Source organism: Zingiber officinale, chromosome 1A (assembly GCF_018446385.1).
Source record: "Zingiber officinale cultivar Zhangliang chromosome 1A, Zo_v1.1, whole genome shotgun sequence".
Taxonomy (NCBI): domain Eukaryota; kingdom Viridiplantae; phylum Streptophyta; class Magnoliopsida; order Zingiberales; family Zingiberaceae; genus Zingiber; species Zingiber officinale.
The window spans coordinates 182,174,920-182,247,008 of record NC_055987.1 but is presented as its reverse complement, the minus strand read 5'-3'; the positions used below and the strand labels follow the sequence as shown (position 1 = coordinate 182,247,008).

At 39.6% G+C, this 72,089-nt stretch overlaps 1 protein-coding gene, 1 long non-coding RNA gene and 1 pseudogene across 2 annotated transcripts; all 3 read left to right on the top strand.

Moving 5' to 3' along the window:
- Positions 1 to 34,235: 34,235 nt before the first annotated feature.
- On the top strand, positions 34,236 to 34,372 carry LOC122039363 (annotated as a pseudogene).
- A 2,067-nt stretch (positions 34,373 to 36,439) lies between these two features.
- Positions 36,440 to 37,233, top strand: LOC122013029. The gene is made up of 3 exons (XR_006120419.1): positions 36,440 to 36,678; positions 36,921 to 36,991; positions 37,101 to 37,233. It is a non-coding gene; the product is annotated as an uncharacterized LOC122013029 (long non-coding RNA).
- A 9,051-nt stretch (positions 37,234 to 46,284) lies between these two features.
- LOC122007629 (aluminum-activated malate transporter 9-like) lies at positions 46,285 to 48,315 on the top strand. Its single transcript, XM_042563296.1, has 6 exons — positions 46,285 to 46,576; positions 46,666 to 46,806; positions 46,882 to 47,154; positions 47,224 to 47,363; positions 47,460 to 47,606; positions 47,681 to 48,315. Exons 1-6 carry the CDS (start codon positions 46,285 to 46,287, stop codon positions 48,224 to 48,226), a joined length of 1,539 nt encoding a protein of 512 aa, XP_042419230.1. The 3' UTR covers positions 48,227 to 48,315.
- Positions 48,316 to 72,089: the final 23,774 nt, after the last annotated feature.

The following is a 72,089-nucleotide window of genomic DNA, read 5'->3' as shown; positions in this document are numbered from 1 at the left end:
CCTGAGTTCTGGAGTATATAAGGATATTGTCTATGAAGACGATTACCAACTTATCCAAATATGCTTTGAATACTCTGTTCATTAGATCCATAAACGTAGCAGGAGCGTTCGTCACTCCAAAAGGCATAACTACAAACTCGTAGTGCGCATACCTCGTTCAGAATGCCGTCTTTGGTACATCATCCGCTTTCACTTTCACTTGATGATACCGGACCACAAGTCTATCTTGGAAAAGACTGTGGCTCCCTTTAACTGATCAAATAGATCATCAATTCTCGACAGGGGATATCTCTTCTTGATTGTTACTTTGTTCAGCGCTCGGTAGTCCACACACATTCGCATGGACCCGTCCTTTTTCTTTACGAACAACACCGGAGCTCCCCATGGTGAGTGACTAGGGCGAATAAAACCCTTGTCAAGTAGCTCCTGTAGTTGTCCCTGAAGTTCTTTCAATTCTGCTGGAGCCATACGGTAGGGTGCTTTTGAGATTGGATGAGTATCAGGGATGAGTTCAATCTCAAATTCAATTTCCTTATCTGGAGCTAGGCTGGCAACTCATCCGGAAACACTTCTGGGTAGTCACATACGACTCTAACTTCCTCTAACTTTTGGTCTCCTTCTTGCTGGGTATTAATCACATGAGCTAGATACCCAGCACATCCATCGGCTATCATTTTCTGAGCTTTTATAGCCGATAAAAATTTCTGGGTTCTCTTCCTTGATTCTCCAATGAACTCAAACTTAGACTCTACCTCAGGTTGGAATAGGACTCTTTGCTTACGGTACTCGATGGAAGCACCATATTTTCTCAGAAAGTCCATCCCCAAAATAACATCATAGTCCGACATATTCAGCATTATCATATCACTGTATAGTTCTCTGTCTGAAATTTTGACTGGCACAGCATGTAGCGAGTGAGTAGATGTCATTATCTCTCCCGAGGGTAGTGTCATTAAGAATTGTCCGCGTAGGACCTCCGGGGGTATACATATTCTTTCAGCAAATGCCATGGAGACAAACGAATGAGTTGCCCAGTATCAAATAACACAGTTGCATATAGACTAAAAATGTGTATCTAACCTATGACAACAGTGGAGGCGTTTGCTACCTCCTCTCTAGTAAGGGAGAAAACTCGAGCATTTGTAGCACTTGGTGGAGCCTCCAGTCTGCCTTGACTAATATAAGGACCCTCCAATGCGGCCTGCATATGGTGTAACTGTGTCTTCTTGTCTCCATACTGAGCTGGCTGTGCTGGAGGTAGATGGATCTTGGTCGGGCAATACTTGGCTATATGCCCCTCTTGACCACACGTATAACAACCACTAGTGCCCTTGCGACAGATTCTAGGATGCATCTTTCCGCACGTGGAACACGTGGCATGCTTAGGATGCGTGCTTACGGATCCTCCCTTCTTATTACTTCACTGCTTTCTCTTGGAGCTCCCCTTCCAGGTTGAACCTTGGCCCTGAGTTTTCTGAGTGTCAGAACTCTCTTGACCTTTGTTCTCAATTTGTACTGGCTTTTGCTGCTTGATGTCGTTCAAGTAATGTTCCGTGATCAGGGCACTACGAATCAACTCTTCTGCAGTCTGCGGTCTATTTATTCCGCCAGCTACATTCAGAGCTATCTCTGGCCTCAACATCTTGAGCATTAGCCTTACCCTTTCTCGTTCTGTGCTGACCAGTTCGGGGCATAAGTGAGCCAACCTATTGAATTTCTTCACTGCTTCATCAACTGATAAACTCCCTTGCTGGAATTCCGTGAATTCGTCATAATGTTTGTTCGTGACTCGTATATGAAAAAATTCTTCAAAGAACTCAGTCTCGAAGTCAGACTAGGTCATTTGATTCACTATTCTTTTTGTCTTGACTCGTTCCCACCACATTCTTACATCTCCAGTGAGGCAGAAGGAGACACACTTTATCTTTTCTACCTTCGGCCAGTCCAGTAGCTCCATTACGCTCTCCAGGGTTTTGAACCATGCCTAAGCATCCCATGGTTCATTGGTGCCAGAGAAATTCTCTGGTTTCAGTTTCTGCCACTGGATGAGGTACGCTTCTTTCCTCACTACCTTTGCTGGGGCTACATGAGTAATTGATGGGACTTCGATTGTAATAGGTGCCACCATATTGGCTTTCGGTGGGATTACCAGAGAAGCTTGCTGATTAGCAGTCAGGGTGACAATAACCTGCAGCTGCTCTGCCACTTGTCTCTGCAGCTGAGTTACTAGTTCCAAAAGGTTGGGCGATGGTATAGACTCATTCGTCTCTGGTTGAGGTTCATTAACTCTTGGCTGTCTAGCAGGCCGTCCTCTGGCCGTCTATATATTTACAAACCAACCAGTGAGACAATGCATCTGCCCTTCATCATTCTTACTTGCTATTATTAGCAGGTTCATGTATATGCATGCTTAATCTTAACAACAGTTCTTACTAATCATAACAGAATAAATGCGTAAAAGTTATGCGAAGGTACTTTCTTACTTGGAAGCTGCAGGATCAATACTTGAGGTGTGTGACGGAAGGATGGAACTTGCTCTGATACCAAACTGTAATGCCCGCCCTTCTACTTAACCTTAACTTACAAGACAATTGGACAGGCGTTACCCTTTCTGTATATCTAAATTTCTTTTTAAATTCTTACACATTATGTGCGGTTCAGCCTGTAGGTCTACTTTCATTTGTTCGACTGATAGGACATGGCTTGGAGCCAACCAAAGCTGCACGACTGTGTGAATCCACACGTTCGTGTACCCTTGGCTGAGAGGGAGAGGTACACGACTGTGTGAATCTACACAGCTGTGTCCCCTTGGCCGAGGGGAAGAAGTGCATGGTCGTGTGAATCCACATGGCCGTGTCACCTTGATAGAGAGGAAGGGATGCATGGCCGTGTGAATCCACACGACCATGTCACCTTGACAGAGAGGAAGGGGTGCACGGCCGTGTGAATCCACACGACCGTGTCACCTTGGGCCGAGAAGAAGAGATGCACGGCCGTGTGAATCCACACGGCCGTGTCACCTTGACAAAGAGGAAGGGATGCATGATCGTGTGAATTCACACAGCCGTGTCACCTTGGGCCGAGAAGAAGAGGTGCACGACCATGTGAATGCACACAACCATGCCACCTTGGCCGAGAGCAGGGGGTTGGGGACCTTGTGAGTCAGCACGGCCGTGACACGGGCCGTGCGGAGGTCACCCCTTGCTCCATAAGAGAGGTTGTTCTCCCCTGAGTACTCATCCTTGGCTTACCATTCTATCCCTTTACTTAAGGAGGAGTCTTTGACACACTAATTACTACCAAACTGTAAATTCATCATAATAACCATTACTATAGTGTTTCAGGTGGAGCGGAAATAAGAATACATTAGCACCAAGGTTTAACATAGCAAATTCCAAGATCTTCTTCCACCGTTCCGTCACACACACACACACAAAACACTGCTCCTGCTGCCTCCTCCTACTCAAGCTTTCCTTTACCTTTTTCTGCAATATAAGGAAATGCAAATCTATAAGGGAATGCTTAGTAAGTATCATCTACTCACAAAACGATGTATTTAAAGAGAATATATTTTCTTTTTAAAAACTAATTGCGGAAAGCACAAAACTTACACTTGACCGTAATTCATGCTAAAACACATAAATCAGAATTAAATACACGACAAGCATTTTTAAATAGATTGATCATGCAAAACATCAACTCAAACCATGCTAGTAATATAAAGAAAACGGGAATCTTGGCATATTATAGAGTTCATCAATGCTGCCCTTTTAACTCAAGTTCTCGAACTTAGGAAGCTTCCACTAAGACAACCAATGAATTTTAAAATCTTTATATTACATAACTAGTGAAAATAGTAAACAACTTGCTTTGGGCCTGACATTGTACCACTTTGCGCACATCCTTAATAAAATCTGAGGTAGCTAATCCCGAACCCATTATGATACTACTAGGTAGTCTAGGAGCCTAGGGGCGATCTAGGAGCCCACCCGTGGACCTTGTGTCCAGTACATACCTTTCTAAAGTAAAATATTTTCTTTTAACTATTGATTTCTTGTACTTGCACTTGCTTGTCATTTATACAAACACCTTATGTGCGCTTAGTTCCCCCTTACTTATAGGGAAGCGCTTTAGAGTACTTGATTATGCTTCTTAGCCTTAAACTAAATGGGAAGCGATCCAAGGTACTCTAACATGCTCTTAATCCCAAAAACTTAGGAGGACATCATACAACCATAACACTTAACATAACCCAACACGTATCTTCAGGTATAAAAACCATAACACCGCATGCATTATCGAAACAACTTATACTGCAGGTGAGTAGTACTTACCTCTTTTCGCTAGATCTTACTATTATATGGTGTAAGGAAGACAATCCTCTCTTGCACGCTTTAATGTCCAAGACACCCTTCCTCGCGCGAACTACCTCCTAGGGAGAGACCCTCCCCTTAGATTCTCCCCTTGAAAAGCCTTAAGACTTGGAGCCCTAGGGTTCTTGGCCGAAACTTGAAAGGAGGATGGAGAAATTTTGGCTAGAGGAGAAGAGGAAAAGAAAATTAGGTTTTTAATCTCATCCATCTCCTTTTATACTAAGTGGAAGTTGAAACATCTCTTCACACAAAATCTACATATAATGAATTGTTTCATGTTGCTCATGTGATGCTTTACCACCACCTAATGACTACTTAAACCAATCTTAACTAAGAGGTCTCAGGTTCAAATCCTTGTCCGGGCTATTTATGAATATATTTTTATTTCTTTTCTTTTTGCTCTTTTGGAAAAGAGAAAATTTACGGATGTTACAGTTCACACATAGCTAGCAATGCTAGCATCCCGACAAGCCTAGATCATGCAGAGCATGACAAGAATTCTAACTGTCAATTGACTAATAGACTCCAGCAATCAATTGATAACCACAACAATTAACTATTCTTCTGAAATAGTCGACTGTTAACTGATAATTTTTAGATCCAAATTAAGAAAAGCATAAGTAATCCTATGATTTTTGAAAAATCATGAAATTCATATTGACATTACTTATGTAAAACACTATAAAAAAAATAATTTTCTATCTCTCATTTTTAAAAATGATACAAAGTTGAAAACTATTAAAACCTTTAATGTTTCATTCTAACTTTGCATCAATATCAATGATGATTTCAATCAACAAATAAAGTTTATCAGGATTTTCAAAATTGATTTAAAAATATTTTTAAAAATTAATTTCCAACCATTGTAGTAAAATGTGATAACCCTCGTCTGAGGGCCTCTCTAGGGTTGCTCCATGTGATCTGGAAGAGAGGTAAATCACAAGGGGTTTCGTCCAACATAGTGACCCTTTACATGAAGTCAGGTGACCCATGATGCATTTTGCACACGTTGGGAATTAACTCAATGATCCATTTTAATAACACCATATGCAAGTACCAACTGTGTCAATGATGTCAGAGGATCCAAAGATTATTATTATTATTTTTAGTAATTTTTATTTTTTTGGTGATTTTTTTATTTTTTTGGCATTTTAGATATTTTTGATAATTTTTATATTTTTTTATATATATTTTTTATATTTTGAGTCTATTTAGAGATTTTAGGCTTGTGCATCTGTTAATAAATTTTTTCTTCTTTATTTTTTTTTCCTTTCTTTAAAAGTTAGGAATTGTAGTCCATATATTAGAACTTCTTTCCTTTATGTGGGTCTTAGAGTCTAAAGTTTATATAAACATATGTATATTTATTTGAGAAATTATCATCTATTCTGAATGAAAACAGTTCCATTTTGGTAATTTTTCTTCTTGCCTTCTCCTCAATTTCGTCTTCTCATCAGCTCACAGGATAATCGCTATTCTACCCAACATCAGTTGGTATCAGAGCTGGCAAATTTTGATTTGAGGAAATCAAGCATTAGATCCAATGGAAGATCGTAATCATAATAGTGTTAAGCAGGTTTCGGTTGAAGAAGCCCACACCATGGTCGTAGCACCTAGGACGAGATTGAGGATTTACAAAAATAAGTTGCAAATTTAACCAAACATCTGGTGACACAAAATCTTGAAGATTATCATCAGGTATGTGGTCGAGAGATCAACATGGAGACTCATACTTCACGTTAATCTACCCAATTTTTTAGTACGTTATAGATAGAGAATTTTGTTAATTGGATCAACAAAGTGGAGCAGATCTTTAACTATAAGTAAGTTCCACATTAGATGAAGGTAAAGTTGATTGCCACCAAACTCACGAGTTGAGCATCGATATGGTGGGAGCACTTCTGGTACTCACGAGATAGGCATGGCAAAACCAAGATCAAGGATTGAGAGAAGATGAAAAAAAGATGAAAGATCACTTTCTTCCTTTTGGGTATACTCAAATTTGTTGGGAATAAAATTAAAGTCTCACGTTGAAATATATGAAAAAGATCACGTGTTTAAAAAATAAAAGATATCTCCAGCGGTATCATGCTTTTTGAGTAGAACTCAAAAATAAATTCATGAGGATTTAAACTCAAAGTGGACAATATTATACCATTGTAGAGCTATGTGAATTCTTTTAGTTTTAACAAGTGGTATCAGAGTCATGGTCTAGAATGAATGTCATGTGAGGTGGCCTTGAACAAAGTTGAGGGGAGACCCATAACAGGCAAGAGTGATCAAATGCTTGTGGGGAGGTCCGAAGCAGGTGATCAAGAGTAATAGGATGCTTGCGGGGAGGCCTAAAGTAGGTCAAAAGTGCCCGGATGCTTGCGAGAAGAATTAGGATAGGTCAAAAGTGACTGGTGCTTGAGGGGAGAACCAAACTGTGAGAGTAATGGTGATCCTTCGTTTGAAAGGATGATTGTTGGAAATACAATCAAAGTCCCACATTGTAAATACATGGAAGATCATGAGTTTAGAAGATGAAAAATATCTTCATTGATATGAGATTTTTTTTGTAGAGTCCAAAAAGAAATCTATGAGGGCTTAGGCCCAAAGTGGATAATATCATACCATTGTAAAGATATGTGAATTCTTTTGGTCCTAACAAAACTTTGTTCTAAGGACGATTATATTTTGCTATGAAGAACGATAGCTTCAATGCCTAAGATAACCTTGATGGATTCGAACATGATTTGAAAGAAGAAGTTGACAAAATACTTTATGGTGATGACCCTAAGACTTTAGTAGTTCATGAGAGTTTGTTGATTGAGGAAGATGTGGGAGATGAGAACGAGGTGATTAGTGAGCCCATATATGATTATTATGGAGCAGACAAAGAGCTTGATGATGATCCCTGTTGGTTGCTACTCGTAAAACCTAACGGTTCTTCTGTACAAAAAATTTGTACAAAGATCTGAACCTTTTCCTAGCTACCATGTGTTCTTTTAAATTAAACTTGGATCGCCCGCGGAACTTAACACGTTTGATCCTAAGTTTAATTTATTTGTTCTTTTAGGTTTAGACTTGGATCTCCTGCGGAACTTAACACGTTTGATCCAAATCACCTAGGTTACGAAGATAATTAAATATCTATTTCCAAAATCGGCTTCCAGTACTGCATGCCTTGGCCTTCTTGGATATGGGAGCAACCACCACCGACTAGACAAAGCCTTTTAAGGAAATTAAATATTTAATCTTCCCATAGGAACCCTAGGTTAACCACTAAGAACAATCAAATCACAAGGAAAAGAAAAAAGAAAAGAACACAACATCGAAAACTAATTCGAAAAACTAGAATCACATGCCTCTTGTATTTGGTATTTTTACAAAGAAACAAAACTAACATAATGCGGAAAACAATTATTAGTTATACCTTTCTTTGTGAATAATGACCTCTTGATCTTCTAACGTATTCCTCTTCTAATCTCAGAAGTTGTGTGGGCAATGATCTTCCGAGACGAGAACCACCTAGCACCTTCTTCTCCTTCCTTCAAGTTTCGGCTAAGCACAAAACTTCCAAAGGATGAAGAACCTTTTCCACCAACCAAGCTCCAAGGGATGCAAGCTTTCTCTCCTTCTTCTCCAAGCTAAGATCCGGCCACCACTTGATCTCCAAGAAAGATGAGAGGTTCGGCCACACCAAGGAGAGGAGAGAATTTGAAGAAGCCGGCCACACCAAGGAAGAAAAGAGGGAGAAAATAGAATAGAGGTTGTGTCTCTTGAAGGCACCCAAACCCCCTCTTTTATAATCCTTAGCCTTGGCAAATAAGGAAATTTAGTTACAATAAAATTTCCTTAACTTTCCTTGACATGAACTAATTAGGAAGAATTAAATAAAATTCCCTAATAACCCATGTCATGGCCGGCCACTTCATGGAAGAGCAAATAAGGTAATTTTAAATCAACGAATTAAAATTTCTTATTTGTTTCCGGAAATTTTAAAAATAAAATTTCTCTTTAAAATCCCTTCGTGGTTGGAAAAAATTCTATAATTTTATTTTTTTCAACATGTGGATAATTTACAAAGAAGAAAAATAAAATATCCTTTTAATCTACAAATAAGGAAAGAGATTTAATCTCTTTTCTTAATCTTTTGTAGAAACTTATAAAAGAGATATTTTAATTTTTTTTAATCTCTCTTTTAAATTATATCTTCCACATAAGAAATTTTAAAATTAAAATTCTTTTCTATTTTTATTAGGGTCGGCCACCTAGGCTTGGGTTCAAGCTAGGGCCAGCCATCCATGGACCAAGGCTTGGCCGGCCCTAGCTTGATCCCCAAGCTAGCTTGGCCGGCCCCTATAACATGGGTATGAAGGTGGGTATAGGTGGGTATAGTACTTTATAACTAAGAGGCTACAATAAGGACCGAGAGGAGGAATTGATTTTAGTCTCCCTATAAAATTAAGCATCCCGTGTTCGCCCCGAATACACAACTTAATTTTATCAATAATAATTCATTCCACTAGAGAACTATTATTGAACTACCGCACCAATCCCAAATTACATTTTTGGGCTCCTTCTTATTATGAGTATATTAGTCTCCCTGTGTTTGAGATAATGAATGTCCATTAATTAAATGAGTTACTGACAACTCACTTAATTAATATCTTAGTCCAAGAGTAGTACCACTCAACCTTATTATCATGTCGGACTAAGTCCACCTGTAGGGTTTAACATGACAATCCTTATGAGCTCCTCTTGGGGACATTCTCAACCTTGATTTCTAGGACACAGTTTTCTTTTATAATCAACAACATACACTATAAGTGATATCATTTCCCAACTTATCGGGCTTATTGATTTATCAAACTAAATCTCACTCATTGATAAATTAAAGAAATAAATATCAAATATATGTGCTTGTTATTATATTAGGATTAAGAGCACACACTTCCATAATAACTGAGGTCTTTGTTCCTTTATAAAGTCAGTATAAAAGAAACGACCTCTAATGGTCCTACTCAATACACTCTAAGTGTACTAGTGTAATTATATAGTTAAGATAAACTAATACCTAATTACAATATGACCTTCCAATGGTTTGTTCCTTTCCATCTTGGTCGTGAGCTACTGTTTATAATTTATAAGGTACTGATAACATTATCTTCTGTATGTGACACCACATACTATATTATCTACAATATAAATTAATTGAACAACTACAAATAAATGTAGATAATTTGACCAAATGTGATTCGTTATTCAAAATAAATGTCTACAAAAGCTTAGGCTTTCAGTATACACTCTAACAATCTCCCACTTATACTAATGACTAAGTTGTCATATCTTCTGCTATACATTTGATTCCTATTCCCTCCACATGCCGATCAAAAGCTTTTGCCGGAAGGGCCTTAGTGAAAGGATCTGCCAGGTTATCTGCTGATGCAATCTTAGCGATGATAACTTCTCCTCGCTTCACGATATCTCGTATCAGGTGGTACTTGCGCTCTATATGTTTACTTGCCTTATGGGCTTGTGGTTCCTTCGAGTTTGCAACTGCACCGCTATTATCACAATAAATTGTGATGATTTTGGGCAAACCAGGAATCACATCTAAGTCCATTAGAAAGTTACTGAGCCATACTATTTCTTTAGCTGCCTCAGAGGCTGCTACATACTCAGCTTCCATGGTTGAGTTCGAAACGCATTTCTGCTTAACACTCCTCCATGCAATGGCTCCACCTCCTAAAGTAAACACATAGCCTGATGTAGACTTACTGTTGTCCCTATCTGATTGGAAATCTGAATCCGTGTAACCCACAGGGAGCAAATCGTCTACTTGGTATACTAGCATATAATCTCTAGTCCTTCTCAGGTACTTTAATATATGCTTTACCGCAGTCCAATATCCTTGTCCAGGGTTACTCTGATATCTACTAACCATGCCCACGGCAAAACAGATATCAGCTCTCGTACACAGCATTACATACATAAGGCTTCCTACAGCCGAAGCATAAGGAACTGCTTTCATGTCCTCTATCTCCTTTGATGTCTTCGGAGACATCTCTTTAGATAGAGCTACTCCATGCCTAAAAGGTAAGAAACCTTTCTTGGAATTCTGCATGCTAAAACGAGCAAGGATTGTATCTATATATGAAGCTTGGGACAGACACAACATTCTTTTCTTGCGATCCCTTATTACTTTGATCCCAAGAATGTGTGCACAATCTCCTACGTCCTTCATATCAAATTGTTTGGACAACCATACCCTTACGTCCGATAATACCTTGACATTGTTGCCAATTAACAAAATATCATCTATGTATAGTATAAGAAATACCACCACGTTTCCGTTACACTTCTTGTATAGACAAGACTCATCCGGACACTGAATAAATCCATATGACTAGATTACTTCATTAAACCGGATGTTCCAAGACCTTGAAGCTTGCTTCAGTCCATAAATGGACCGATTGAGCTTGCACACTAGATACTCTTTGCCTTTTTCAATGAACCCTTCTGGTTGCTTCATATGGATGTTTTCTTCAAGACTTCCATTAAGGAAAGCTGTCTTGACACCCATTTGCCAAATCTCATAATCCATATGAGCGGCAATGGATAAGAGTATCCGGATAGACTTAAGCATGACTACCGGTGAAAAGGTCTCCTCATAATCGATTCCCTCTTTCTGAGTGTACCCTTTCGCAACAAGCCTTGTTTTGAAGGTTTCTACCTTCCCGTCTGTCCCTCTTTTCCTTTTGTAGATCCACTTGCATCCAATTGCTTTTACACCATCAGGTGGTTCTACAAGCTCCCAGACCTTATTAGAGTGCATAGACTCTATTTCAGAATTCATTGCCTTTTGCCAAGATACTGCATCTATATCTTGGAGTGCTTCGTCATATGTTCGGGGATCAGGTTCATGTTTACCCGGGATCAAGTCCGAAGACTCTCCCAAAAATATAAATCTCTCAGGTTCTCTCACAACTCTCCCACTACGACAAGGCACCGTCTGTGGTTGTGTATCATGTGTGACACGTGTTGCAGTCTCTTGTGGTACTTCATCTTGTACTGTTGGTACTAAAGTAGATGTGTCATCTCTAAGTTCTTCTAAAATAATTTTGCTACTGGGCTTGTGATCCATTATATAGTTTTCTTCTAAAAATTAGGCATTGGTGCTAACAATGACCTTCTGGTCTTTAGGACTATAAAATAAACCACCTTTCGTTCCTCTGGGATAACCCACAAACATGCGAACTTCTGTACGAGATTCTAACTTATCAGCATCTGGTTTTAGCACATGTGTTGGACTACCCCAAATCCGAATATGTCTTAGACTGGGCTTTCGCCCATTCCACAATTCTGTGGGAGTAGAAGATACTGATTTAGAAGGTACTAAGTTCAGAATGTGCGCTGCCATTTCCAGAGCGTATCCCCAAAATGAATTTGGTAATTCTGAATAACTCATCATCTATTTAACCATCTCCATAAGAGTCTTATTCCTTCGTTCTGCCACACCATTTTGTTGGGGTGTTCCAGGTGCGGACAATTGGGATTGAATCCCGACCTCTGATAAGTAATTCCTAAACTCTCCTAAGAGGTATTCGCCACCACGATCAGACCGTAGTGTCTTGATACTTTTACCTAGTCGTTTCTCCACATCAGCCTTGTACTCTTTGAATTTATCAAAGCACTCGGACTTGCGGCGCATTAGGTAAATGTATCCATATCTTAAATAATCGTCTATAAAAGAGACAAAATATTCAAAACCACCTCTCGCCTGGATAGACATAGGACCACACAAATTAGAATGAACCAATTCTAACGCTTCTTTAGCTTTATACCCCTTGTCCTTAAAAGACCTCTTGGTCATTTTACCTTCCAAGCAAGCTTCACAAGTTGGAAAATTTTCCAACTCTAATGAACCCAAGAGTCCATCGGCTATAAGCCTTTGAATTCTACTTAAGTTAATATGACCAATCCTTAGATGCCAAAGATACGCTTGGTTCATCTCCGAAGGTTGTTTTCTCTTATTAGAGTTAGAAGATGTGTTATAAATTTCCATATTTTGCTTTGTGGGAGAAATTAGATTTAAAGTATATAAATTGCCAACTAATGCACCAGAACAGATAATCACTTTATTTCTCTTTATAACTATATTGTTATTAAAGGAAACAGAATATCCATCCAAATACAGTTTAGAAACTGAAATTAAATTCTTTCTAAAACTGGGTACATAAAGTTAATTTCTTAAAACCAATTTTCTATTCCTATCAAAAGATAAGTAGACGTCTCCCACTGCAACAGCCGCCACCTTAGTAGCATTGCCCATGTAGACAGTTATCTCTCCTTCATATAGTTGTCGGGTTTCCTGGAACCCCTGCAAAGAATTGCAGACATGATCAGTGGCTCCTGTATCTACACACCAGGTGCTGGTAGATAACACCGCTAAACATATTTCAACAACTAGAGCATGAGATATACCTTTGTTGTTTTGATTCCTACGAGGACAGTCCGCCTTCCAATGCCCTGACTGCTTGTAGATGAAGCACTTGCCCTTCGGTTTCTTCAGTCCAGCTTTAGGTCCTGTACTCTGAGATTTATTCACCTTCTTTGCTGAGCTAACTTGTTTCTTCTTCTTCTTTCCTTTCGGTTTAGAAGTAGAACCATTTTCAGCATAATGAATTTGAGAATTGTGACGAAACAAACCTTCTGTTGCCTGAAGTTCTGTCAGTAGTTCCGCCAATGAATATACCCTTTTATTCATATTATAATTCAGGCGGAATTGTTCAAAACTTCTAGGTAGCGTTTGGAGGATCATATCGATCTGGGTTTCCCCATCAATTTCTCCTCCAAGGATTTGTATTTCATTTAGATAAGTCATCATCTTTAGGATATGATCCCTTACAGGAGTACCCTCTTGCATGGTGGCCGTCATTAACTTTCTCATGGCTTCTTGCCTAGAGGCCTGATCTTGGTGACCAAAGAGTTCCTTGAGATTGTTCATAATATCATAAGTTGTTGGTAAATCTTGATGCTGATGTTGCAATACATTTGACATTGAAGCCAAAATGTAACACCGCGCCATCTCATCTGCTTTTACCCATTTCTTATGATACTCAATCTCCTCTTGGGTAGATTCACCATTGGGTGCATCAGGGCAAGGCTCAGTCAGTACAAACTTATAGCTTTCAGCAGTAAGAACAATGTCCAGGTTCCTTTTCCAATCTATGTAGTTAGGACCAGTAAGTCTGTTCACTTTTAGTATGATGGCCAGTGGGTTGAAAGTCATCCTAAGAATCACAAATAATTTTTGGTCAGAACTCTAAATTTAGAATAATATTGATTCCTCAAATAATATTATTTTAAATTAACCAACACCTCAAAACACCGTGAATTTTGTATGCCACGATAGTGTGGACGTATACAAATTCAATATTTGTAAAAGGAGGGTGTAACCCATTAATTTTATTATCTTGTCAACCTAACTTTTTGACAAATAAAATTAATAGTTGGTTTCCTTTGGTCACACAAATAATAGCAGTGACTCCGATGGGGAGGATACTATTAGACGTGCCTAAGTGTATACCATTACTTGACACTAAGTTCATTAATAAGATTGTGCCCCTTCCGATGGGGAAGATCACACGCTCTTAATTAATTTCCTATAGTCATCCAAAATGAAAGTTTGATCTAGTGATCCACAAACAAACTCATCCGATATGGAGGAAGGCACTCAGAGCCAACGCGCAAGTTTGTTTGCATCACTTACAAACCAGTAATGGAGACCGTGGAATGTATTTAAAATCTCTCTCCCACTTAGTTATTTAAAGTGAGAAATTTTGACTATGCTAGCATACTTAACATGCATACTAACAAGCACACACAACACAGCATAAAAACAATAAATAGAAAAACTAATTTTCAACTATTATGGCTTTTATCTATTTTTATCCTCCGTGTATTGCCATCCCTAGCTGCTGTCATTTTTGGCCACCGCCACCGGGTCTAGTTGTCGCATCCATCTTGCTCCTTGTTCCGCTGTGCCTCTGGTCCTCAAAAGGTTCCACGCCTTGCAAGATTCGATTCGCGACATAAATAGAATTTTACATTTTTCGATCCTATATTCCTCGAAGGAATGTACATGTATCTAGATCAAAAAATAAAATCCTAATAAAACTAAATACAGTTCCTGCTGTATTTTATAATACAATCATGCACACACAATAAAATTCCCTTGACATGTCCAAGGGTCCAATCACACACACAATATCTATAAGCCATAATAGTTGGATCATGCATCCACAAAGTTAGCACATCCTACTATTATCCTGCCTAAATTATGTATGTCATGTGCATAATTAAACTAATACCAAATACACAGAGGCAAAACCCTAGCTCTGATACCAATTGTTGGTTGCTACTCGGAAAACCTAACGGTTCCACTGTACAAAAATTTTGTACAAAGATCTGAACTTTTTCCTAGCTAACATGTGTTCTTTTAAATTAAACTTGGATCGCCTGCGGAACTTAACATGTTTGATCCTAAGTTTAATTTATTTGTTATTTTAGGTTTAGACTTGGATCTCCTGCGGAACTTAACACGTTCGATCCAAATCACCTAGGTCACGAAGATAATTAAATATCTATTTCCAAAATCAGCTTCCAGTACTGCATGGCGAGGCACTTGGCCTTCTTGGATATGGGAGCAACCACCACCGACTGGACAAAGCCTTTTAAGGAAATTAAATATTTAATCTTCCCATAGTAACCCTAGGTTAACCGCTAAGAACAATCAAATCACAAGGAAAAGAAAAAACAAAAGAACACAACATCGAAAACTAATTCGAAAAACTAGAATCGCATGCCTCTTATATTTGGTATTTTTACAAAGAAACAAAACTAACATGATGCGAAAAACAATTATTATTTATACCTTTCTTTGTGAATAATAACCTCTTGATCTTCTACCGTATTCCTCTTCTAATCTCGGACGTTGTGTGGGCAACGATCTTCCGAGACGAGAACCACCTAGCACCTTCTTCTCCTTCCTTCAAGTTTCGGCCAAGCACAAAACTTCCAAAGGATGAAGAACCTTTTCCACCAACCAAGCTCCAAGGGATGCAAGCTTTCTCTCCTTCTTCTCCAAGCTAAGATCCGGCCACCACTTGATCTCCAAGAAAGATGAGAGGTTCGGCCACACCAAGGAGAGGAGAGAATTTGAAGAAGCCGGCCACACCAAGGAAGAAAAGAGGGAGAAAATAGAATAGAGGTTGTGTCTCTTGAAGGCACCCAAACCCCCTCTTTTATAATCCTTAGCCTTGGAAAATAAGGAAATTTAGTTATAATAAAATTTCCTTAACTTTCCTTGACATGAACTAATTAGGAAGAATTAAATAAAATTCCCTAATAACCCATGTCATGGCCGGCCACTTCATGGAAGAGCAAATAAGGCAATTTTAAATCAACGAATTAAAATTTCTTATTTATTTCCGGAAATTTTAAAAATAAAATTTCTCTTTAAAATCCCTTCATGGTTGGAAAAAATTCTATAATTTTATTTTTTTCAACATGTGGATAATTTACAAAGAAGAAAAATAAAATATCCTTTTAATCTACAAATAAAGAAAGAGATTTAATCTCTTTTCTTAATCTTTTGTAGAAACTTATAAAAGAGATATTTTAATTTTTTTAATCTCTCTTTTAAATTATATCTTCCATATAAGAAAATTTTAAAATTAAAATTCTTTTCTATTTTTATTAGGGTTGGCCACCTAGGCTTGGGTTCAAGCTAGGGTCGGCCACCCATGGACCAAGGCTTGGCCGACCCTAGCTTGATCCCCAAGCTAGCTTGGCCGGCCCCTATAACATGGGTATGAAGGTGGGTATAGGTGGGTATAGTACTTTATAACTAAGAGGCTACGATAGGGACCGAGAGGAGGAATTGATTTTGGTCTCCCGATAAAATTAAGCATCCCGTGTTCACCCCGAACACACAACTTAATTTTATCAATAATAATTCATTCCACTAGAGAACTATTATTGAACTACCGCACTAATCCCAAATTATATTTTTGGGCTCCTTCTTATTATGAGTGTGTTGGTCTCCCTGTGTTTAAGATAATGAATGTCCATTAATTAAATGAGTTACTGACAACTCACTTAATTAATATCTTAATCCAAGAGTAGTACCACTCAACCTTATTATCATGTCGGACTAAGTCCACCTGCAGGGTTTAACATGACAATCCTTATGAGCTCCTCTTGGGGACATTCTCAACCTAGATTTCTAGGACACAGTTTCCTTTTATAATCAACAACACACACTATAAGTGATATCATTTCCCAACTTATCGGGCTTATTGATTTATCAAACTAAATCTCACCCATTGATAAATTAAAGAAATAAATATCAAATATATGTGCTTGTTATTATATTAGGATTAAGAGCACACACTTCCATAATAACTGAGGTCTTTGTTCCTTTATAAAGTCAGTATAAAAGAAACGACCTCTAATGGTCCTACTCAATACACTCTAAGTGTACTAGTGTAATTATATAGTTAAGATAAACTAATACCTAATTACACTATGACCTTCCAATGGTTTGTTCCTTTCCATCTTGGTCGTGAGCTACTGTTTATAATTTATAAGGTACTGATAACATTATCTTCTGTATGTGACACCACATACTATGTTATCTACAATATAAATTAATTGAACAACTACAAATAAATGTAGATAATTTGACCAAATGTGATTCTTTATTCAAAATAAATGTTTACAAAAGCTTAGGCTTTCAGTATACACTCTAACAAGATCCTTTATTCATTTCATATTCATGTTCTATCCAACAAGGTAATTCTGAACCTTTTATCTAATTATATCAAGCAACTAATTGTAGACCATCTAAGGAATACCTAGAAGGCAAGACCAAAGAGATTTACAAACCGATTTACAATGATGATGTAGTTGATGAGATGTAGCAACTATTTTTATACTGTGCTAAATTTATTCCATAAGATCTTCCTCCTAGAGTAACCTTGCGATTGTTGTTACCATCATTGTCATCATTCTTTGAAAGCAAGATATTGTATGGGATTTGCACCAGTTTTTTTTAAAGATTTTTACCATTTAAATTTGCTTGGAAAGATGAGTATATGTTTGGTGATTAAAAACAATCATTGTGAGTTGGGTTGTAGAGAACAATGTTTGTAATCTACTAAAAATATAAATAAAGATGTAAATAATTAAAATTTAATATAATTAATTATTTAAAGGAAAATAAATATACTTAGTGAATAATTTATTAGAAAATAAGTGTATATGAATTTTTGGAATTTATTGAAATTTTTATGGATTTTATATGAGGCATTTTAAGATTTTATGGGGATTAAGGGTAAGATAAAATGTATGTTTATAATACCCAATTAAATGAGGAGTTGATTGGATATATGAGTTATTTAAACCTAAGTTTTTAATACTACACTGTTCATCAGTTCATTGCGTCGTTTCTTCACGAACACGTGACAGCATAGTCATGTGTCTCTCCGCTAGGGCGATGCACCGTTGCCAGCCACTACCACTGGCCTCCTTGGATGCTTACTGGCGTCTAGAAGGCTAGATACCACTCCCTCCCCTTCCTCGTGCACGCCGCAGCGTTATTGCCATAATAACCGCCCGATGGTCAATGCCGCCCCTTTGGCTACGTGGGTTGTCGGTGCCCCATCTCTTGTCCTCCTCTCTTTCCGTTGCTACCCTCACGATCTTGCCACCCACAGTCATTTGGCGGTGTCCCACGCAGTACCACATGTCCGACGGGCGCTTCCCTTGTGTGCCCCTCCGTCGTCGAGGACCGGTCACCCTTGGAAGCTGCCAACACCAGCCGGCTCCTTTCCTCTATCCGAGCAGTCATCGTCCCCGAACGTTGTCGTCGTTAGCCCATCTTCACTACCACCGTGAGAAGCCAACAAACCCCTATCGTCGCTGCCAATACCAAACATTACTTCCACTGTTGTGGCCACCACCACCAGCCAATAGCTATCCTGACCTAAGGCCATCGCTAACTGCCTGGCTGGCGTAAGCTAGCCTCCGCCGAAGTTGAAGTTGTTATACGATTGGAGCTAGAGATGCGCTCTTTGATTTGAGAATATCAAAGGACATTCTGTGTCGAGAGGTGGGTAGTTTTGATCATCGTTCATGTTTGTTTACTACCATGTTTGATGAGGTTACAATTACTCACTTACCTTAAATCTGTCCTATATTGCTCTTGAGTTGATACCTTACTGTTTGTCCTTATATGTTGACCTAGTGTTGATAGCTATGCAGTTATGGTTGTTATTCATGATTGTGTTTATATATATGCATGATATTACCATGAGTACGATGTTGGATATTCTATTAGACTCCTAGTAGATGATATGAGTTTGTACTTATTGTTAGAATGATCATACCGTAGTATAGGATATCGAGCATCTTGCTAAACCTTTGTTTATTATTTCATATTGTAGTGTAGGATATTAAGTATCCTAATAGGGCCTTATTATTATTTAGGCCTATAGCTTATCTTCGTGAATTCATATTATAGTATGGTTATATACTTAGACTCATGCCAGAACATATATATTAGTGAGATGGTGCTAACCTATACTTGATGGGAATCACTACTTAGAAGAGGGGTAGCGTATTCCTCTAGGCTTTTCATTTCGGATCAACCTCTAGGATTACTTGATCTTGACCCCGTTGTTTATTATATGTGTGATGATATATCATGAAATTAGTTGAGATATTAATACTAGGTGACTAGTATTCTCCTGATGAGATTGGTTGACTAGTATGTTGAAGACTTGATTGTCTATTTTCTACCTATATATTAGTAGAATTATATCGTAGTATAGGATACCGAGTATCCAAGTAGACCCTTACTTGTTATATAAGCTCATGCCTATACATTAGTAAGATAATACCACAGTGTAGTATTTCGAGTATCATACTAGACCTTTGGTTAGTATATCATGTCGACTATTATCTCCTATTTATGGTTGAGAGAGTCGTCAGCGACCGTTAGTATATCCTAGTGACCATTGCCTCCTATTCGTGGTTGAGAGAGTCGTCAACGACCGTTAGTATATCCTATCAACCATTGTCTCCCATTTATGATTGAGAGAGTTGACATCGATCATGATATATATATGACTGTCCACGAGACCATCGGTGGTAAAGCGTTCTCCTACAGTCAGTGCTCATTATATACTTGCTATATGTCGATCATGTATTTGTTCATGCAGGTTGGAATATACCGTATGTACTCACAATTTATTGTCCATCTGGTTGAACAAATTAGTAGATGAGTATGTAGTTAGTTATACTTCATTAGTGATTGATCATATTGACTCTCTCTTACTATTATGGTAAGTACTTCATCTGAGACTGCATCATTTGATCTCTTGACAGTATATTATTCATACACTATCTTCTTCTACCCATTGAGTTGTTATACTCACTATCCTTTGCTGTTCCTTTGACTTTTAGGTTAACAAATAAAAGGAGTGTTGTGTCACTCAGAGGTCCTGGTTGCCAGTCCCGCTCGAGTTAGATTTGTGTTGAGTTGCTTCATTTTTTGAGTATGTTCACATGTACATGCATATACACATACATTGTCCTTTGTATCTATTTGGTTTTATATTATATTGATGTTATTTTACTTGATCTGAGTTTGATATCGATTGTTTACTATATTGTCACTAGGGGGTACCGTCCATTTTGGAGGACAAGTATACCTTCGGGACATGACAATTTCAGAAATAAATTAATGCTATGGAACATAAGAAAAACAAAGCCAAACAAATCTCAAGATCAGACATTGAACAAATGGATACAACAAATTTCAAAATTTTAATATACGATGTCAATATACTAGAAGGCAGAGTTCCAGTTCTAGTACAACTATGCTTATCGTCTTAATCAATGAGGATTCTCAAAGTTTAATAGTTGGTAGTAGATTTTACTAATTTTAGTGCAGATGATCTTCCTCCTGGAATACCACCTGAAACTATTCTAAATTCGAGGATGAGTTCTTTCAACTCGGGGCGATTGAAGCAAGAGGATCAGAAGAGTTTTATTATTATTTTTAATAATTTTTAATTTTATTCGTAATTTTGAGTTTTTTTTTTGGTATTTTAGGTATTTTTTATAATTTATATCTTTTGTATTTTTTTTTTATATTTTGAGTCTGTTGGGGATTTTAGAATTATGAGTTTGTTAATAGTTATTTCTTTCTTTTAATTTTTTTTTCTTTCTTTATAAGTTAGGAATTATAGTAAACATATTAAAATTTCTTTCCTTTAATTTATTTAGATCTTAAGATCTAGAGTTTATATAAATACATATATATTTGTTTGAGGATTTATCCTCTATTCTAGTGGCGGATCGAAACAAAAATTCAAGAGGGGTGCTTAAAGAAGGAACTAAAAAAATTTATTACTATCAAATAAATATATCAAAAGATAAAAGTACTGAATTGATAATGATAATGATACAGAAAATATTGTAAAATTTATCCATTTTTAATTGTGGCAAAAATATCCTTCTCGATATATACTACCAAACTGTCATTCATCCACTCATCCCCCATCCTATTGTACAAATCAGTTTTGATAATTTTCATCGTAGAAAAAACCCTTTCAACAAAAATAATTGCAACTAGTAAAACCAATGCTAACTTGATTAAACGATATACCGATGAAAAAATCATATTCTTATCAGTTTCAACCATCTTTTTAGCAAGACTTCCCAAATCTTTAATAATAGTAAATTCACCTCATACATTTTGAACGTAAGTCTCAAATTGGTCCTCAAATATTACATGATCAGTCAATGAAAAGTTCTCCGAATAAAGTTTGACAAGGTGGAGTAGTTTACCAATGTCAAATTGAGAAAAAGAGTCCTTTGGATCTAAGCAAGCAATGCAAGTAAGTACCTTTGTACTTGATCCTCAAAAATGATTATTCATCTCTTGAACCATCATATCAAGAACCTAATATTGTAACAATAAAAAAGTGAATAAAAACACTATTAGAAAATTAAAGTTTAATAAAATATATAGAAATAATACCTCATAAAAAATTTACGATAGTGATGAAAATTAGTAATCATTCGCCCATTACGTCTGCTATGACCACAAGTTCTCATATTTTCTTTCATATTCGATACCGGGTTCGATCATGTAGTTACTATAAAATTTGTTGATGACATCCAAAAAATTCCCCTGTCTTTCCTCACTCAATTTTTGTAATCGAATTTTCATCGTCTTGATCAAACTAACAACTAGTACAATGTTTTGATCCTTTTATTGTAAGGCAAGCGACAATTCATTTGTGATTCCCAAAAAAGATTTTATTAAATGCATCACAAACACAAATTCATAACTCTCCATCTTATCAATCAAACCAGTGGGGATATGTAACGACCCGCCTTCTGGGTACTAAGCTGTAAGGCGAATCGCTACAATACTGCTAAGCTATACTGCGCGGAAAGCTGGGTTAATTAAAATTTTTGCTAACTAATTGATTCTTATAAACTAATCGCCTTACAGACCGATCTATCGACATCGTACGGTCACAAGACCGGATCGGTCTGTCCGATCCCAAGCTTCATTGCTTCATTCTGGTGGATCGGCTACGCATCGATTCAGAGTGCCTGATCGGCCCAGACCGATCGCTGGCTTTGCATCGTTAGACTGGATCGGCGGCCGACCGATCCTTAAACCCGCGTAACTGGGTTCGCCATCGTCTCGGTCGATCGGCCGCATCGATCCAGCGAGGGCCGGATCGGCCGATCCAGTATAGCCGATCGGCCGCCGACCGATCCGTCTCTTCGAGGCTACTGTATCGTGCTGGATCGGTCGGCTGACCGATCCAGGAGGATACAGTATGCTACTGTATCTCACTGGATCGGTCGGCTGACCGATCCAGTGGCACTGCTCAGGCACTGATCGGTCTGGAGACCGATCAGTGTCTGATTTCGGCCCGAACTCGATTTCAGGACTCGGTGTGCCAAAATACAATCCAACAACTACCTATTGCATAATAAACTATTCTAATAACAGGTAGTGGCAATTCTAAACAGGATCATGGCATTTCACTCACTAAAACACATTTTAACAACTTAACGTGCATGAAAACGACAGTATCAAACTAATAAACTGAAAGTGCTGAAAGTAAATGCTAAAGAGTTCTAATGTATAAATGAAGCTCGTTAGATCCCTAAGATCTTTCATTCCAGTTCCTGCCACACACACCATCTTCGCATTGCCCTCCAGCTTCCTCTGCTAGTCCATCTTTCCTTTACCCTTATCTGCAGTATAAGGAAAAATAGAATCTGTAAGCTTAAAGCTTAGTAAGAAACCATCTACCTCACAAAAACATGCAACGATGCAATCATGGATTTAAATCATGCTATTTGAAAACATGCACTGAAAAGCTAAACCATGGCATACTGAAATCTAATGGCATAACATATAAGCATGGCATATACACTGGAATCATGGCATAGCAAGTAATAACACTAAGCTAATCATAAGTTAAGCTAACTGGAACTAAAGCAGAATCTGAAAACAAACTCCACTAGCATATCTGATTTTGAGTTTGAAACTAATACATAATAAGTGAAAATAATAAACATCTTGCTTTGGGCCCGATATTAGTGTGCGCGGATCCCTACTAGACCCGGGTTGCAAGTCCCGAATTTAGGAGGGTTTACTAGGTTGTCCGAACCTAGGGACGACTGTGGAGTCCAACCCAATGGATATCTAATCCAAGACAGCCACTGAAAATAAAATACTAATATCTTTAGCTAACCGATATAACATGCCGATTCTAGGTTATCCGAACCTAGAGCTAGGTTATCTCAACCTAGAGGCGATTGTGGGAGCCTACCCATTGGACCATAGTCCCATATAAGTTGTAGTGAGCAAAGTTACTAATTTAAATGCTACTAATGCATTTAACTGGGCTAATAAACATAACTGAAGGGTAATTAGCTAAACTAACCCCTTTTTCGAACACTTGGTGTGCTTCAACCCCTCTCTGCATTAGGAAAGACACCTCTAGGCACCCAACCGCGTCTATGATCTCCAACTGAAGGAGAATAAACGTGTCCGGCCCATCTAAAGGTGCTAACTAAATTCCTAATCTTCGAGAAGGGTTAAAACACATCCTAGGTGCCGGAAACTACACATATAGCTAATAACTAATGCATATAAACGAACGGAGCTATTATACCGCAGGTGAGGGGTTTCTTACCTCCTGATCTTAATTTCTTACGATTCTATTCGCTAGAGTTCCGGTGGAGATGATCCTCTCGATGATCCGATCACGTCTTCGCGTTCCTCTCGCGGAGAAGAACCTCTTTCGTGTTGGAGTCGTCGCCGGAAAGTGAACCGATGAGCCCTTGCGGCTTGGTGTGCCGTGAGGGAGAGGAGGAAGAGGAGTGGGCGGCGGTGAGGGTTTGGAGAGGATCGGCGTGAGTTAGGGTGAGGAGAAGGAAGTTGCCGAACCAAAACTAAAATAAACCAAACCCCACTTAAACCCTCTATTTATATTAAGTGGGTAACCCGAACCAACTCTAATATAAATTTAATTGTCTCCCTTTCCTTTCAGCACGGCCCTGCTGGGTTCAACTGGTTACTAACATTATCCTCTACACGATAGGTCTCGGGTTCGATTCCCGCTTAGACCGTTTTCGTTTATATTTATTTTTGCTACTTCCGCTACTCGGAAAATTCCGGAAAAATATCTAAAAATTCCAGAAAAATCATACTATATTTCTAAAACAGTTTTGAGAATTTTCGGGCGTTACAATCCCCCATACCTTATAAAAAGTTCGTCCCTCGAACTTAGAACAATTCGGTATACTGCCTCATGTGCTTCGCCTCTCAAGTCGCCTCTGCGGTGATTTTGCCACCGACTTTAACTAATGGTACTTCCTTGTTCCGCAATTTCTTTCGCTCGGTCTATTATCCGAATAGGCCGATCGTCATAGCTGAGATCATCACGGACTGTACTAACCGGGGCTCAATCACCTGGTGGCGTCTGGAATATGCTTCTTCAATGGAGACGTGAAATACGTTGTGGACAGTGACATTTCCGAGGTAGCTCTAGCTCATATGCTACCTTGCCCACTCTCCTCGTGATAAGGTATGGTCCCACATATCCGGGGCTAGCTTGCCCTTCTTTCCAAAACGCATGACTCTTCATGGGAGCTACTCCGAGGAAGACTGTATCCCCAACCGAGAACTCTAGGGGTCGCGGCGTGTATCGGCATAGCTCTTCCGCCGGCCTGTCAGGTCCTCTATCCTCCGGCCGAATCTGTATGGTCACGTGGTAGCCGCTACTAGATCCGTCAAGCTCTAGTTCCTTCATGCTCACCACTCTCATACCAACAGATTGGTGATCTGCACCTCCGCCCATAGAGTGCCTCATAAGGTGCCATGCCGATAGTGGCTCGATAACTGTTGTTGTATGCAAATTCGCTAGACTCGGATATTTGCACCAACTTCCCTTGAAATCTAGGGCACAAGCTCTGAGCATATCTTCGAGTACCTGATTTACTCGCTCCGTCCGACCATCCGTCTGAGGATGGAAAGTCGTGAATTTTAACTTCGTGCCCAATGTCGATGTACACACTCCCAGTGATGTCTCTGTCCGAAATGATGGTTCGTGGGACTCCATGTAGTCCGACGATCTCCTGGAGATATAACCGAGCTAGCTTCTCCATGGAATAGGATACCTTGATAGCTAAGAAGTGGGCCGATTTAGTCAACCTGTCGACTATTACCCGATGGCGTCAAAACCATTCGTGGTTCCGGGTAGTCCCACTATGAAATCCATGGAGATATCCTCCCACTTCCATTCGGGAATCAGATAGGCTGCAGAACTCCTGTCGCCGATGTTCCGCCTTGACCCTCCGACATGTGAGGCGGATGCTAACATATCTGGCGATGTCTCGCTTCATCCCGGCCACCAAAACGCGTTTCTTGTCTTGATACATTTTGGTGGAGCCTGATGCATCGCGTAGGGAGTCCTGTGAGCCTCATCTAAAATCTGCTCCGTAGCTCCTCCCGATCTGGAACACAGTCTGTCACCAAAATACAACACCCCGCCATCGGACACTTCTCTACTTTCTGATTTCGCTAGCCCTTGCTTGATTTTCTGAATCTCGGGTCCCGATCCCGAGCTGACCGAATATCACCAAGCAAGGTAGACTCTAAGGTCATAGTAGAGAGCTGTCCCACGATGAGCTCGAGACCGAAATCCACGATCTCCTTCTGTAGGGGCGGCGACATGGCTGTAAGAGACAATAAGGTAGCAATGGATTTCGCTAAGTGCATCTGCTACCTTATTGGCTTTCCTGATGGTAGAGGATGTCTATATCGTAGTCCTTGACCAGCTTTATCTGTGATGTCGCATATTCAGATCCTTCGAGTGAAGAAGTACTGACACTGATGATCTGTATACACTCGCACCGAGCTCCATATAAGTAATGTCTCCAAATTTTGAGAGAGAAGACGACTGCCGCAAGCTCAAGGTCATGAGTAGGGTAATTCTTCTCATAATCCTTGAGTTGTCTGGAGGCATAGGCGATCACCTTGCCGCTTTGCATCAGATCGCTCCTAGTCCCAACTTAGAGGCATCACTATAGATGTCAAAGTTGCTGGTGTCGGGCAGAGCCAAAATAGAGCACCGGTCAATCTCCTTTTAGCTCATGTTCTCACAGTCCTCCGTCCACCGGAATTTCCTGCTCTTTCCGTAAGAGTCGCTGGGGAGGCTACCCGAGAAATCCTCTACAAACTTCCTGTAATATCCTCGCTAATCCCGTAAAGCTCCCGATTTCACCGGCGTTCTTGGTGCTTCCATTTATCGCTTCTATCTTGCGATCCACCATAATACCATCCTTTGAGATGATGTGACCCGAAGGACACCTGGTCTAGCCAAAATTCGCATTTCGTGAACTTGGCGTAAAGTGGTTCTCTGAAGTGTCTGCAATACTAGTTTCGTGTGCTCTGATGTTCTTCCTGAGTTCTGAGTAGATAAGAATGTCATCGATAAACACAATAACAAACTTATCTAAATACTCCCAGAATACTCTGAGATCCATGAATGTAGTTGGAGCATTGGTCACGCTAAAGGGCATGACCACGAACTCGTAGTGTCCGTATCCGGTTCTGAATGCTGTCTTTGGTATATCCCTTCTTTAACCTTTACTTGATGATAACCTGATCCGAGATCTACCTTAGAGAACACCGATGCCCCTTCACCTGATCGAATAGGTCATCTATTCGGGAAGAGGATACTGCTTTTGATTGTGACTGGTTGATCTCGTAGTCTATGCACAGATGCTTCCATCCTTCTTCTTCACGAACAACACAGCGCTCCCCATGGTGAGTGACTCGGCGTATGAAACCCTTGTATCCAAACTCCTCAAGTTCCTTGCTTTGAGCTCTATAAGCTCGAAATTGGATTTGTGCCGGGAATAAGCTCTATCTCAAATTCAATCTCCTTTGGTGCTAAGCCCGGTAGCTCTTCAAGACTGCTGGGTAGTCACAAACGACTCGGACCTCCTCCTTTCCTGGCTGGCGTCGACTACGTGTGCTAGGAATCCTGCATCCCGAATCCAGTGCCTTCATAGTGAGAGAAACCTCTTGGCCTTTCTCCTGGTTCCCCGACGAATTGAACCGTGCTTCGCTCAGTTGAACGTGACTTTCGCTTACACTCGATAGAGGCACCGATTTGACCAAAAAGTCCATTCAAGATAATGTCATAGTCGGTCATTTCTAGCACTATCGATCGCAAAAGAGCTCCCCTGCGCTATAATGACCAAGACCGCCTCGAGCCGTGGACGCCATGATCTCTCCGAAGGTAGCGCCATCAAAACCACTGAGTATCTCTGGAGGTACCTCTAATTTTTCGGAGAACATCCTGCTATATATGAATGGGTTGCCCCAAGATCAAATAGAACAGTAGCACTATATTGAAAAATGCTAATCCGACCTGTGACAACCGTCGAGGCATTGGCTACGTCCTCTCTGGTGAGTGCGTAGATCCTCGCATTCGCTAAAGCTGGAGGGGCTTCTAATCTGCCCTGGCTGATAAGTGGACCTTCTAGAGCGGCCTGCATCTGATGTAACTGAGCTGGCTGGCCTGCATACGGAATCTGCTGTGGCTGAGGAAGACTGGTCTTGCTCGGGCACTGCTTGGCCATGTGCCCTTCTTGTCCACATTCAAAGCATCCTCGTGTGCCCTTGCGACAAACCCCTGGGTGGAATTTCCCACAAGTGACACACTTTGGATAACTGGGTCGCTTGCTAGATGGTCCTCCTTTTGAGTCACTCCCTGATTTGCGCTTGCTGTTGGAGTTCCCTTTCCAGTTAGAGCTGTGGCCCTGCTGCTTTTGAGTGTGAGAGTTTCCTTGGCCTTTGAACTCTGAGGAGACTTGCTTCTGTTGCTTCATGCTGTTCTGGTAATGCTCTGTGGTCAAGCTCCTCCGTGGTCTGTGGCCTATGAATGCCACCACCACGTTCACTGCGATCTCGGCCTCAGCATCTTGAGCATCAACCGGATTCGTTCCTTCTCCGTGCTGACTAACTCTGGGCCAACCTGTTGAATTTCTTCACGGCTTCCTCCACCGAAAGGTTGCTCGACGAAACTCCGTGAACTCGTCGTAGTGGCGGTTTGTAACCGCATGTGAAAGAACTCCTCAAAGAATTCTTCTCAAGTCCCCATGACATCCGTTCACTGGGCGCTCGTTTCGATTCTTTCCCACCACATGCGTGCGTCTCCGTCAGAAGGAGGCACACTTCACCTTCTCGTGTTCGGGCCACCCGTAAGCTCCATCGTCCAGTGTTTTGAACCATGCTTGTGCATCCCATGGTTCACTAGTGCCCGAGAAGTTCTCTGGACTCGCTGCCACTGGATCGGATAGGCTTCCTTCCTTACCGCTCACCGCTGGTGCCGGGCCGGTGCCGCAGGTCGAGCCGGTGGAACCTCTAAACACTCGGAGTCGCGGGTTTGGCTCGGTGACTGTGGGGTGTTCTGATTAGCCTTTAAGGTGGCTATTTCTCGTTCACTAGTCAGAATCGAGCCACTAATGTCAGAAGATCCGGAGGAGGCACCGAATCGCCGCCTTCTTGGGGCTCACCGCTAGTGCCCTTTTGGGCCCTCGTGCCATTTCTAATGACATAGAGAACATATGTATAACTAATACTATCACGGTTATAAAATTTCGATATCATGATTAAACTACCATGTACTAACAAGCACAAGCATATAACATGAACTGTAATTATAAGCAAGAAACATATAACATGAACTGTAGCTATAAACAAGAACATTAAGGAGAGTAGAGGTATCCTTACTTGGGAGCTGCAGGTACAATGTCGATGTGTGTGTAGGAAGTATGGAACACGGCTCGATACCACTCAGAACGACCCGCCTACGGGTACTAAGTCGTAAGGCGAATCGCCACAATATCGCTAAGCTATACCGCGGAAAGTCGGGTTAATTAAAATTTTGCTAACTAATTGATTCTTATAAACTAATCGCCTTGCATCGATCTATCGACATCGGTACGGTCACAAGACCGGATCGGTCTCGTCCGATCCCAAGCTTCATTGCTTACATTCGGATCGGTCTACGCATCGATCCAGAGTGCCCGATCGGTCGGTAGACCGATCGGTGGCTTTCGTGCTGTTCGCATCTGGATCGGCCGGTTGACCGATCCTTAAACCTGCAGAATCTGGGTTCGCTATTGTCCTGCTGGATCGGTCGGCAGACCGATCCAGGAGCTGGATCGGTCGGCGGACCGATCCAGTATACATTGGATCGGTCCGACCGATCCAGTACTGAAAATCTCTTCGAGGCTATCAGTATCGAGCCGGATCGATCGGCCGATCGATCTGGAGGATACAAGATGTTATCAGATTCATCGATCGGCCGATCCGATCCAGCAGCATCGTTGTGCACCGATCGGTCCGAGACCGATCGTCTCGATTTCGCCGGAACTCGATTTCGTGACTCGTGTGCCAAAATACAATCCAACAACTACCTACTGCATAATAAACTATTCTAATAACTGTAGTGGCAATTCTAAACTGGTTCATGGCATTTCACTCACTAAAACACATTTTAACAACTTAACGTGCATGAAAACGACAGTATCAAACTAATAAACTGAAAGTGCTGAAAGTAAATGCTAAAGAGTTCTAATGTATAAATGAAGCTCGTTAGATCCCTAAGATCTTTCATTCCAGTTCCTGCCACACACACCATCTTCGCATTGCCCTTCAGCTTCCTCTGCTAGTCCATCTTTCCTTTACCCTTATCTGCAGTATAAGGAAAAATAGAATCTGTAAGCTTAAAGCTTAGTAAGAAACCATCTACCTCACAAAAACATGCAACGATGCAATCATGGATTTAAATCATGCTATTTGAAAACATGCACTGAAAAGCTAAACCATGGCATACTGAAATCTAATGGCATAACATATAAGCATGGCATATACACTGGAATCATGGCATAGCAAGTAATAACACTAAGCTAATCATAAGTTAAGCTAACTGAACTAAAGTCTGTAACGAAAACAAACTCCACTAGCATATCTGATTTTGAGTTTGAAACTAATACATAATAAGTGAAAATAATAAACATGTCGTTGGGCCCGGCAACTGTACTTGCTGTGCGCGCATCCCTACTAGACCCGGGGTTGCAAGTCCCGAATTTAGCAGGGTTTACTAGGTTGTCTGAACCTAGGGACGACTGTGGGAGTCCAACCCAATGGATATCTAATCCAGTACAGTGCCACTGAAAATAAAATACTAATATCTTTAGCTAACTGATATAACATGCGATTCTAGGTTATCTGAACCTAGAGCTAGGTTATCTGAACCTAGAGGCGACTGTGGGAGCCTACCCATTGGACCATAGTCCCATATAAGCTGTAGTGAGCAAAGTTACTAATTTAAATGCTACTAATGCATTTAACTGGGCTAATAAACATAACTGAAGGGTAATTAGCTAAACTAACCCCTTTTTCGAACACTTGGTGTGCTTCAACCCCTCTCTGCATTAGGAAAGACACCTCTAGGCACCCAACCGCGTCTATGATCTCCAACTGAAGGAGAATAAACGTGTCCGGCCCATCTAAAGGTGCTAACTAAATTCCTAATCTTCGAGAAGGGTTAAAACACATCCTAGGTGCCGGAAACTACACATATAGCTAATAACTAATGCATATAAACGAACGGAGCTATTATACCGCAGGTGAGGGGTTTCTTACCTCCTGATCTTAATTTCTTACGATTCTATTCGCTAGAGTTCCGGTGGAGATGATCCTCTCGATGATCCGATCACGTCTTCGCGTTCCTCTCGCGGAGAAGAACCTCTTTCGTGTTGGAGTCGTCGCCGGAAAGTGAACCTATGGACCCTTGCCTTGGTGTGCCGTGCGTGAGGAAGAGGAAGAGGAAGAGGAGTGGGCGGCGGTGAGGGTTTGGAGAGGATCGGCGTGAGTTAGGGTGAGGAGAAGGAAGTTGCCGAACCAAAACTAAAATAAACCAAACCCCACTTAAACCCTCTATTTATATTAAGTGGGTAACCCGAACCAACTCTAATATAAATTTAATTGTCTCCCTTTCCTTTCAGCACGGCCTTGCTGGGTTCAACTGGTTACTAACATTATCCTCTACACGATAGGTCTCGGGTTCGATTCCCGCTTAGACCGTTTTCGTTTATATTTATTTTTGCTACTTCCGCTACTCGGAAAATTCCGGAAAAATATCTAAAAATTCCAGAAAAATCATACTATATTTCTAAAACAGTTTTGAGAATTTTCGGGCGTTACAGGATACCACTATTATCATCATTAATACCAGCATCATACACATTTTCAAGCACGTAGACATCAAATGAAAAATAGTCATGTAATGTGAACCCAAAGAGTATCCTCTGATCATTTAAATTGATTTTTTGATTTTTTTCCCTTTACCACTAGCAATATTTCTTTTCTCTAAACATTCTACAAGTCTATCATGTTCAAGTTGTCTAAATTTCTCTTTTCTTTTACATGAAGTACCAGTAATATTCACAATTATAGTAACATATTAGAAGAAATCACTCACAATCTGATTGTTTTTAGTAACTGCAACAACAACTAGTTGAAGTTGGTGAGCAAAACAATGGACGTACCTTGCAGATAAATTTTCCTTCAATATGAGAGCCTTCAATCCATTATACTCACCTCTCATATTTGAAGTCTCATCGTATCCTTGACCTCTCAATTTTGATAATGACAACTTATGTTTTGCAAACAATTCATCAATAACCTTCTTCAAAGAAATAGCAGAAGTGTCAAACACATGCACAATAGCAAGAAATCTTTTAATAACATATTCATATTTGTTCATGTATCTTAAAACAACTCCCATTTTCTCTTTGATTAAAATGTCTCGACACTCATAAACGATAAGAAAAAATATATTATCATTTATATCATTAAAAATGACATTTGTGACTTTAGCAACACAAGCCTGTGTTAAATTCTTTTGAATTGTTGGAGACTTTATTTGATTGTTTCCCTGGGTATTTTCATTCATTGTCTTGGCAATCTCGTCATTTCTTTGGGTATAGCGTTCAATCAATTCAAGAAAGTTTTCTTTATTTGAGGAACTTGATAACTTGTCATGTCCACGAAAAGAAAACCCTTGTTTTAAAAGAAAGTGTGTAACATCTAAAGTTGTCGTTAATCGAGTACGATATACAAACTTCATTCCATGCCCCTGTGCTTGTAGCAAATGTGACACACTTTGTCATTGATTTTGAAAAACCTCAAGTTGTGTTCTTGCACTATTGTGAGCACTAGCTACACCACCAACATATGTATTAAATACTTCCATTGCTTTTGTCCAATTATTCATCCATAAATTAGTAAATGTCTCATCTCCAACTCGATATCCTCTATGAGAATTTTTAAAGAGATAGCACCAAAAACAAAAAGCTACATCTTTTGATATATTGTACTCTAACCATGAAAATTTTTTAAACCAAGCAACTTGGAAACTTCTATGCTATTTACCAAATTAATTATCTTTGGGGATAACTATGGCCAAATAGTTGACAAGGCCCTCTAATAAAATATTCTCTTCAAATCTGATATCTATTAGAAATATCAAATTCATTAATTGGTTTGCGTAGTCCTAGGTCACTAACAACATCATCCGAGTTGAATTCAATGTAAGAATATTTTTTTTCTTACTATTTTCTTCCTTAGAACTCTTAGAAGACTCAACACTTCATTTTAAAAATTTCTCCATAAGCGCAACAACTTGGGGGCGGGCGGCGGGGTGAGGTTGGGGGCTTCACTGCTTCTATGCTTCAGGCCTGGCCGCTAGGGGCAGACATTGGTTGGGCCTGCGACCAGGCGGGTGGGTGAGCTAAGGCGAGCGGCAACAAAGGCATAGAAAATGAGATGTGAATTATTAAGTTATTAATTTTGGGAATTGGAAGTATAGCTTGAGAATTCATTCATAAATCAACGCCATCAAACGTGTTTTTATTTTATTTTTGGTTTCCTTCTTAAGTAAAATGAGACCATTGGTTTCATTTTATTTAAGACCATTTTTTTAAAAAAATAGAAGAGTTATCTTCTTCTGCTTCTCTACGACTCTATAATATGCTCTACTGCTCGAGCTCGCCTTTCTCCTCACCCCTTAGACTACATCCTGCAAGTGGAGTGTTGGAAGCCTGGAAGTGAGGCAGGGAGTGTGGGTAAGGTTTACTAGTGGAATTTCCTAGAGCAAGGGGTTGCTTCTGCACACCCCTGTGCCCCCTTGCCTCCGCTAGCTGGAAGTGGAGTGTTGGAAGTCTGGAACTGAGGCAGAGGGTGTGGGTAAGGTTTACTAGTGGAATTTCTTGGAGCAAGGGGTTACTTTCGCACACCCCTGTGCCTCCTTGCCTCCACTACTACTCTATTCTAAATAAAAAAGTTTTCTTTTGATAATTTCTTTTCTTTCCTTTTGGTGATTTATATTTTTTTTCCTTCTTCTCAATTTTTATCTTCCGGTTAACCCCCGGGATATAATCACTGTCCTGCTCAGCGTTAGCCAATTTGTGGAGGAAAATCAATTTCCAACCATGATCTATGAGTTAACTGCACATGACTTATACATTAACTTTTTTCCATGATTGGTCAACACAAAATTCATTTGATTTGATAAAACTTAGCTCATTTAGCACCAAATTAGCACTTTGAACTTAGCTCATCATCCTAACATTTTACTTATGTCTAATATATCTCAATATACATAAATTATATTATAATTCTTGTAAGATGTATGTTATATAAGTTAGTAAATAAATTTATTTATAAATTATTCAAGAACATTATTAACATTAATGAATTGAATTTATTAGTGTTGAAATTTATTTATTTTATATATTTTTTTTTTACAATTGAACTGATATAAAACTTGAATATCAAACTTGAAAGACGTTTATAATCCTATATTAATTAATAAAAATAATAATTAAAAAAAATAAAGAAACATCTTTTCTACCATATAATTGTGTATTTTTTTTTTATAAAATAACAAAACACTTAGGTTCCAAATAAAAGAAATGATCATTTATATCTTACTATTTTATTAAAAATTTGGACCATCTACTAATTAATTTTGGTAAAGTCCAAACTAAAATTATATTAATATCATTTTTTATAAAAAAAAAATATGCATTGCCATGATTTTCTTTAGTCCCACATTTTAGGATTGGTAATACCACGAGCGAAAAAGATTCTATAAATACCTTGGGTCGACGATATTAGAAAGCATACATTTCTCGGCATTTTTGCTAAGATTAGTATATGTTCTTATCAGTTTAATATATAATATAAAAATTAAATTAATTTTTTAATTAGGGAGAGCCCGTTACCATAACTTGCGGGTTCTCAAAGGAGCCTAGCACATCTTTACCAAGTCCAATTTATATACTTGAGATAATAATTTATGAGCATTCATTTATTATATTACAATTTATGAGCATTCCACTACAAGAAATTTTAGATTTAACAACACCTAATAGACAACAGTTTTTCGAGAAACTGTTGTCTTTTTGCCATTTAACAATGGTTTTATTGAAAACCGTTGTTGTTCATCATAATTTTTTTTAAATGACAACGGTTTTTAAAAAACTGTTGTCTAATGTATGTCAAAGACAACGATTTTTAAAAAACTGTTGTTTAATGTATGTCAAAGACAACGGTTTTAAAAAACTGTTGTCTATTGAATGTTGTTGAATCCCAAAAAAATAATAGTTTTTTTTAACTTCACGAAAAAAAACTCACGAACAAAGAGTTTTTTTGTTCGCGTGAGGCTAGGTCACCACTGCCGATTCCCCTTTCCCCTCCTTCCCAACCCGACGCTGATCCTCGCCGCCTATCGACGCCGCGATACTTCTTCTCCCCGCATACATAACCACCAGCTAAGAGTTACTCAACGCCGACTGAAGCCTCATTGAGTCGTGCCTTGCTCCGATCAACGCCATAGCTGCCGTCGCCGAGCCCTAACTCTTCCCCGACACCGGAGCCACGAGGAAATCGATCGCGCTAGCACCAAGCGTCCACCGCCGGCTAAGGCTCTTCTCCACTGATCACTAGAGTCCATCCGGAGATTTCTCTTCTCCTAGAGTCGCCGACCCTGCATTGATGGATCTTCGGTTAAGAGGGGTTTGAACCCTAGATCTAACCTCCTGCGGCGCCTCTCTACACATCGCAGCTTCGACGATCGAACCAGGTTTGCTCTAACCGATCTTTACTCTAGTGTTGGCATTGCCCTATTCCTCTGTCCCAGCTCACCGCCACAATAACCTCCCGAGCCCTTGATAATGGATATTTTTGTATATTATTTTGGCTCTTATACTTAGCATTTTTATCCTCTCATTCACTTAAATCTTGCTTAATATCATAATTCATGAGTTAGGATATATTTGTGAGCTTATTATAATTATTCCCTAATTTTGACATTATTTCATGATTTTTGTAGGGAATTAAAGAGGAGTCATGGACACGAGTTGAGTCAAACCGATTGGTTGAAAGCTATAGATCCAAACCCGGTTCAATTTGAGAATATTTGACTCAAGTCAAATGGAGAGTTGGACTTATCTAGCTCAATCAAGAAGGGGATCATCTTCTAATGGTTTTAACTCAAATCCATACCTAAACCCAACCCACTTCTTAAAGCACAATTCCAAAAGTCCAATTTCATACTCTTAATGGATCGGATCCCTCTCCTTAACCCAAAATCCGAACCCGTTAAGAAACCCTTCTCCTTATTCACTCCACACCCGGCACAGTAGAACTCCTCTGGGTTCGCGTTTCTTCTGCTCGCGACAAAGCTAGGGCACGCGGCCACCTCTTCTCCTTTCTCCCTTTTCTCCGGCCGGCGGCGTTTTCTCTTCGCTTGCCGTCGGCCGGCCAACCCTTCCTATTCTTCCTCCTCTGTGATCTGCTCTAATCGGCAACGGACAGTGGCAATCTCCGGCGATTGCAAGCGACGGCAAGCATCTCCGATCAAGCTCAACTCGCTGAGGGCGTTTCCCCGGTGAGTTTCCTTCTCTTTATCTTCTGATTTCTCTCTTGAGGGTGTTCCCTGTTAGGGTTCAGAGGAGGAGAAGACAGGAGAGAGCTCCGATCAACTCGCTGAGGGTGTTTCCCCGGTGTTCCCCTTTCATCCCCGACCATCATCTGGACTTCTTTTCTCACTAAGGAAGTTACCCCGATGGACAAAGGAGCAAGAAGATCGCTGGCGGTAGTCCACTTATCACTGATGTTGTTGGTTCCATTCCGTTCATCAATAGTCGTTCCAGAAGATGCAGAGATCATCTATCACTGATTGCCAGAGTTGAGTATTCTGCCGGAATAGTTGTTGTCCGCTGGTGAAGGTGTTTCTGATCCAGGCCTCCGTGTGACGACGGGGGTTGTCGTGTGGTGAATGATCATAGAAGAGAAGAAGTGGTTGGGTAATTAGGATTTATTTTTGTTTGTTTTTTTGAATTGTTAAGTTGTAATTCACTTTTATGTTCATTCTTACAGTCATGTTCTTATGTTCTTTAGATTGTTATATTACATTTTGTTTAGTTGCATTTACTTAGATGTTGTCTTTATTTTCCTGCATTTACTCGTTATGTTCTTCTGTTAGATCTATTATGTTATTTGCCTACTACCAATGCAGTTTAACTGATTTTACATTGACTGAACAAGGTTGATTTTATTTAGGTATCAAACTCTCCCATTTGTTTTAGATATTACATGTCTTGTTTGTTAATTTCTTCAAACCATTATTTCTCAATTTGTTAACAAGGAAACTCATGTTAGCATAGTCATGATCAGAGTCTAATTATAGTTTACAATTATCTGAGTGTTATTGATTAACTGTTCTGTCCTTTCTTCTGGTTCTTTTTTTTTTAAATTTGTGCACTCATTTAGATGGTTTATTATTCTTGTTGTGATGAATTCAGGTCTAGTGAAAATACTGAAGAAGTATGACAAGAGAACAGGAGCACTTATCAGGCAGCCCTTCATCGAAAAGGTGCTGTAGCAGCCATTCTTTACAACTGATCTCCTATACAAACTCGTGAAGGAGTGTGTGGCTATGCTCGACCACCTCTTTCCCAGCAACAACCTGTCAATTTCAGCAGAATGCGACGGACAAAATGGAGTGCCAAAGCCGGCACAATCAGGTGGGAGGGTTCCGGAGTTGGAGGAGATTAAATATATGCAGAGCTTATACATGAAGAGCACCGTAGCAGCGCTGCGGTCCTTGAAACAGATTAGAAGCAAAAGTTCAACAGTCAAAACATATTAGAAAATCTCATGTTATATTGTTCTACCTTTGTTTTAATAGTGTTATCATTTTGTTGGTTGCTTATGAAATTTTGTTGGTTGCTTATGAAATTTCTTCAGAATGTTATAGATATTATTTTTTAATGTTAGAAAATTGTATATTAAATTTTATTTTGAAATTTAGTATTTTGAATGATTTATAATATTGGAAAATTGTATATTAATTTTTTTTTATTTTTTATCTAAAAAAGACAACGGTTTTTCACCGTTGTCGTATATAGTTTAAAACTATTGTTGAAGACCCTGTTATTAAAGGTAGATGTTCAAAGACAACGGTGAAAAACTGTTGTCTTTGAAGGAAAAGACAACGGTTTTTCACCGTTGTAAAACTGTTGTCTTTGCCTTCAAAGACAACGGTTAAAAACTGTTGTCTTTGGGCATCCCTTTTAACAACACGACCTTTAACAACAGTCTGAAAAGGGCTACGACAACGGTGAAAAACTGTTGTTGTTAGGCTTTTTTCTTGTAGTGTTCATTTATTATATTACACATGCAACATGTGTGTGCATTATGACTAGTATTATTTATTTATTATAAAATAAAAATATGATCAATAAAAAAGGATAAAAAAATTAAAATGACACTCTAAATTAAAAGAAATATCAAATGGCATTCCTTTTTAAAAAAAAAAAAAATTAAATGAGCTCCCCATTAGTAATTTTATTTCAAAAATATTCCTTGATTCAACGCTTTTGTAGTCGTTATTGATAGCTACTGCAACATGTAGAAATTACTCATTAGTTGTTACAACATACAGAAGCTATCCAACAGCTGCTACAACGTGTGTAGAATAAGTTTAAGATTTATTATTTAAGATTTACAATATGTAGAAGCTATATATTAGCTACTACAACGTGTAGAAACTACCTATTGTAGGATCGATGTATGTGTCTTTTTTTCCTTTTTAAAAATGAAGTGTGTGGCGGAACAAAACAACTAAAACTAGAAATTAAAATCAACACGACCGATTTTATTTAGTTTGGAGTATTCGACGACTCCTACTTCAAAACCTAGGTCCTTTAGAAATTTTCGATGGGTAATCCACTAATCAAATGATTCTTTACAAAAAATAGGTTGGTAACAAGACTACCAATTTTTAATATGATGTGCAGAAAGATAGCAAGAATAAAAAATAACAACTATACGTTACCCAAGTCCATACCCGTTTGAGCATGTAGCGGCGTCATGTTGTTCTTATGTCATTGAGACTTGAATGTGGTAGAGTAGTAGTGTACGATTGGAGCAGCCGGATGGTCAAGACAGCATATAAATAAGTCATATATCACTTCATTATGCGTTGGTTGAACATGGCTTTTCAAGGATGTTGAGGGTGCCTCCAATCTCATTTGAGGCGTCTCCAATCTTAAAGTTTATCTTGTAAACTCGGCTTCGATCAGCTCTGATGCCAGCAGAGTTTATCCGCACGAGGATTCCTCCAAGTGCTCTGAGGCACCTCCAATGCACCTCCGAGGTGCCTCCAACCCAATCTTGGGTGCCTCCCCACAGTACAAACTTTATCTCCTTAAGGGCGCCTCCGACCTATCCAGGGTGACTCCATTCAAGCTCCGAGGCGCCTCCTCGTAGTTCTGAGGCACCTCGGATACTATTTATTTGAGGCTATTTTTTGTACTTAACTCTTACAAAAGCCCTTAGTCTAATACAGAGTTAGCACAATAAAATAAGATAACATTATTAATTAGATCTTGTCTTATCAAGACCATGATCTAGTCATGGTCTCATCTTAGACTTCTAAAATTGATATATAAGATGGATCAGTGCCTACAACCCCATTGAGCTCATCCTCACTAGATCTCTCTCTTCTAGTGCTTACTCCACTTACCTGCCAAATATTTGGTCTTCCAGACCCATTTAGACTTTTTCTAGTCTTACTTAGTGTCTGATCTATTAAGACTTACCTTGAACATTGAGTTAACACAATAGATATAAAATAGTAAAGTAAAACAGTGTTAATAGTATTAATAATTCACTGGTCTGGTTGACTGAAAATTTGTAACGCCCGAAAATTCTCAAAATACTTTTATAAATATCCTAGTATTTTTCTGAAATTTTAGGATATTTTTATGGAATTTTTAGAATAGCGGAAGTAGCAAAAATAAATGGAAGCGTAAAGTAGCCTACGCGGGTATTGAACCCGAGACTTACTAAACCTTATGCTTTAGTGATGACTCTAGTGACCAAGTGAACCCAGCAGGGTCGTGCTGAAAGAAAAGGGAATCAATTATATTTATGTGAGAGTTGGGCCGAATTAACCACTTAATATAAATAGGAAAATTATTAAGTGGGGAATTATTTTAACACAACTCTTCTCTTCTTAAAACCCTCACACGCCGCCCCTCTTCCTCTCCACCCTCTCGGCGCCCAAGACCTAGGAACTTAGGGTTCGGTTTCAAGGGCCATAGGAGCACCTCCCGGTGACGACTCTAGCACGAGAACGTTCCACTCCGCGAGAAGGGCACGTAGACGTGAGGAGATCGACAAAGGGATCTTCTCCACCGGAAAACCTAGCGTTTGGATTTGTAAGAAACTTCGAGCAGGAGGTAAGAAACCCCTCACCTGCAGTATAAGTAGCTATTCGTATGTTTTTACGCATTAGTTAGTCGTATACAGATTTTCAGTACGTAGGGTATGTTCTAGTGCACAACAAGTGTTTGATAAAATGTTTAGCTCAGTAAAATGCCATAGTAGGCATTTTAATAGCTCAGTAAATGCAATAGAAGCATTTAAAATAGCATATTTAGTCTTGCTCCTGTAACGACCCGCCCTCTAGTAACTAGGCTGTGAGGCCGATCGCTACATTATGCTGTGCTAAATTACTATTGCGGAAATCTGGATTGATTAAAATTTTACTAAACTGATTACTGTAAAATCTGAACTTAATATTCTAGGTGTACCTAGGAGTTGTACACATGCTAGGGAAGAGAATCTATGCCTCTCGGATGACCTGCTAGCTGTAATCAGGCATTTCAATCGATCCATGGATCGATTGGCCTGTCGGATCGATCCAGTGATCGATCCAGCTTGATACTAGCACGGAGAAAAACTCTGGATCGGTCGACTGACCGATCCATAAACTATATTGCATATTGCTTCTGTATGCGGCTGGATCGGTCTACCGACCGATCCAGGAGCACACTGATCGGTCGGTTGACCGATCCAGTGGCTCACTGATCGGTCGGCTGACCGATCAGTAAGCTTCGGTGCTCTCTGTTCGCATCTGGATCGGTCGGCTGACCGATCCATATCAGACGCTAACTCTCTGTTCGCGACTGGATTGGTCAGCTGACCGATCCAGTGGCACAACCCCATTTCTGATCGATCTGTAGATCGATCTGAGTTTCTGATTTCAAATCAGAACCCCTGATTTCAGCACTATTTCGTGCCCAAATCATACACGTCAAGTCTATAAAAACTAGAAACATTTCAACATGTATTAGCTAACATTTTAAACATGATATCATGCATGGTTCACTAATTCATGGCATACAAATATTCTAAGTGTGGAATAATAAGGTTCTAACAGTTAACTAATTTTGCTGAAAGTTCTAATGCATAAATAAAACTTGTTAGATCCCTCAGATCTTTTATTCCAAGTTCCTTCCACACACATCTTCATCACATTGTCCTCCAGCCTCCGCTAGTCCATTTTCCCTTTATCTTTATCTGCAGTATAAGGAAAAAGTATCTGTAAGCTTAAAGCTTAGTAAGAAACCAGCTACCTCACAAAACATGCACACAATGCAATTTATGTTTTGAAAACATGCTATTTGAAATACGTACTAAACATAGATAAGCATGACATAGCAAAGTTACTAAGCACAGATACTGAAACATAGCATGCATATCAAAATCTAAGCATGGAACTAACTCATGGTATCAATCAGGAAGAACTAAACTGAAACTGAAACTGAACTAAACTAAGCTGATACTGAATTAAATCCTGATCACATAGGTGACTGCGAGTTTTGAAAACTGTATACATAAGTAGATTAAAATAATAATCATGCTGCTGAGGGTCCTGGCAACTGTACATGCTGTGCGCGCATCCCTAGCTAGGCCCGGGATTGCAAGTTCCAAATCTAGTAGGGTTTACTAGGTTATCTGAACCTATGGACGACTGTGGGAGTCCAACCCAATGGATATCTGATCATGTACAGTGCCACTGCTGAAAATAAAATACTGAATAGCTGTACTGTTTTATTTAGCCATTTCTAGGTCATCTGAACCTAGAGCTAGGTTGTCTGAACCTAGAGGCAACTGTGGGAGCCCACCCATTGGACATCTAGTCCCATGAAAGCTGTAATAAAGCTAATTAACTGGATCAATACTTTTATACGGCATTTAACTGAGCTAAATAAATGCCCACTGAATCAAAAGCTGTCCCAGTCTTTTTATCGAGCATTTGGTGTGCTCTAACTCTCCTCTCTAGTAGGGAGACCACCTCTAGGCACCCGACAACGTCTAAAACCTCAAACTGAAGAGGGAAAACACGTCCAGCCCATCTAGAGGTGCTCGACTAATCCCTAAAGCTACGAGGAGGGTTAAATACACCCTAGATGTTGACAAAAATCTGAGTAAAACTAATCTAAAAGCATGCATTCAAACGGAAGCTACTTATACTGCAGGTGAGGGGTTTCTTACCTCCTGTGCTAGATTTCTTACAAATCTAATCGCTAGATCTATGGAGGAGACGATCCTTTCGACGATCTTCTCGCGTCTACACGTTCCTCTCGCGGAGGGGAGCGTCCTCGTGTCGAAGTCATCGCCGGAATGTGCCCTTGGGACCCTTGGGACCCTTGGGATGGAACCCTAGCCTTGCTAGTGGTTGGCGCCGAGAGAGGGAGGAGAGGAAGAGGTGGCGTCGGTGAGGGTTTGAGGAGAAGGAATCCCGATCAAAATAAAACCCCACTTAATAATTTCCTATTTATAAGTGGTAATTTCGGCCCAACTCTAACTTAAATAAAATTGTCTCCCTTTCCTTTCAGCACGGCCCTGCTGGGTTCAACTGATTACTAGAATTATCCGTAAACCATAGGTCTCGGGTTCAATTCCCGCGTAGGCCGTTTTCGTTTTCTATTTATTTTTGCTACTTCCGCTACTCTAAAAATTCTGTAAAAATATCCTAAAATTCCAGAAAAATCATAGAATATTTCTAAAATAGTTTTGAGAATTTTCGGGCGTTACAGCTCCAGCTTATATGGGACTACGGTCGAATGGGTGGGCTCCCATAGTCGCCTCTAGGTTCAAATAACCTAGTAAGAGCAAGATAAGGTATATTAGCTACAAATCAGTATTTTACTTTTCAGTGGCACTGTACTGGACTTCAGTTGTCCTTGGGTTGGGCTTCCATAGTCGTCCCTAGGTTCAGATAACCTAGTAACTCTACTAAATTCGGGACTTGCAGCCCCGGGTTTAGTTAGAGATGCGCGCATAGCAAGTACAGTTGTCGGACCCCTCAGCAGCATGATTAGTATTTTCATCTATTTATGATAAATAGCTTTCAAAAACTCACGACAGTTATGTGAATATGATTTAAATTCAGTATTAGCTTAGTTCAGTGCAGCTCAGTTTATGTTTCAGTTTAGCTCTTTCCTTATAATATTCCATGATTAGTTTGATGACGTGTTTTAGTATACATGTTAGTACATTCAGTATGCCATGCTTTAACATGTCCATCATATATTTTAAATAGCATGTTTTAAAGGCATAAATTGCATCGTATGCATGTTTTGTGAGGTAGATGGTTTCTTACTAAGCTCTCGAGCTTACAGATACTTCTTTTCCTTATACTGCAGATAAAGATAAAGGAAGGATGGATTAGCGGAGGTTGGAGGTCAATGCTACAAAGATGTGTGTGGGCAGGAACTTGGAATGAAGACCCTTGGGAACTAGCAAATTTAAAGAATTAGGACCTTTTGTTCTTTTTAATGTTTATGTACCTTTGGAATGTTTAAGAATTTTGAATTGTGAAACCATGCTTATGCCATGCCTAGGACACTAGCTAGCTTATTGATGAGTAGTAAATCATGCATAATGTTAGTGAAGACCTATTACAATGCTCTCTAGGCATTTTAAGTTTATTATATTGAGTTGTGTATGATCGAGCTCTGAAATCAGAGTTCTGCAGCGAAATCAAAAACTCCAATTGATCGACCGATCGATTGGAGGGACCTCAATCGATCGGTTGATCGATTGAGAGCTGATTTCCGCGAACAGTAAGCTCTGGAATCGATCACTGGATCGATCGATGAATTAGCCTCGTGAACAGAGAGCTTCTGAATCAATCACTGGATCGATTGGTATAGCTGGATCGATCAGCCGATCGATCCATAAATTCTTTCGTGCACAGTAGCACGCTGAATCGATCAGGGAATCGATCAGATGACTTCAATCGATCAGCCGATCGATTGGAGTGTCTGATTTCAGCTGGAAGGGTCTCATTTCAGTCTTTTGAGCAAATAGAAAGTTTGGGTTCCTTCCCTAGTGTATGTATGTCAAAGGAAAGGTCTTTGAACCTAATCTTACAGGCTATAATAGTCATTAGCAGAGTAAGATTTTAAATAGTGCAGATTTCCGCACCTTATAGTTAGCACAGCATAATGTGACGGTCCGGTCCCGCAGCCTAGTTAGTAGGAGGCGGGGCGTTACAAAACTAGTCGATCACACATGCTTGGAGTTTATTCTTTCAAGACTTCTCATTACCTAGGGTTGCCTCCTCGTAGGGTTGCCCAGCTTCACTCATTAGGACTTCCATTGTCTGGCTTCACTCACCATGACTTCCACCACCTAACTTCAGTCACTAGAGCCTAGATTTACTCACTAGGACTTCCATTGCCTGACTTTATTCACCGAGACTTTCACTACCTAGCTTCACTCACTAGAATCTGGCTTTACTCACCAGGACTTCCACCACCTATCTTCACTCACTAGGGTTTGACCTCACTTACCAGGACTTCCCCTTGTCTAACCTTTAGTTAGGACTACTTACTTAGTAGACTTCTCACCTACCTAACCTTCCGTTAGGACTTACCTTTGCTAGTCATCTAGTCATGACTAAACTCCAGTCTTCCAAACATCAAGTCTTGTTTGGATTAACCCTTAGTCAACCTGATCCGACATTAGTATATTGTCAAACATCGAAATTTCAGAGGTCGATTGCACCAACACCTATTAGCTATTACAACATATTTATGGTGAGTTTAAGATTTAAAATTTAGGATTTACACCATGTAAAATCTACCAAGTAGCTACTACAATGTATTTAGGGTGAGTTTACGGTTTAGAATTTAGGGTTGTAGCAACTATTAATAGTTTCTGCAACTATTAATAGTTTCTACAACTATTTTAACGTAATTTTGACAAAGTTTAAATAATTTTGACTAAGTTGATATATAGAATTTTGATATAATAATTTCAGAGACCCTAAATCCTAAACTCACCCTGAACACGTTATAATATCTACTATATAGCTTCTACACATTGTAGCAGCAACTACTGGGTAGATTTTACACAGTACAAATTCTAAATCTTACATTCTAAATTCACCCTAAATATGTTGTAGTAGCTACTCGGTAACTTTACACATTGTAAATATTAAATTATAAATCTTAAAGTCACCTAAATATGTTATAGTAGTTATTTGATATCTTCTACTCATTGTAACATCTACTTGATAATTTTTACACATTGTAAACCTTAAATTCTAAATCTTAAACTCACCATAAACATATTATAGCAGCTATTAGATAACTTCTACATATTATAGCAGCTACTCGATAGCTTCTATATATCGTAACAACTACTAGTAATTACTACAACAACACTAACTGAAGGAATATTTTTTGAATAAAATAAAGGATGCACATTTGACTTTAATTGAAAATGCGGCGCCATCTAACAATTTTATAAATGATGGCCTCATTTGATTTTTACCTAATAAAAAACTCATCAATTGGTAGTAAAAGTGAAATCGTTATCTCGACGGTCTTTCCAGGATAACTCTCTCACTATCTGAAAGTGAGGTAAATTATAAGGGACTTTGCCTAGCATTAAATAGCAGCACATGCAAGGAGAGGTTGAGGCATTAGTGAGGCATTTTACATCTGTTGAAAATCGACTCCAGACCTATTGACAACAATACCCTTATATGAACTAACTACGTTAGCCCATAGAACAATAAAAAAATCTCATCATCAAGAGGTGGTGTGTGGAGCCTGTGGCTAACAGAACATCCACGCTAACAGAACACAGGCAGCATCAAACAACACAACACCAAATGCATGCATTAAAAGGCACAAGATCTATCTAGTGACATGAAAATAACAAAAAGAAATCCAATCTCTGCCATGGAATTAAAATACTTCAATTCTTTTTCCTTCTTTTCTAACACGTACGGGGGCATGTATCAACGATCACGGAATCTGATACCAACTAATTGAACATATTCTAATTCCTTTTACACACGTTCTCTTCTCCTGTGGCCTCTCGTTTTGCCTGCAAATGACACATTCCTCAGATTAGTTTACTTCTATTGAGATATGATATCACTGGCAGTCGCCACCCTTCCACTAGATTTCATGAACATTTCAGTTTGCAGGACATCTCTCTGAAATCGAACTGTCCTTCCTGCTTGTCCATTTATTTTATCACAAACACTTCCATCAAATGCAAGAGCACAAAACTTGATCAGCAGAAAGAATCATGTACCATATTCGTTGAATAATTACCAAATCCAAACTGATCAGGTCATTTCATTAATGTGATGGACAAGTTTCATGCTCTGCATGGTTCTCAACATCTCCAGACATTAAAATATACGCAGATGCAGTTTTTCTGCATGGTTCTCAACATCTTTTATCTACTTGCACCGCCAATCTAATCCAGCCTCTCTCATGTCTTTTAAATAGCCATCCTTTGTGTCTGCACTTTAAACACCAATCAAGTCAGCTGGCGGCACCTAGGATGGACGGCGGGAAGAAGGGGAGTGTGGAAATCGACATCAGTCCGCCGCCTCCCGTGAAGAACACCGGCGGAGGCAGTAGTACTTCTAGTAATACTTCACCAAGCCAATGGATTTGGGACGTGCTGGAATTTGCCATGGAGGACACCAACAGGGTGACCTTCTCCCTCAAAGTAGGCTTCGCTTGCCTCCTCGTGTCACTGCTCATACTGATCAGGCATCCCTACGAGTTCTTTGGTACCAACATTGTTTGGGCCTTAATCACTGTGGCCATCATGTTTGAGTACACCGTTGGTTAGTTAATTTAACTCCAGTAAAGTAATTAAGTTAAATTCATATGCGAGATTTAATTAATTATTCGTAAAAAAATGTATATATTTTAGGTGCTACATTTAACAGAGGATTCAACAGAGCTCTGGGGAGTTTGTTTGCCGGAATCTTTGCAGTGGTGTCCATGCATATCGCCGCGTCGAGCGGCAGCATATTGGCACCTTATATCATTGCTTTTAGTATCTTTCTTGTCGGTAGGCTTCATTTCTTTAACCTTTAATATTGAGTTTATCAATATTTGTGAGTGATTATTGGATTAACGAAAGCAGGAGCCATCACATCCTTCATGAAGCTGTGGCCATCCTTGGTTCCTTACGAGTATGGCTTTAGGGTCATCCTACTCACATATTGTTTGATCGTCGCCAACGGGTATAATCGAGTGGGAGATGCGATGAGGACCTCCGTCGATCGGCTGTACTCGGTCGCGATCGGCGGCGTCGTCACCGTCCTCGTGAACGTTCTCCTTTTTCCAATATGGGCCGGCGAGCAGCTGCACAAAGAGCTCATCGAGCACTTCGACTTGGTGGCCGACTCCCTTCAAGGTTAACTACTTTGCTTAAGCATTAATAGCATTTTCCCAATCATCAATTGTTCTTCTTTCTTTGCGGAAGAATGCGTGAAGAAGTACCTGAACGACGACGGAACCGAGCGGCCGGAATTCTTAAAGACGGTGATGGACGACTTCCACGACGAGCCAGCTTATCGCAAGTGTCGAGCTATTTTGAAATCATCGTCGGCGCTAGATTCCTTGGTACTACAGCATCTCCCTTTAATTCTGATAACCTAGCTCGGAGTACAACGTGATGGTATTCATCCCGTTTAAGTGTTTGTAAAAATGTCCATGCAGGCCAGTTCTGCTAAATGGGAGCCACCGCACGGTAGATTCCGGCATTTCTTCTATCCGTGGGCAGAGTACGTAAGTGTCGGCTCTGTTTTACGTCACTGCGCCTATGAAGTCATGGCGATGCATGGATGTTTGCATTCAGAAATACAAGTGGGTGCACTTGAAGCATCATACGATCGATTTCTGTTCAATTTAGATGTTGATGAATATGTACCTTTTTACAGGCTCCTTATAGTCTACGGTGTGCATTCCGAGCTGACATCCTCGACACAGCCACACGAGCAGCCGAGCTCCTCCGTAGCTTAAGCGAAGACATCTACAACATGAAGCGTTGCCCTCACCCCACGCTTCTCAATCACGTCCATAATTCCACTGAGCGCCTGCAGCGCTCCATTGACCTCCACTCCTACCTCCTCACTTCCTCTCAGCTCTCCTTAGACAGGGAGGAGGAAGACGGAGATAACGACGACGACGACGGCCATCTAATTGAAGTCGTGGCGATAAATGTTGGTGCTTTCAAGGAGACGACGGTGACAAAGCAGCACAGGCGGCGACTCCGGTCGTGGCCGTCTGTCGAGGCGGCTGAGCTTGAAGATGGAGCCATCGGCTTGATGCAGAGACGCTCGTTCGAGCGCAGTACTGCTGCTCTGTCCCTCGCTACGTTTACATCGTTGCTCGTAGAGTTCGTGGCGCGGCTTGATCACTTGGTGGAAGCGGTTGATAAGCTTGGAAGGTTGGCCAAGTTCAAGCATGAGATCGTGTCATCGTGAGCTAGAGCATTATGTTGGTCTTCACTTTTATATATATTTTTTTTAAAAAAAAAATATTATACACTTAAAGGAGGAATAAATCCTTCAGTTCAATAAGATAATGCAATTAAGAACGTGTTAAATATGTATAATGCTACTAAGCTAAAGTTGGATCATTATGCAAGAGGACCATTATTGAGCACTATCGTCCTGGAGGAGTATCATTACCTTTTCTTCTTCATTTTTTTTCCCTATAAAATAATTTATAAATCGATTTGAATAAAAGGTATAGACTCTTCGTTTAACTTTTTTCCCCTACATGTTAGTTTAATTAGTCCAAAAGTGGTTTTACTAAAACTATTGTTATTTTCGTCTCTTGTATTAAAATTTTTATCATAAGATCATCAATGAATACTGAACGTCTAACTTGTCAAAGTTGCAAAAACTCAAAATTTTAACTTTGTCCACAAGTTAATTTGAATAAAACTAAATATTTCAGTCTAATTAATATCATAGGACCATCAATAATGAACGTTCGATTTAGTTACTTAAATTCTTTAATTAATTTGTAAATTCGTGTTAAAATTCATTGGTAGGATTAGGGATGGCAATAGGGTGGAGCGGGGGCGGGTTTGTCATTCTCATCCTTGTCCCGTTCTCATTTTTTCGGGTTCGGGGATTCCCCGAACCCGAACTCACGGAGATTAAATCCCCATCCCCGCCTCATTCCCAAATTTAATTTTATATTATTATTATTATTATTTAATAATAATTATTAATGATAATATTAATATTAATATCAATATTCATAATATCATTATTAATAATATTTTCAAAAAATTTAATATTAATATTAACACTATTATTAATATTTTTTAAAAAAATCATATTATTATTTATTAATATTAATAATAATAATATTCCGGGCGGATTCGGAGATGGGGATAGTATTCCTATACCCGCCTCGAACCCACCCCATCCCCGAAAAATCAGGGATCCCCATCCTCATTTCAGGTTTTCCCCGCGGGGCCCCAAACCTCCGGGGAAAATTGTCATCCCTAGGTAGGATCACTACCCTGAGGGGCGGTGGGCGATAGTTTACGTGGCGACCTAAATTTAAATTTTTTTAATATTTCTCTCATATGTATACAACTCTCTTTTCTATCTTACATGTAAAATGTTACTCTCTTTTCTTCTGTATGCAAGGTAGTCCTGATTTTTACAAACCAGTATCAAGATGGAGTTGGTCATTAAAGACCAGCTCCAACGTACAGGTGTTTAAAAACCAGCACCAGTACATTGGTGTTGGTCTTTAAACACCAGTACTAGCACGTTGGAGCTAGTTTCTACAAACCAATGTGGTGCTAGTTTATACATTAGAGCTGGTTTCTACAAATCAGCACCAACATAGTGTTAATTTGTACAAACCAAACCAGCACCACTGTTGGTTTGTACAAACCAGCACCAGTATGGTTTGTATAAACCAACACTGGCAGTTGAAACCACCACCACAATTGGTGCTGGTTTGTTGAAACCAACACCATGTTGGTGTTGGTTTGTACAAACTAGCACCAGCACCATTGTTACCAGCACCAACTATGGTGCTAATTTCAACAAACCAACATCAAGAACCACTATTGGTTTGTACAAATTAGCACTAGTAGTTGAAACTGTTGGGGATCTTGTGGTCGGCTAGAAGAGGGGTTGAATAGATGTTGCCCCTAATTCGATCGCTTCATACGTATTTGTTAGTTTGCGCAACGGAAATACAAACTAATATAAATACAAAAGTTAATCTAAAGACAAGAAGAGAAATGCAAATCACTACACATTGTTTAATGTGATTCGGAGATTAGGGCACCTACTCCACAGCTATCCGTAAGGTGGACGATCCCTATCCATCGGTGGATTAGCCCTCGACAAACTTCGGCTATCTCAAGTCTCCTTGTGGATGGAAAAACCTCACCACAACACTCACTAAGACCTCTTAGATTACACAAGCACTTGAGAACTAGTTGACTACTAATTAGGCTTTAACCAAGTCTAATTTCGTCACCTTGGCCAGTCATCCCAAACTCTATCTTATAGAGCTTGGGAAGAAACAGCAAGGTTTTTTACCGTTGCCAGTCGACTGGTCCTTGCACCAGTAGACTGGTGTCTAGCCAACGACTCTCTCAACGGCTCTTTACTAGTCGACTGGTCCTTGCGATAGTTGACTAGTTCCTGTCGTTCGGGCATAGAAACTCATTGTGCTCATCCCCAGTCGACTGGTTTCAGTACCAGTCGACTGATACAACCCTAAACTTAAGATTTTTCTTCCTGAGTACATTTCTCTCGCACTTGAACCCTCACGACTCACTTGACTTTTATTCGTAGCTTTGACCTCTTGCCTTCAAGCCTACTTCTTTTTGCTCTCGTCTCTCGGATGCATTCAAGCCCACGGCTCATCCCCAATGCTATCCTTCGCGTATACCTCGAAGATGCTTCCCTCGGCCCTTGTCTTTACTGCCTTGTCCACAGTCCCTCGGATGTTCCATCCTTCACCCGATTTAAAGTCATCAAGCTAAGTCATATGTTCATCTTGCAAACTTGCACACTCGTATACACATATTAAATACAAGGGTGAATCTAACTTAAACCCTTTGCCCAAACACTAAAACACATGGTAGCACAGAGCATTGGGATTAGTCCAACAACCTCCCCCTTTTTAATGTTTCGTAATATGTTTAAGTTAGAAAAAACATAATAGCAAATAAACATACTAAAAACAAATGAACTTATATTGCCAAGGCTACACACTTGGACTTACACAGCTGAATGGACTTATGTTGCCAAGGTTGCACACTTGGACTTACACCGTCGAATGTACTTACATTGCCAACACTTCACAACTTGGACTTACACTGTCGAATGGACTTACGTTGCCAAGGCTATACAACTTGGACTTACACCACCGAATGAAAAATGCAAACAAGCATTGGAACCTATCTCAAGGCTCCCCCTATACCTAAGCTCCCCATTGAGCTAGGAATTTTACCACAGGGATATTTAAGAACCTATCACAAGGCTCCCCCTACACAAAGGTACTTAAGGTTTTCCTAACTAAACCTTACTTCTCTCCCTTTACCTAGCATTAAAAAGCTTCCAACAATATCCCAATTGTCAAAAACTTGATCATCAAACTGACCTTAAACTCATGTATTTATCTCCCAAGGATCTCATAAAACTATACGAGTTGACCTGGTTAAAATCAGTGTTGAAAAACAATTTCAGACTGGTATCAATCCACTGCCTCCAACATCAGTCAACTGTCCTCTTCGATACAACCTCACAGAAGCAGTATGTGGTCGAAAAGCACTATTACCAATTGACTAGTAACTACACTAGTCGACTAGTATCCTTTTCTAGCCCACTTCAGCATTCTAAATCTGATTTCAGAAATGCACCAATAATTTCACAGACATCCAAAAATCTTTAAATTTTGTGGAGAGGCCCGTTTTACCTGTGTCTACTTGGAAAAAATACATTTAAAAATGTACATATCTCGAATCCTAAGATTGACACAAAATTCAAAACTAGCTAAATGGTTCAATTGAACCTTGACCTAAAGTCTTAGTTTTAGCTTCCTCTTGATGTATTTGCCCATACTAAACCACAATGCATCCCTAGCATTGGTTTATATGTCATCTATACATCCAAAACTAATTATCATGCAATATGACCCCTAATGTCATATTTCCATGCATGAAATTAACCCAATTGTGTCAATTCCTTAAGGTTGAGACTTAAATCCGTCTCCAAACCTTTTGGCACATTCCATGACCCAATCTAGACTCCCTAGTAATACCCACCTGAGATCCATTGGTCATGGGCCCCAAATTGACTCTTTGAGCTCCCCTAGAGCTCATAACCTTAGCCACCACCCTAGGTGACTCATTTATTGTGGTTAAACCACAATGATGTCCCTTAGAAGATTTTCTTATCTTCTTGACCTTGGACACATCATCCTTGCCATAGTCATATGCAACCCTAGCATATTTATTCTTGGCCTTGGATGACTCTACCTTGCCATGATCATTTGCCATCCTAGCATATGATCTCTCCTTAGCCTTGGAGGAACTAGATCGGTATCCCAAAGTCGATCTATCATTATTGGGTCTTTAGCTACCCAACACCATATCTAATTTATTAGATCCAACATTGAATCTCTTAAGAAATTTTTCTAACTTATCAAGCTTTGCCTTCAAAGCTTGATTTTCCTATTCTAGGTTCCTGAACCTAGAATCAACATGTCCACCTTGGACATTCCTAGACCTATCCATTTTTTTAGGCATATGTCTCCCCTTCTTGGGATTTTTTCCTAGTTTCTCCATTAGCTTCTTCTCCTTAGGTAATGAGAATCTAACTTGTTTAGGTCTAACATGCATAGGTACCTTAGGGTTATTTCTAACATTTATCCTATTTCTATCATGATACCTAAAGCAAAAAAATTTTGCATGGGTAAATAATGGAAATTATTCCTAGCATGCATGGAAGAATAAAGATTTGAATTATAATTCAAATTAGGGTATACCTCCCTTACCCTTGAAGCTCCCCTTCGACTTGAGCTTTTCTTCTTCTCCCATTTCTTTAGATGCTCCAACTTCTTGAGCACTCCCTTCCTTGGGCATCTTGTGTGATAGTGTCCCATTTCACCACACGTGAAGTAACTAATATGCTTCTTCTCCTTCTTCTTCCTACAACTCAAATTAGATTCTAAAGAAATTGAATTGAGTTAAGGAGTTACCTCTTTCTTACCCAATGGACACCTACTCTTGTAGTGTCCCTTCTCATTGCATCCGAAGCAAGTGATGTGGTCCTTTGACTTAGCTTCACTTTGATGGAGATGCTCACTAGGTTGACTTCCAAGACTTCTTCTTCACTTGTCTTGGATTCTTTTTCAACCCTTGAGGATGCTTCCTCATCCACCGTTGTGGATGACATTTCTTCATCCTTCTCCTCTTCAGAGGTTGAGCATGGCTCAACTTCCGTTTGCTCCTCTTCAACTTGAGCAATTAAACTCATCTCCTTAGGTTCTTCTTCTTCTTGTGTAGGTTTAGGTTCTTCCCCTAGAAACATCTTCACTTTGCTCCACAAATCATGGGCATTCTCATATTCACCTACACCACTTATCACATTAGACGACAATATATCTATTAAGATTGATATTGCCTTTGAGTTTGCCTTCGATCATGAGGTTTGCTCTTCCGTCCAATGTCATAGTCAAAGTTTCTGTTGGTGCAGGAAGCACCAAACAATCAAACCTGGATTTTGATTATGTCAAAGGGTCTAAAGTTAAGTTGTTCTATGATCTAACTGTTAGGATCGAAAAGAATTTAGATATCTCCACAATTGCATGATATTGTCCACTTTGGGCCTAAGCCCTCATGGTTTTGCTCTTGGGCTCTCCCCAAAAGGCCTCATGCCAATGGAGATATCTTTTCTCTTATAAACCCATGATCTTTCCCATGTGTTTCCAATATGGGACTATGCTTGCAACCTTGCAACTCCAACAATTCCCCCCTCAAACAAAGGACCATAGGCGTCCCATATCCGATCCTTGACCCACCAGGTCTTCCTGCCCCTCGGTCCACCCGACCTACTAGGACTTCCTTGCCTAGTCGCAACTAGGACTTCTTGCCTGGTGTCTCGTCCTCTTGATCCGAACATACGAGCCCCCACTTTCTTTGTTCGAGGTCAATATTGTACCCACATGGCTCAATCAGACCATAGCTCTTGTGCACAGTCGGTGGTTAAACCTTCTGGCAGTCCGGGCTCTGATACCAATTGTTGGACCATTGGGCCGGCTAGAAGGGAGGGTTGAATAGCCCTGCAAGAATCAAAACGCAAACACCCTTCTCGAACTCTTAAACTAACACTTGCATAAAATAAGAGAAATAAATAAAAGCGGAAAAATAAAAGGCACACCGAGATTTACTTGGTTACAACCGGGAAGGTTGTTAATCCAAGAAAGCGTAGCACTAGTATCTCCTTCAGGCGGAGAAGCCTTTTACAGCAATGAAGCGTACAACAGAAGCTTAAAACAGAAAAGCGTACAAGTGCAGAAAGAATGCTTGAGTTCTCAGTTAATTATGAGCTTCTGGACCAAGGCTATATTTATAGCCTTGGTCGGGGTGCCTGGAAGGGTTCCGGGCGCCCTGGGGGGATAAAACTTATCCCCCAACGTTCAGATCGAGTCAAAACTCGATCTGGTCAATTTTATTGCTCAGGGCGTCCCGGATGGTTCCGGGTGCCCCGGAGGGCTCCGGGCGCCCCGGACTGCTCCGGGCGCCCCGGAGCCCAAAGTCAACAGTTGTTGACTTTTTCATCCGGGACTTCTTCTCTGGTTCAGTCCCGCCTCGGTCCGGTTCTATTCCTCCGGATCCACTCACTTGGGTGATCTCTGCCATCCGGAAAAGGGCTCACCCGAACCCAACTTCCGGTCTTCTCGAGCGTGCTTCCCTCCGGCTTCTCGTCCCTCGGAATTGCCGCGTGTTTCCTTCTCGTCCGCCAGCGTACTCATCCGCAGTCTTTGTCCCTCGATCGTTGACCTTCTCGCTAGCTGCGTCTCTTGCTCCCCGAGCAATCTTCCGCTCCGGCTTTCGTCCCTCGGAACCACCGTACGCTTCCTTCTCGTCCACTGGTGTACTCTTCCGCAGCGCTTCGTCCCTCGGACGCACAGCGTGCCGTCCTTCTCGCTAGCTGCGTCTTCCGCTCGACTACCTGTGTTCCTAATCTCCTGCACACTTAGACACCAGGTTAAATACACACAGGACCTAACTTAACTTGTTGTTCACACCAAAACAACCTTGGGGTTCCAACAATCTTCCCTTTTTTGATGTGATCAACCCAAGTTAAGCTAGGGTCAAAAATAGATATAAAAATTAAGACTAACTTAATTTTCAATTTAGTGCAAAAGGATAGAAACATAAATTTTCAATTTTCAATTTTCTACCTCCCCCTAGACTTATACTTTTTCTTCTCCCCCTTTGATCACAAAAAAATGGGGTTCCAAGAAAAACAATCTAAAGGTTTAGAAAAGAATATTTCAAAAAAAATCTAAGTTTTTAAGAAGTTCAGAAAATTTTTCTAAGTAATTTTGCTAAAATTTCTAGTTTTAGAAAAAAGTTTTTAGCTTATCAAAAAGTGATTTTTGAGAATTTTTCTAAAAATAATTTAAGTAAGAATTTTTGAAATAAATTTTTAAACTTTGAGAATTTTTCTTAAGTAAGAATTTGACTTAGGCAAAAAATATTTTTCTAAGTATAAAAATTTTGAACAAAAATGTTTAAAAAACTTTGAATGCATTAATTAATTCTAATTTTAATGCTTTGACAGAAAGTTAATTAAACATTTATTTCAATATTTTGGCTTCCAGGTCGTGGCGAGACACTAGGCCTTCTTGGTTATTGGAGCAACAACCACTTCCTTAGACAAAGCCTTATAGAGAAACTTATTGTTTAATTTTCTCACTGAAAAACGCTAATTTTAATTTTAAAACTTAGACTAAGCAAGATTTAGGAACCCAATAAAGGTTCCAGCCTACTGGATTGATTAAAAATTTCTTAGAGACATATTTTCTAGAGATATTCTTAATTTGTCCCGGGTGATATCTATAATACCAATTTAAATTTTTAAACTTTCTAGAATTAGATGAGCATGCATGGTTTTTCAAATTATCTACTTGAATTTTCAAATCATTATTTTCAAGTTTCAATTTTTCATTTTCCAATTTTGATTTATCTAATTCTTCTAGAGGGCAAGACTTAGCTAAAATTATTTTTAAATTTTTTATTTCTTTTTCTAATTTACAGCAGTCTTTAGTTAATAACTTAACAAATTTATAAAGTTTATCGGGAGGAAGAGAACGTACCTGACTTACCTTATCGAGTTTGTTTTCCGTGTCTCCCCCTGAACTGCTGCTTTCTTCTGACGAAGCTCCCCTTCATCGATGCTCTCGATGCTCATTTCGGAAGAGCTTGACTCGCAGTCGTCGTCTTGATGACTTGCCATTAGAGCAAGTCCGGAGAATGCCTCGAGTTCCGACTCCGACGATGTATCATCCCACGTCGCCTTTAGGGCTTTTCGCTTTTGGATAGGCTTCTTACCCTTTTCCTTGTTCTTGTTCTTCAGCTTGGGGCAATTGTCCTTAACGTGCCCTTCTTCGTCGCAGTGGTAGCAGCAGATCATCCTTTTCTTCTTCCCCTGTGGATGGTTAGTAGATCTGGATTTACAAAGTTTCTTGAATCTTCTTACCATCATTACCATTTCCTCATCGTCGAGAGAAGATTCCGACTCAGGTTCGTCTCTCGAAGCTTTGAGGGCGACGTTATTCTTGGGCTCCTTCATTCCTGCACATCTTGACTCATGCACTTCAAATGTTGAAAAAAATTCTTCTAATGAAATTTTTTCTAAGTCCTTCGAAATGTAAAAAGCATCTACTAGTGATGTCCATTTTGAATTTCTTGGAAATGAATTTAAGGTGTACCTGAGCGAATCTCGGTTACTTACCTTTTCTCCGAGATTCGTGAGTCCGGTGATGATTTCTTTTATTCTGGAGTGCAGATGTGCGACTGTCTCGTCTTCCCCAAGTCGCAGGCTGGTGAGCTGATTGCGAAGCAGATCTCGTCTAGCGAGTTTGGCTTCGGACGTACCTTCGTGCAGCTCGAGGAACTTCTCCCAAAGTTCCTTTGCGGAGTTGTATTTACCGATCCTGTTGACTTCTTGAGGCGGAAGAACGCTTAGCAGATGGTACTCTGCTTTGCCGTTCGCCACGAAGTTAGCCTGCTCCTTTTTTGTCCATTTATCTATTTCCTTGTCCTCTGGAGCTTCAAAGCCAAATTTCATTGTTAAAAATAGTTCAATATCTGTTGTAAGAAATACTTGCATCAGTTTTTTCCACGTAGCGAAGTCCCCTTCGTATTTCGGCGGGTGGATGCTTGGTCCGGCCATGACGTTGCTTCGTTCAGCGGTTAGTCCTCCTGAAGCGTCTCGGCTCTGATACCAATTGTTAGGATCGAAAAGAATTTAGATATCTCCACAATTGCATGATATTGTCCACTTTGGGCCTATGCCCTCATGGTTTTGCTCTTGGGCTCTCCACAAAAGGTCTCATGCTAATGGAGATATCTTTTCTCTTATAAACCCATGATCTTTCCCATGTGTTTCCAATATGGGGCTATGTTTGCAACCTTGCAACCCCAACACTAACAAGGTCGATTGAGCTTGCAAGAAAGTTCTAAGTTGTCTTAGGCAAAAGTTCTAGTGGATTTTAGGCAAGTGGAAAACCCTAGGGGGTGGTAACCCTAAGTCCTAACGGGTGGTAACCCTAAGTAATGGAAAGTCCTAGATGCAGTTAGACAGGTGAAAAATCCTAGGGGGAGGTAACCTTAGGTCCTAGGGGCTGGTAACCCTAGGTCTTAGGGGCAGTAACCCTAAGTTATGGAAAACCCTAGGGGGGGATAACCCTAGGTCCTAGGGGGTAGTAACCCTAAGTTATGGAAAACCCTAGGGAGAGATAACCTTAGGTCCTAAGGGGTAGAAACCCTAAGTAATGGAAAACCCTAGGGGCAGGTAACCCTAGGTCCTAGGGGTGGTAACCCTAGGTGATGGAAACCCCTAGGGGAGAGAATAACCCTAGGTGCTAAGGGGTTGTAACCCTAAGTAGAAAGTCTAGTCGGTCTGGAGGATCGGTCTAGCAACAAGTTCTCTCTCCTAAGAGGAGTAGGTGAGAACACGTTCTCCGTTGAGGGAACAGTAGGCGTCGATTCGACGTAGAATTTTTGGAGGAAATTCGAAGTCAGAACTGAACAGTCTGAAAGCTGTCAAGTTATTAATTTATATATTATTTTCTATTTTGTCTAACTCTGTTTTGTAGGAAACTAACAGTTTTGTAGGGTCAGACTTAGCCTTGATCGGTCGACCGAATCGGGAATCGGTCGACTGAACGTCCAAAGCAAACAGATAGATTTCCAATTAGATGAAAGGGTTCGATCGAAGGATTAGTCGACCGAACTTGGGGATCAGTTGATTGAATAATGGATATACGATGACCGAAATCAGACCGAATTGATCGGATCTGACTAGATAAGCCAGTGAGAATAGCGGGATTAGTTGACCGAACAGTAGAATCGGTCGATCAAACCAGGGGATCGGTCGACCGATCAGCGACGAGTCAAACCTGATCCCGAGATCAATGGATCTGGATCATGCCTAGCTTGGATATTTAAGGAGGGCTCGACTAGTTGATTCGACAACACAATTTCCGAGATCAAGAATGAACAACTGCTGCTCTCTTCAACGCTGCTCCGACAACCGATGAACAAATTTCAAATTCCTTATTGTCGGTATACTTTGTTTTTTTTCAGTACTTGTAATTTGTTACTTGTAAAAGATTTCTGAACTATTAGTGATTGCCCACCGAAAGCGATCAACGATCGCGGGTCTTAGAGTATGAGTCGTCACAGGCTTCGAACCAATTAAAAGAAACCTGTTAGCGATTGTGTTTGTTTCTTTTCGTTATTCCGCTGCATTATTCTGAGTTTTCTGAAATGAATGAATTAGCCATGAGTGTTATTCACCCCCCCCCTCTAGCACATCATCGATCCTACAATTTCTTCCCTTTCTTGTCTTTTGGGACTTCAAACAGCTCCTTAATCACCATCATAGTGTCCCAATCCGTGTCGAAGAAGACCTCCATCTTCATCATCCAAAATGTGATGTCCCCTAGGCTTCCTCCTTCGAATTTCGGAGGTGCTATCAAGTCAGCCATCTTCTTGTAGTTGCTCTTCTCGATGGTTAGCCCAAAGGAGAGTGTTCTCGCTTTGATATCAATTGTTGAGGATCTTGTGACCGACTAGAAGAGGAGTTGAATAGACGTTGCCCCTAATTCTATTGCTTCCTATGTATTTGTTAGTTTGCGCAGCGAAAATACAAACTAATATAATTAAAAAAGCTAATCTAAAGACAAGAAGAGAAATGCAAACCACTACACGTTGTTTAACGTGGTTCAAAGATTAGGGCTCCTATTCTATGGCTGTCCGTAAGATAGACGATCCTTATCCGTCGGTGGATTAGCTCCCGACAAACTCCGGCTATCTCAAGTCTTCTTGTGGGTGGAGACACCTCATCACAACACTCACCAAGACCTCTTCGATTACACAAGCACTTGAGAGCTAGTTGACTACTAATTAGGCTTTAACCAAGTCTAATTTCGTCACCTTGTCCAGCCATCCCAAGCTCCATCTTATAAATCTTGGGAAGAAACAGCAAGGCTTCTTACTATTACTAGTCGACTGGTCCTTGCACCAGTCGACTGGTGTCTGGTCAACGACTCTCTCAATGACTCTTTATCAGTCGATTATCCCTTGCACCAGTTGACTGGTCCCTGCCGTTCAGGTACAGAAACTCTCTGTACTCACCCCCAGTTGACTGGTCCTAGTACCAATTGACTGATGCAACCCTAAACTTAGGGTTTCCCTTCCCGAGTACATTTCTCTCGCACTCAAACCCTCACAACTCACTTAACTCTTCTTCGCAGTTTTAACTTCTTACCTTCAAGCCTACTTCCTTTGACTCTCGTCCCTCGGATGCATTCAAACCTATGGCTCATCCCCAATGTCATCCTTCGCGTATGCCTCGAAGTCGCTTCCCTTGACCCTTGTCCTTGCTGCCTTGTCCATGATCTCTCATATACTCCATCCTTCACCAAACCTGAAGTCATCAAGCTGAGTTATATGTGTATCCTGAAAACTTGCACACTCATATACACATATTAAATACAAGGGTGAAGCTAACTTAAATATTTTGCCCAAACACCAAAATACATGGTCGCACGGACTATTGCGCATGGATCATTAGGATTGTTCCAACAGAAACTAGCACCACGTTGGTGCCAGTTTGTACAAACTAGCACCAGCATCACTATTGGTTTGTACAAACCAGCACCACATTGATGCTGATTTCAACAAATCAGCATCAATGTTGGTACTAGTTTGTTCAACACCAATATTGATGCCAGTTTGTACAAATCAGCACTAATATGGTGCTAGTTTTATTTATTATGGGTTATGATTTATAAAAATTAGCACCTATAGATATATATTCAAGATTCTTTCACCTTAAGATTGTTAATAATAAATATTTCACTTTAAGTGTTTTGTAAACTTCTAATTATAGTAAAAGATGATTGTGTTCATTCCAGACGTTCCTCATAGTATGTCCCTAAATTATGTGAAAGGAGATAAATCATAGGGTCAGTTTATAACCGACCACTAAGTGGTTAGGGGGTGGAAGGAGTTTTTCTCCAAATCTACCCTCCTCTAACCAACTGGGCACTGTTGGTGCGGGAAGCATTTGACGATTGAACCCGTGTTTTGATAATGGCAAAGAGTTCAAAGTTAAGTTATTTTGTGATCTAACAGTTTGAATGAGCTTGCAGGAAAGTCCTAAGTGTACTTAGGCAAAAGTCCTAGCTGTGGTTAGGCAGGTGGAAAACCCTAGGGGGTGGTAACCCTAGGTCATAGGGGGTGGTAACCCTATGCGGAAAGTCTTGGCGGGTCGAGGGCTTCAGGCAAAAGTCCTAGGGGGTGGTAACCCTAGGTGGAAAGTCCTGGTGTCGCGAACCAGGTGGAAGATTGGACGGGTCGGGGAGCGGGCGTCCAGCAGAAAGTCCGGAAGCATCGAGCGCTGAGCAAAAGTCCAGTCGATCTGGAGGATCGCACTGGCAACAGGTAACTCTCCTGAGAGGAATAGGTGAGGACGCGTTTCCTGCAGAGGGAACAGTAGGCGTCGGGTCGACCTAGGGTTTCCAGTCAGAAATCTGAAGTCAGACCCGGACAGTCCGGAGACTGTCAATATTTTATTTACTATGACTATTATGTGCTAACTTTGTTTTGCAGGGTATGTGTTTGGGACTACCACATTTTGCAGGAACAAAGGAGCAAGTCACACCTCGGATGAACAGTGTTTGAGGCGCCTCCATGGAGCTTGGAGGCGCCTCGGGTGCAAGGCTGAAGCTCGCTGCGAAGTGGAGCTGGAGGCGCCTTCATGGGGATTGGAGGCGCCTTGAACCGCTGCTTGGAGGCGCCTTGGAGTGGCGTTGGAGGCGCTTTCAGGTGGATTATGGGCAGCAAGCAGAGGCTTATCGCAAAGTTGATTTCGGGATATAATTTCGGGTTGGAGGCACCCTGGAGCTTGATGGAGGCGCCTTGAACACCCTATATAAGAGGGTCTCGACCAGCAGCTAGACATATCACATTCTAAGCTATTCCTCTGCTACAAGCTGCTAACGAGATGATTCCGAAGTACTGTAACAACATCCCGACAACCCGAAGCTTTAGTTTTCAGTATTCTGTTGTCGATATAAAGTTTCTTTACTGCTTTTACATTGTACTTAGTTTGTAATAACATTTTTCGAGCTTATAGTTGTTGCCCACCGGAAGCGATCAACGATCACGGGCCTTGAAGTAGGAGTCACCACAGGCTCCGAACCAAGTAACCAACTTGTGTTAGCGTTTGTTCTTTTCCTTTCTGCTGTGTTTATCTACTCGATACGTTTTAAATCGAATGAAATAGCCACGAGCGCTATTCATCCCCCCCCTCTCCCCCTCTAGCGCTTCTCGATCCAACAGGCACTCCCATTTCATAAGCTTCTAAGATTGTACCATAATACGATGGGTAATCATTATTTCAATTAAAATTTAAAATTTTAGCTTCTTTCACCCTGTGATAAATGTGTTGAATGATTTAATGTGTTGGATGATTTTTGCCAGAGATATAAGAGATATTCTGAATTGAAAATTACAAAATGCACTTATCTATTAGATGACCTAAGCTCTCAAGCTATCGACTTAGGTCGATTAGGCCGAGCTTTATAATTGTTTGAGCTCGAGTGGGACTTCATTGGGTGACTATCAAATGCTTCTCGAGCACGAGTGGGAAGCTAAGTGATGAGTCTGAGTTAGAAAGTCAAGTGTTGAGTCGACCAAGTAGCTTGACTATCAAATGTCAAGTCGCTCGATATAATTGTCGAATGTCAAGTACTAACTTAATCGAGTTGCCGAGTCAAATGAGATGTTGAGCTTCCAAGTTGATCGGAGTGCTCCTGAGGGGAAGCAGAGTGCTCCCGAGGGGAAGCTGAGTGCTCCTGAGTTGAGATGTAAGTTGCTAGAGCAAGTCGTTAAGTCGGGACACCGAGTACTCTCAAGTGCTATTGAGTCAGTTGAGTTAGGACTCAAGTCACTCGACTACTGAGTTCGAATGGGTCACCCAGTCGAAAAAAAGGAGATGTCGAGGCTTGCATGGAAGTCGAATGCAGCCGAGTGAGTCATCAAACACTGAGTTGGGAGGTCGAATCACCCAACTACTGAGTTCAAATGGGTTGCCTAGTCAAGAAATGTAGAAGTTGAGACCAGCATTTGACATAATTTTCTTAAAATAGATTCGTCCTCCTCTAGCAGTGCTTTAAGATTATGTGGGTTGTCTGTTCCGAAGATAAAACGAAGAAACCACAATCGCAACCTAGCATAGGTTGTTCATGGAAAATTGAGAAAGTATATAATTGTTATCACAAGAAGACTGTCAATCGAAATGAACGATAGAAAGGAAACATGAGGGAACAAAGGTGGAAAAATCTCTTTGTTATTGCTTCTACTCTTGTCTACGATTCATGGTCATGACCTCCTCCTTTTATAGGAGGTCAAGCCTTTGGCGATAGTAAATGGTCGAATAAAGATCATTCATTGCCTTTACTCTCCAGCTACAGGTTAGCCATTTCAATAAGCAATTATAATATCATAAAACTCCTAATGTGATACTAAAAACTCATGTATAATAAAGTCTCCTTCCTTTCCACCTTATTTTCATTCAAAATTTTCCAATACAATGTCTCATTGATAGACGTTGCATACTTACTAATTTATTCAATAAGTTGATTTTAAATTTTAGTAGCATGATAACTTTTCCACTAAAATTAAATATTTGAGTCTAAAACTAAATTTTTAGACCTCTTCTACCTTAGGATTAATGTCTCACTTATGAATGTTACCTATATCTATCGGTTTATTCCATAGGTTGATTTTGATATTTACTAGCACAATAACTTTTTCAACTAATATTATATATTTGAGTCTATTCCACCCTAAGAATGTTAAAAATAATTATCATTAATAATTAACTCAATCATATGTTGATTTTGATATTTACTAGCACAATAACTTTTTCAACTAATATTATATATTTGAGTCTATTCCACCCTAAGAATGTAAAAATAATTATCATTAATAATTAACTCATATGATTGTTGTTTCATTAAAACTATAACCTCTTCTCAATTCCATAAAATCTCCAATAATTAAACCCAATAAAGTCTCAACCCCAAAAATCCTTTTTAATTCACTTTCATTCTTCTTCTCTGTGTGTATAAGTGATTCGGACGCTCAAAAGTGTGAGTCACTCATGGATGAAGTTGGGCATGGGGAGTCGGGCAGCATAATATTACTCTCTCTCTCTCTCCATAGATATATGTATGGATAAAAGGTAAAAGAGCTTTTTTTTTTAATCATCAAGATAACATTCCATTTTGATTTTTTTATCAAAAAGGCGTTGCCTCACCCCATGCACAATTATTCAACGACCTTCTAGTACAATATTTGCCTTTGACACATGCATCTCCAGCCTAAATTCTACACTAGTTGGATCCGTTGTAGCAACTATGAAACCGCATCTGCTACACAGTTATAGTAGCTATGGTTTCATAACTACTACATAGTTGTTGCAACTACAATTTCGTAGCTATTACAATATGAAAAAAATATTAAGATTAAAATTCTTCATAACCTCTAAAACAAATTTAAATGATGTGCTTTTAGCCTAGAACGAGACCATTATGAATTCTATTTATAATTAATTGTAGATCTTTGAACGAGCTTCAATTTGATATATTATGCGCCCTATGATTCAACCCGAGTTAAAACTTATGGTCTCTTAAAATTTATGATTTAACATTTACGTTGTACCAACTATGTAATCATAGCTGCTACATATTTATAAGATCTACGATTTTATAGTTACAACATAATATTAAACTCTAAATTTTGACTTGGGTTGAATCACAGACACACAATATATCAAATCGAAACTCATTTAGAGATCTATAACTAATTATAAGATGAAGCCTGTAACATCCCAGTTTTAGGCTCAAAACACGTCGTTTAAATCTTTTTCGGAGGTTTTGAACAAGTTTAGTCTTAATTTTTTTTCTCATGTTATTGCAGTTATGAAATCGTAGTTACTACAACTATAATAGTTTTAGGGTATAGTTGTAACAACTACAAAATCGTAGCTACTACAACTCTACAATTGTGTAGTAGTTACAATGACATAGTTGCTACAACGCTTCTCAAATTAAGATTGAGGCGGGAAATGCGTGTGTCAAATGCATGCATGTGTCAAAAGCGTGTTGGTGCAAGGAGCATCAAACGATCAAACCTAAGTTTTGATAATGATAAAAAGTTCTAAGTATTATTATTGTTCTAACAAGTTGAACTGAGTGTGTAGGAAAGTCCTAAGTGATTTTAGGTAAAGGGAAAGTCCTAGCTGTGGTTAGGCAACGAAGCCCTGGTCCAGGGGACTGTTCAAAGTCTTGGCTCGTCGAGTACATTGGACGAAATCCTAGGGTCGAGAATGATAGGTGAAAGTCCTAAGGTTTGCAGACACCAGGCAGAAGACTAGACAGGTCAGGGATCGGACGTCCAACATGAAATCCTGATGTCTCGGACGCTGAGTAAAAGTCCAGACGGTCTGGAAAATTGGTCTGGAAAAAGATAATCTCTCCTTAGAGGAGTAGGTGAGGATGCATTCCTCGAGGAACAGTAGGCGTTGGTCCGACCTAGAGTTTTAGCAAAACTCAAAGTCAATATCGGACAATCCAGAGGCTGTCAAAATCATACTTTATATATATATTATTATCTGGACTAACTCTTTTTATAGAAAGACAAGTGCTGGAAAAGGTGGTACGGGTGCCCAAGAAGGCTTCGACGAAGTAGCAACTTGGGCAGGTGCTTGGCCAGGCACCCGAACGGTTCAAGCGCCCGAAGGTGCTCCAAGCACTCGGACAACCAAAATTTCATCGACACGCTGAGCTAGAGCGTGATGACTGGCTAACCCACGTCAGTAGTCCAAGCGCTCGGATGTAGATAAACTTCAAGGATGAAGTTTTGACGAGAGTTTGCCACGTCAACACATTCTAGGCTCGAACCTTTTAGAGGCTCTAGACTCTATCTAAGCTCCGTTTTTCATCAAATTTCTTCCATAGAATCATGCACATGTTAAGGAACATAGCTAGAGTGTATTCCTTGATTAAATCTCCAATTTGAAGATCTTTTGAAAGTCTTTTCCTTCATATATGTTTCATATGAGCATGCTCCTTCCTCCGACTTCACTTACTCCATTTTCCTCCAAAAATACGTCATATCAATCAAAACAAGCAAAGAATAGATCTCTAAATAAAAGGAATGAAAATATGATATTATAATAAAATAGAGTACAATAAACATAGATCATGTTCATGAAATATTAGTAGATGTGCATCAAAATATGTATAAAAGTGTATATAATCTATACACATCATTAATAAATTTCACAATAAAATCACTACTGAAATATATTATAATAAAATACCCCACTTAGGTTATTTAAAGGTATTTGGGTGTAAAGTCCACATATTAAACACTAAAAATTACTTAGGAAAATTTACATCCAAATCAACATCTAGTATATTTCTAGGGTATTCCACAACTAGTAGGACCTATAGAGCACATAATAAAGATACCCTAAAAGTTAAAGAAACAACCAATGTAATATTTAATGAAGAAAATAATTTACCTAACTTAATCCATGAAAATAATAATCAAAAAATAAGAAACATAGAAGATGAAGAAGATAATGAAATAAGACCTGAATCAAGTAAATAAGAAGAACCAATTGTTAACCCTAACATAAGACCATCTAGGATAAGATCCAATCACTCATCTGATCAAATTTTCAGTGACCCAAATCTAGGATTTCGAACACCATCATCCTACAGAAACCTGTTGGTTGCTACTCGGAAAACCTAATGATTCCACTGTACAAAAATTTTGTACAAAGGTCTGAACATTTTCCTAGCTACCATGTGTTCTTTTAAATTAAATTTGGATCGCCTGCAGAACTTAACACGTTTGATCCAAAGTTTAATTTATTTGTTCTTTTAGGTTTAGACTTGGATCTCCTGCGGAACTTAACACTTTCGATCCAAATCACCTAGGTTATTAATTCCATTAAATATTAATTTCCAAAATTGGCTTCCAGGACTGCATGGCGAGGCACATAGCCTTCTTGGATATGGGAACAACCACCATCGCCTAGACAAAGCCTTTTAAGGAAAGCTAATATTTAATTTCCTTAAATAATTTTAGGTCAACCGAAAAGAACAATCAAATCACAAGGAAAAGAAAAACAAAATAACACAACATCGAAAACAAATTCGAAATACTAGAATCGCATGCCTCTTGTATTTGGTATTTTTACATGAAGATAAAACTAGTATGATGCGGAAATTAAATACTAGTATACCTTTTCTTTTGCAAGCAAAAACCTCTAGGTCTTCTACCGTATTCCTCTTCTAACCTCGGACATTGTGTGGGCAACGATCTTCCGAGATGAGAAACCACCAAAGCACCTTCTAATCCTTTCTTCAAGTTTCGGCCAAGCACAATGCTTCCAAAAGATGAAGATCTTTTTTCACCAACCAAACTCCAAGGGATGTAAGCTTTCTCTCCTTCTCCAAGCTAAAATCCGGCCACCACTTGATCTCCAAGAGGGAAGAAGGTTTCGGCCACAAGGATGGAGAGAAGAGAAAGGGAAGTGGCCGGCCACACCAAGGAAGAAAAGAGGGAGAAAATAATAGAGGTTGTTCACTTTGAAGGCTCCCAAAACCCCCTCTTTTATAATACTTAGCTTTGACAAATAAGGAAATTTAATTACAATAAAATTTCCTTAACTTTCCTTGACATGAATTAATTAAGAAAAATTAAACAAAATTTCCTAATCCCTCATGTCATGGCCGACCACCTCATGGAGAGCAAACAAGACAATTTTCAATCAGCAATTAAAAATTCCTTATTTGTCTTCGAAAATTTTAAAAAATAAAATTTCCCTTTAAAATCCCTTCATGGTTGATAAAAAGAAATTTCTATAATTTTAATTTTTCAACATGTGAATAATTTATAAAGAAGAAAAATAAAATATCTTTCCAATCTACAAATAAGGAAAGAGATTTAATCTCTTTCTTTAATCTTTTGTAGAACCTTACAAAAGAGACATTTTAATTTTTAATCTCTCCAATAAATTATATCTTTCACATAAGAAAATTTTAAAATTAAAATTCTTTTTTAATTAAATAGGGCCGGCCACCTAAGCTTGGGTTCAAGCTAGGGTCGGCCACCCATGAACCAATGGTTTGGCCGGCCCTAGCTTGATCCACAAGCTAGCTTGGCCGGCCCCTACACCATGGGTATGAAGGTGGATATAGGTGGGTATAGTACTCTATAAATAAGAGGCTACGATAGGGACCGAGAGGAGGAATTGGTTTTGGTCTCCCGATAAAATTAAGCATCCCGTGTTCGCCCCCGAACACACAACTTAATTTTATCAATAATAATTCATTCCACTAGAGAACTATTATTGAACTACCGCACCAATCCCAAATTACATTTTTGGGCTCCTTCTTATTATGAGTGTGTTAGTCTCCCTGTGTTTAAGATGTCGAATGTCCACTAATTAAGTGAGTTACTGACAACTCATTTAATTAATATCTTAGTCCAAGAATAGTACCACTCAACCTTATCGTCATGTCGGACTAAGTCCACCTGCAGGGTTTAACATGACAATCCTTATGAGCTCTTCTTGGGGAAATTATCAACCTAGATCACTAGGACACAGTTTCCTTCTATAATCAACAACACACACTATAAGTGATATCATTTTCCAACTTATCGGGCTTATTGATTTATAGAACTAAATCTCACCCATTGATAATTTAAAGAAATAAATATCAAATATATGTGCTTGTTATTATATTAGGATTAAGAGCACACACTTCCATAATAACTGAGGTCTTTATTCCTTTATAAAGTCAGTATAAAAGAAACGACCTCTAATGGTCCTACTCAATACACTCTAAGTGTACTAGTGTAATTATATAGTTAAGATAAACTAATCCCTAATTACACTACAACCTTCCAATGGTTTGTTCCTTTCCATTTTGGTCGTGAGCTACTGTTTATAATTTACAAGGTACTGATAACATCATCTTCTGTATGTGACACCACATACTATATTATCTACAATATAAATTAATTGAACAACTACAAACAAATGTAGATAATTTGACCAAATGTGATTCTTTATTCATAATAAATGTTTACAAAAGCTTAGGCTTTCAGTATACACTCTAACAATCTCCCACTTATACTAATGACTAAGTTGTCATATCTTCTGCTATACATTTGATTCCTATTCCCTCCACATGCCGATCAAAAGCTTTTGCCGGAAGGGCCTTAGTGAAAGGATCTGCCAGGTTATCTGCTGATGCAATCTTAGCGATGACAACTTCTCCTCGCTTCACGATATCTCGTATCAGGTGGTACTTGCGCTCTATATGTTTACTTGCCTTATGGGCTTGTGGTTCCTTCGAGTTTGCAACTGCACCGCTATTATCACAATAAATTGTGATGATTTTGGGCAAACCAGGAATCACATCTAAGTCCATTAGAAAGTTACTGAGCCATACTACTTCTTTAGCTGCCTCAGAGGCTGCTACATACTCAGCTTCCATGGTTGAGTTCGAAACGCATTTCTGCTTAACACTCCTCCATGCAATGGCTCCACCTCCTAAAGTAAACACATAGCCTGATGTAGACTTACTGTTGTCCCTATCTGATTGGAAATCTGAATCCGTGTAACCCACAGGGAGCAAATCGTCTACTTGGTATACTAGCATATAATCTCTAGTCCTTCTCAGGTACTTTAATATATGCTTTACCGCAGTCCAATGTCCTTGTCCAGGGTTACTCTGATATCTGCTAACCATACCCACGGCAAAACAGATATCAGGTTTCGTACACAGCATTGCATACATAAGGCTTCCTACAGCCGAGGCATAAGGAACTGCTTTCGTGTCATCTATCTCTTTTGATGTCTTCGGAGACATCTCTTTAGATAGAGCTACTCCATGCCTAACAGGTAAGAAACCTTTCTTGAAATCTTGCATGCTAAAACGAGCAAGGATTGTATCTATATATGAAGCTTGGGACAGACACAACATTCTTTTCTTACGATCCCTTATAACTTTGATCCCAAGAATGTGTGCACAATCTCCTAAGTCCTTCATATTAAATTGTTTGGACAACCATACCCTTACGTCCGATAATACCTTGACATTGTTGCCAATTAACAAAATATCATCTACGTATAGTACAAGAAATACCACCACGTTTCCGTTACACTTCTTGTATACACAAGACTCATCCGGACACTGAATAAATCCATATGACTGGATTACTTCATTAAACCGGATGTTCCAAGACCTTGAAGCTTGCTTCAGTCCATAAATGGACCGATTGAGCTTGCATACTAGATGCTCTTTGCCTTTTTCAATGAACCCTTCTGGTTGCTTCATATGGATGTTCTCTTTAAGACTTCCATTAAGGAAAGCTGTCTTGACATCCATTTGCCAAATCTCATAATCCATATGAGCAGCAATGGATAAGAGTATCCGGATAGACTTAAGCATGGCTACCAGTGAAAAAGTCTCCTCATAATCGATTCCCTCTTTCTGAGTGTATCCTTTCGCAACAAGCCTAGCTTTGAAGGTTTCTACCTTCCCGTCTGTCCCTCTTTTCCTTTTGTAGATCCACTTGCATCCAACGGCTTTTACACCATCGGGTGGTTCTACAAGCTCCCAGACCTTATTAGAGTACATAGACTCTATTTCAGAATTCATTGCCTTTTGCCAAGATGCTGCATCTATATCTTGGAGTGTTTTGTCATATGTTCGGGGATCAGGTTCATGTTTACCCGGGATCAAGTCTGAAGACTCTCCCAAAAACATGAATCTCTCAGGTTCCCTCACAACTCTCCCACTACGACGAGGCACCGTCTGTGGTTGTGTATCAGGTGTAATACGTGTTGCAGTCTCTTGTGGCACTTCATGTAACGACCATCCTTCTTAATACTCTACTACTCTCTAAGAGTGACCGTTACTTAACTACTAACTCTACTTAACCGGTATAATTAAAAACCACGAGGAATCCCTACCGAAAAATTTCGGCAGAGTCTCCCCTGTACCGGTGACCATAGACTAAGATACAAACACGGTATTATTGGTTGCTACTCGGAAAACCTAATGGTTCCACTGTACAAAAATTTTGTACAAAGGTCTGAACCTTTTCCTAGCTACCATGTGTTCTTTTAAATTAAACTTGGATCGCCTGCGGAACTTAACACGTTTGATCCAAAGTTTAATCTATTTATTCTTTTAGGTTTAGACTTGGATCTCCTGCGGAACTTAACACGTTCGATCCAAATCACCTAGGTTATTAATTCCATTAAATATTAATTTCCAAAATTGACTTCCAGGACTGCATGGCGAGGCACATAGCCTTCTTGGATATGGGAACAACCACCACCGCCTAGACAAAGCTTTTTAAGGAAAGCTAATATTTAATTTCCTTAAATAACTTTAGGTTAACCGAAAAGAACAATCAAATTACAAGGAAAAGAAAAAACAAAGAACACAACATCGAAAACAAATTCGAAATACTAGAATCACATGCCTCTTGTATTTGGTATTTTTTACATGAAGATAAAACTAGTATGATGCGGAAATAAAATACTAGTATACCTTTTCTTTTGCAAGCAAAAACCTCTAGGTCTTCTACCGTATTCCTCTTCTAACCTCGGACGTTGTGTGGGCAACGGTCTTCCGAGATGAGAAATCACCAAAGCACCTTCTTCTCCTCCTTACAAGGTTCGGCCAAATCAAGTGCACCTCCAAGGAAGAAGAGAAACAACCAACCAAGCTCCAAGGGATGAAAGCTTTCTCTCCTTCTTCTCCAAGCTAGAAACCGGCCACCACTTAATCTCCAAGAGCAAGGGGAATTTCGAACACAAAGATGGAGAGAAGAGAAAGGATGAGGCCGGCCACACCAAGGAAGAAAAGAGGGAGAAGAATAATCAAAGTTGTCTGTCATGAAGGCACCCCAACCCCCTCTTTTATATTCCTTAACTTTGATAAATAAGGAAATTTAATTACAATAAAATTTCCTTAACTTTCCTTGACATGAATTAATTAAGAAAAATTAAACAAAATTTCCTATTCCTTCATGTCATGGCCGACCACATCATTAAGAGCAAACAAGGATATTTCAATCAATAATTAAAATTCCTTATTTGTCTTTGGAAATTTTAAAAAATAAAATTTCCCTTTAAAATCCCTTCATTGTTGATAAAAAGAAATTTCTATAATTTTAATTTTTCAACATGTGAATAATTTACAAAGAAGAAAAATAAAATATCTTTCCAATCTACAAATAAGGAAAGAGATCTAATCTCTTTCTTTAATCTTTTGTAGATCCTTTTTAAAAGAGATATTTTAATTTTTAATCTCTCAAATAAATTATATCTTTCACATAAGAAAAATTTAAAATTAAAATTCTTTTAAATGTAATGGGGGCCGGCCACCTAAGCTTGGGTTCAAGCTAGGGTCAGCCACCCATGAACCAATGGTTTGGCCGGCCCTAGCTTG

What these genes read in the sequence shown, in the direction of transcription:
- LOC122007629 (XM_042563296.1), top strand. Translation starts at nt 46,285, where the DNA reads ATGGACGGCGGGAAGAAGGGGAGTGTGGAAATCGACATCAGTCCGCCG. An exon ending in CATGTTTGAGTACACCGTTG is followed by an intron (nt 46,577 to 46,665) that starts GTTAGTTAATTT and finishes TATATATTTTAG; the next exon opens with GTGCTACATTTAACAGAGGA. An exon ending in TTTTAGTATCTTTCTTGTCG is followed by an intron (nt 46,807 to 46,881) that starts GTAGGCTTCATT and finishes TAACGAAAGCAG; the next exon opens with GAGCCATCACATCCTTCATG.